At 42.5% G+C, this 68,257-nt stretch overlaps 6 protein-coding genes across 10 annotated transcripts; 3 read left to right on the plus strand and 3 right to left on the minus strand.

Moving 5' to 3' along the window:
• The first annotated feature begins 12,186 nt into the window (after positions 1–12,186).
• On the plus strand, positions 12,187–13,191 carry LOC124643145. Of its 2 annotated transcripts, XM_047182017.1 has the most exons (3): positions 12,187–12,336; positions 12,406–12,875; positions 12,952–13,191. In XM_047182017.1, exons 1-3 carry the CDS (start codon positions 12,264–12,266, stop codon positions 13,135–13,137), a joined length of 729 nt encoding a protein of 242 aa, XP_047037973.1. In that variant the 5' UTR covers positions 12,187–12,263; the 3' UTR covers positions 13,138–13,191. The 2 variants fall into 2 exon arrangements, with proteins under 2 accessions (XP_047037973.1, XP_047037972.1); XM_047182016.1 differs by having other exon boundaries at positions 12,187–12,875.
• A 222-nt stretch (positions 13,192–13,413) lies between these two features.
• LOC124643146 lies at positions 13,414–18,189 on the minus strand. The gene is made up of 6 exons (XM_047182019.1): positions 18,173–18,189; positions 14,877–14,996; positions 14,559–14,594; positions 14,014–14,138; positions 13,611–13,640; positions 13,414–13,519 (listed from the first exon to the last, which is right to left on the minus strand). The coding sequence occupies exons 2-6, from the start codon at positions 14,982–14,984 to the stop codon at positions 13,489–13,491; spliced, it is 330 nt and encodes a 109-aa protein (XP_047037975.1). The 5' UTR covers positions 14,985–14,996; positions 18,173–18,189; the 3' UTR covers positions 13,414–13,488.
• Positions 18,190–18,223: 34 nt separating this feature from the next.
• Positions 18,224–37,611, minus strand: LOC124643143 (RNA-binding protein 25-like). Of its 2 annotated transcripts, XM_047182014.1 has the most exons (15): positions 37,267–37,611; positions 36,869–36,950; positions 34,117–34,510; positions 33,869–34,039; positions 33,688–33,794; positions 32,022–32,233; positions 31,819–31,926; positions 31,548–31,613; positions 22,789–22,977; positions 22,558–22,719; positions 21,489–22,009; positions 20,415–20,495; positions 19,800–20,020; positions 18,717–18,872; positions 18,224–18,361 (listed from the first exon to the last, which is right to left on the minus strand). In XM_047182014.1, exons 3-15 carry the CDS (start codon positions 34,505–34,507, stop codon positions 18,269–18,271), a joined length of 2,478 nt encoding a protein of 825 aa, XP_047037970.1. In that variant the 5' UTR covers positions 34,508–34,510; positions 36,869–36,950; positions 37,267–37,611; the 3' UTR covers positions 18,224–18,268. The 2 variants fall into 2 exon arrangements, with proteins under 2 accessions (XP_047037970.1, XP_047037969.1); XM_047182013.1 differs by lacking the exon at positions 36,869–36,950.
• On the plus strand, positions 24,554–28,672 carry LOC124643144. Its single transcript, XM_047182015.1, has 2 exons — positions 24,554–26,622; positions 26,852–28,672. The coding sequence occupies exon 1, from the start codon at positions 24,941–24,943 to the stop codon at positions 26,456–26,458; it is 1,518 nt and encodes a 505-aa protein (XP_047037971.1). The 5' UTR covers positions 24,554–24,940; the 3' UTR covers positions 26,459–26,622; positions 26,852–28,672.
• Positions 37,612–41,580: 3,969 nt separating the features above from the next.
• On the minus strand, positions 41,581–48,366 carry LOC124643070. Of its 3 annotated transcripts, none has more exons than XM_047181915.1 (7): positions 48,300–48,366; positions 46,572–46,787; positions 44,732–44,927; positions 44,607–44,666; positions 43,825–44,167; positions 43,557–43,762; positions 41,581–42,078 (listed from the first exon to the last, which is right to left on the minus strand). In XM_047181915.1, exons 2-6 carry the CDS (start codon positions 46,689–46,691, stop codon positions 43,579–43,581), a joined length of 903 nt encoding a protein of 300 aa, XP_047037871.1. In that variant the 5' UTR covers positions 46,692–46,787; positions 48,300–48,366; the 3' UTR covers positions 41,581–42,078; positions 43,557–43,578. The 3 variants fall into 3 exon arrangements, with proteins under 3 accessions (XP_047037871.1, XP_047037870.1, XP_047037872.1); XM_047181914.1 differs by having other exon boundaries at positions 44,732–44,966; XM_047181916.1 differs by lacking the exon at positions 44,607–44,666.
• Positions 48,367–58,941: 10,575 nt separating this feature from the next.
• LOC124643039 (protein IWS1 homolog) lies at positions 58,942–64,144 on the plus strand. The gene is made up of 10 exons (XM_047181875.1): positions 58,942–59,133; positions 60,039–60,076; positions 61,490–62,165; positions 62,242–62,322; positions 62,468–62,717; positions 62,787–63,291; positions 63,369–63,531; positions 63,635–63,734; positions 63,800–63,911; positions 63,983–64,144. Exons 1-10 carry the CDS (start codon positions 59,118–59,120, stop codon positions 64,106–64,108), a joined length of 2,067 nt encoding a protein of 688 aa, XP_047037831.1. The 5' UTR covers positions 58,942–59,117; the 3' UTR covers positions 64,109–64,144.
• The last annotated feature ends 4,113 nt before the right edge of the window (positions 64,145–68,257 follow it).

A 68,257-nucleotide genomic window follows, 5' to 3' on the forward strand; every position in this document is an offset into this window, starting at 1 on the left:
CTGGTTCCACCACCGTGGAATATAGTTTTTCCTGCGGAGCTGGTTGATCCCTTTACATGAGAACTGTGTGTGAACAGAAGCCAAAATCACTAAATGAGTAAACAGTCATTCAATTTCCTAAATTCTTTATTTCAGGATTTCTTTGCAAGTGCCCAATAAAATATAGAAACAAAAATACTTTGTTTGCACATTAAGCTGTAGACTCTTAGGATTTGTTTATGTACTCTGCCTGTATATAAGCGTATGCTCTCTCACATATAAAAAAATTGTTCGTTTGTCTTGATAAACACGTAAGAATTCAAAGAGACCGCCGCGAGACCCCGGTAATGTTGACCTGTAGAGGAGCAATTACCCTTATTGTGTTGTTATCATAACGAGTGTCGCTGGTCACTTCCCACTGCAGCGGCGCGGGGCGAGGCGGGGCGGGGTGGGGCGGGGGTGGGGTGCACTGTGACCGCTCTCGCAGTAATCACGTAGAGTAGCTGTCATTACCATCACAAAGGACGCTCACTGCTTTATTTACGCTTTTTTTAACTTTGTCTTCGAACTGCCCTTTAGTGTAGCGTCACAGAAGCAGACGTGATGAGCCGGGATTACCTCGCGATATCTCCTTCCTTTACAACGGCTGGTGATCGCGCTCAGATAGTTTTACATATTCTCATAAAGTTTGAAGGCATCTGTTTGATGGTGGCGGGTGCGACACGTTACACCCGAGCACTCGGCGCTGTCACCGCTGCATGCGTAATGCTCCCCGAGAGCTCACTCGTCAGTGTCGCGCGTCTGTCGCGATGTCGCGTCGGTCGCGTCGCGCGTCACGCTAAAACGTTTCCCGTGTCGCGATATTGATGCCGCGCCGATTGTACTTTACTATTCTGTCGAACGCGAGTATTTTTGAGGCGAGAGCTACCTGCGGGAACACAGGATTCCCATATACCTACTGTCGACACCTGCTTAACATTGCAAACTTATGCACTGAAGTGCGAACAGTGAGCCTCGTGTGATGTGATGCGGTTTTATTTAGACGCACATTTACATTCTCATCGATGTCTGATGTCACGTCTGTTGGGAATTCAAACTAATCTAAACTTAGATATGACGATGGATATGACAGCTGGTCTAATGTAGGTAACTATTTATGCCAGTACCCTGCAGACTGTTGTATCAGCTACAACCACAAGAAGCTGTGCAACAAGTGGAAATGTACCTAATGTAAAACCATCTCACACAAAAATACAACATTTCTGTTTGACACTAGAAATTAGTTATTCTACTTTGTACCTTGAATATTGTAATCATTATACGCAGTATCCGTGAAAACTAACGCTAAACGCTGATAGAATTTAACTTCATACAAAATACAACAATTACATATTCCTGTTTATTTTTTAGATAAAAATCTTCACGAACATAATCAAACAAAATGTCATTGCTCGCGAATAAAGGAACATTTGGAAACAAAACAATTAAATTGCAACAAAATACGCGGACTAATGATGACACGTCATTACGAAATGCTCGGAACTGCCTCCCTTCGGCGAAACTGTCGGAGCACTCGATTGAAATCAAATCTGTGTATGTGTGTGTGTATGTGACATTACAAGAACTACAGTAATTGCTATCGGTAGTATTGTTCTAAGAAGTGGCGCCGCAATCTACGTACTGCGTGCTGCCTGCTACGCTACTTCAATGTGGTTTTTTACATGCCTACTTTTCTAGAAGAACCTCAAACAAATTTAGTTTTTTATTAGTTTCTTAGTAATTTTAATATTAATAAATAAGTTTACATTATAATGTTTGAAGACCACTTAAATGTTAAGTGGTTTTTAATAAATTATTCGTATATCAAATAACTAAACCATTTACCAAATATTTAACTAAGACGAAGAAGTGTGGTATGATGTTATGGTATTCTTCTACTACATATGTACGCATGTGTTGGCAAACATTTTAATGAAAATACGTCAGCAACGGAATTTCATATTCTCACATAAAATTTTCTTTTATACAGAGCAGAAATAAAATAAAAATAATATGTGGAAGTATGAAAATATTGAGTTAAAGGTGTAATATGTGGCCGTAATTACAACCAAATGTTTCTTTTATGGAAAGTAAGTGGAGTCGACGCAAAGCGGCGAGCGGCACGTTCCCGCGTCGTTAAAACAGCCCGCCGAGCGTGAACGAGCGCCGCGCGCCTCCACTGTCGCGCGACACACGACATGCGACACGCGACACACACTACTCCCGTCCTCAGAACACCATCTCTCTACATGACTCTCAACTCGCATTTTAAAAAGTTAAAATCAACTTATGTCTGTACAACTTAAAACTAATATATTGCTCCTCGTCGCTGTCACTGTCACTGGGTAATGTAACCAAAAGGCTGGCAATAAAAAAATACACAGGAAAATAATGCCGGGGTAGAGGGCCTAGTTTTGCTACTGTCAGTTAGCTATCAGTATCTGATAGTTGATGCTATCTTCTAGATATAGCTATCCAAGAAAGTTAGAAAAGTTCCTGATAGGCTATCAGAGACTTCATCAGCAACCGGTGAAACGGGCCATAAACTGTGCTTAGTGTTGTAGTGTAGTAATCTAAGAATGTATCAGTCGTAATCTGGTCTTCATCCAGTGGCGTAGCGTGGGTATCTGCCGCCCGGGGCAGTTGTCGATTTTGCCGCCCCTTCCCGTGTATTTTTTTTAACAAGTGTTACTGGCCGTTTGTCATTTTTAACCGACTTCAAAAAAAGAGATTCTTTTTTGTATCGACGATAAAAATCATGAAATGACCCTTCCCGCTGTGAGTTAGCAGCGGTGAGGGAGTGTCAGACTCTTACTGACTAAAAACCGTCGTATTCCGTCGAAGGCCTTTTATGTTCCAAAGCCGCGGTAACTCTTTCGAACAACCCGCAGCCCCGGCAGAAGGGGGAGGTTCTCAAGTAGACTTTTCTTTTATATCTTTGTTACTTGATTTCTTGAAGGTTTTAAATTTCTTTTAGGTACGCAGGCTAGCGAAGTAGGTACCTATAAGTATATATGAAATTGAAATAATTTTAAAAGCGGGGCTACTTTAAACTGTTTAACAAATTAATTTAATTTGCGGGACTAACACTTAAACTAGTTTCCATGGAACTATACCTAAGCGTGAAATTTGGCTTGTATCTAGGTAGGTATTGCTTATAGCATTCAAGTTTATCTAAACCAGTGGTTCTTAACATTTTAGTCATGAGAGACCACTTTAACTAAATTTTGCCGGGGACCACCTCATCGGTTTACCTATATCAGCACTCTGCTAAACGTATGTCAGCAGTTGTGTAGGTAAGCAAATGCAAATAAAGAAAAACTTGCCTATGTAGTTTCCAAATGCGCGAACGAAGCGAGCGCGAAATTTTTATCGGACTTAAAACAAAAATTACGTAAAATTTAGCCCAAACGTACTTAACGTTTTGTTTGTTGACAAATGCAAAATTAAGCGCATACAGTTTCTGAATACGCGAGCGAAGCGAGCGCTAAATTTTACTTCTTTTTTATTTAAGACTCAAAACCAAAATTACGTAAAATATGTTTTAAGTACCAAATACTTAAAACACACGGGATATATTTTTTTTAAATTGGGTAAATTTTGCCGCCCCCTAAAAGCTGCCGCCCGGGGAATTTGCGCCCCCTGCCAACGCTACGCCACTGTCTTCATCTCTTAACACACACGTGTATTGCGATTAATAAATAGTTTCTTTTACAGCCGACATCTCAGCGTGGTGTAGTGGAGACGGCGCGAAGGGCGCGAGAGTTGCTCACAGTTGTCGAGAGCGACTCGTGTTGCACCCGCGAGTACCCGCTCATAGTGCAGGTGTACTAACTCGAGTGCTCGTGCTTAATCATTATTACTGATGTCATCAAAACTATATCTCAACTGAAAACATATTTCTTTGGCGTTTTTCCCTATATAACTACAATTTATTAGCATAGCAATGACGACTAGATCTCTTCGTGTACTGACTGGTGAGAACAGATATTATATCTGTGTTAGCTGTTACAGCAATATTCAAACTTACGCTCACTATTGTTCTGTTGGTAAGTAACAACTGATCAACAACATGTCCTGGCTGGGAGATGTAGCTACTTCGACGAATCACTTGCCATTAACCGAGAATAGAATAGATGTAGCTACTAAAGATATCTATTGTTACGCCTTTACTACGAACTTGTTACCTCATTGTTGCAGCAGTCCACAAAACTATTGTTTATTCAACTAGCTACCCGTCTCAGTTTTGTATAAGGTAATTGACTTTTCTCTTCAATAATTCGATAATTTTCTGTTACAGTAGAACAGTAACTCAACCAGCAATTTTCCCGTTACTTCAGCCGCGCATCACTCGAATTAGCAGCTATGAGTAGTAAGCGTGTGAACAGAATCGCTTTAGTAGATTCAGAGATTCACCAAATTAATCACAAACACTTCTTTATTGGTATAGGCAGAGCTACGTAGCAGTTCACTACGCCGTAGAGGTGCTATGTAGCCGTACGCTACGACGTAGAGATGCTACGTAACCGTGCGCTACGAATGCTACGGCACGTGTTCACAATAGCAGAGTGCTTTGCAGCATTCGCCCAGATGAATTTAGAATCGAATAAAACGTTCTAAGTGATCCCTCATACTATTGGTAGCTTTTATTTTTTTAACCCCCGACGCAAAAACGACGGGGTGTTATAAGTTTGACATGTCTGTGTGTGTGTGTGTGTGTGTGTGTGTGTGTGTGTGTGTGTGTGTGTGTATGTGGCATCGTAGCTCCCAAACGGATGATCCGATTGTAATGCGGTTTTTTTTGTTTAAAAGGTATGTCAGTCGGGAGTGTTCTTAGCTATGTTTGGTGGAAATCGGTTGAGGTCTTCAAGGTCATCAGATCGTTTGCTAGATGTGATAGGAATGTTACACGATCAGTTTACTTGCAAGTATATGTGGGATCTGAAATTTGAAACACTAATGTCTTTTGGAATCACTGAGCTGGTCTGCTGTTAGGGCACGAAGGTAGGAGACGTAACCCTGAACTGCCTTTTAGTAAACCCATCGAGTTTGGGCTCGTTGAATTTGTCTTGACAAGTTCTCTTCATGTTTCTGATTGACGAGAACCTGATGCTGGAAATGGGATGTGGCAGATGAAACCCTGAAATGCCGGAATGAAACGGATAAACCGATTTATATTTTTGCTGAAAATCTAGAATGTCCAAATGTTTCTCAATCTGTGCAATTCTCCCAGAGCCAGTTTGTCATGAGGATTGTTAAACAGCTTCCTTCGGCCGAGATCGCATATAGCGACCCCATCTTAAGATAAAATAAATTAAATGAAAGAAGGAAAAATTAAGGAGCTCCTTTAAAAAGCATGAAATAAAATTAAATTATAAATTTAAAAAAACCCCCGACCCAAAAAAGTACGCAATAATTATGACAAAAGGTTAAAAACGCTAAACCCTATAAAAAGCAATAAATACTTACATAAATCAAATGATACCTACCTAATTACAACATTCGTTAAAAAAAAAAACATGTATCTAAAGTAATGAATTAGAGCGGTCCCCCGACACGAAAAAATTTAGTTTACGTAGTGTTAAAAGTTATTTTTTGCTTTTTATAGGGTTTAGCGTTTTTAACCTTTTGTCATAATTATTGCGTACTTTTTTGGGTCGGGGGTTTTTTTTAATTTATAATTTAATTTTCAACCAATAGGTACTGGCAAAGATTAGAAGTATATTTTAGCCTCAACCACGTTTGTCCTGCTGGCTGGTGCATTCGTGCCCCTGTCTCAGAGGAAACCTTCACGACGTACTTGAATTTCACACTGTTTTAATTTATTGGTGGGAAAACTTTGCTACTTAAAAACACTGTAGGAGATTTTTGTTTTATTTAGCTACAGATAAGGTTGCTAGCAGTCTCGTCGTCTCGCGTTATATCTCTAACCGAGTGGCTACGGCTGAGCCTGCGCAGTGAGCTACATACGGCAGTGTACTCACTAACATAATATTACGCGGTATTACGGAGCTCACGCACACACGCACACACGGCTAGTGGCAGTCGATAAGGAGGTTAGTACCGCGCGAGTTCCCGCGCCCGCGCCACTCGCCGCGTGTTCACAGAGCGCACACATACGCACGTGCAGCACAGACACACACACAGGCATGCTGTGCCTCGCGCTGCTCGTGCTCAGCTGTAGAGGAGCCTCGGGGGACAACTGTATGTACCACTTCACACTTACAATCTAGTTGCGCTGCAGTTACAATCTGTTAAAGTATCTACTGTGAAGGCAAGCCCCCGAGCTGTCACCCGTCAGTGAACGAGCTGTGACGTCACACAGCTGTTCTGTTCTGGAAGGATTTTTTCATGCTTCTCCGTGCCTACAACTGAGAGTAATTGCCCTCGGTTTATCAGGGCTTCTATCAGTGGATCCTATGGTCTTTGGGTCCAGGATCGAATATGTGGATGGGCAGTATATATAGTAGTTATTTCATATTAAGAATGTACTCACTATATACAAACTTAAAACTATATTTAAGCACTAAAATATGACGACGTTGCCATGGAAGATGGGTAAGCCCTTGTTGTGGGTCGCAAGGTGCGTCGACACCCTGGCGCCATTACATCTTCCTAGCACGGCAGGCTGTGCTGGGGCGGCTGCTGCTTCTACAGAGACCAAGTATATAAACCTTGTTGGAAACTATAGTTCCGAGCCGTTAGGCCTGAGTTCGCGGCTCTTCTTCAAGGAGGTGGCGAATATACTTGTCGACGCTTCACGTGACCAGAGGGCTGGCTTTCCTTCCGACAAAGTATTGCCATATAACATGGCAATGTCGCTAGTGTTGTGGTCACGTCTCCGGAGGACAGTGCAGAGGAGTCCTTCGACGACTAACTTTTATACAGGTTTTTTTAATTGCTAGCGGTTTCACCCTCACCTCATAGGAACTTTTGCAATAACCCGGAAAAAAGTAATATAGCCTTTCTCGATAAATTGCTATTTAACAATGAAATATTTTCATATACATTGTTTATCTATACATATAATAAATCTGTAAAAAAACTGTGTCTGTACATTGAATATATTAAAAAAATAATAATTGGGTGGGGTTTAGAAACAGTAATGGAGCACAAATCCAAAAAAAAAATTCTGTCTGTATGTCTGTATGTCTGTATGTCTGTTTGTTTGTACACGCTAATCTTCGGAACTACTGGACGGATTTCAATGATTTTTTCTTTGTTGTATCAGTATTAAGCCTGGTCAACATAATAGGCTATAATGTATCTTCGAAACTTGAAGACCTGATGCAGAACACCAACAGACCAACAAAACTATAAGAGATACAAAAATGCTGCCATGGCAAAAATTGTTTCATGTGATGAGCATTTTCAGCTGAGATAATAAATTTTAAGATCTGGAACACCTGATGTGGAACCCCAAGAGCCCAGCTTCTCTGTACCATATACAGGTATGGCGTTTTAGCAAAAGTTGTTCAATGTGATAAGCACTTTCTATTGACTTATACAAATTGAAGATCTAAAACACCTGATGTGGAACTCCAGGGGCCCAGCTAGACTATAGCATATAGAACTATGACGTTTTAGCAAAAGTTATTCAATCTGATAAGCACTCTCTAAAACACCTGATGTGGAACTCCAGGAGCCCAGCTAGACTATAGCATATGAAGACATGACGTTTTAGCAAAAGTGGTTCAATCTGATAAGCACTCTCTGTTACAGCCTTTTTATCGTCCCACTGCTGGGCACAGGCCTCCTCTCACATGGAGAAGGATTGAGCATTAATCACCCATAAATATAAAGCACTCTCTATTGACGTATAAACATCGAAGATCTGGAACACCTGATGTGGAACTTCAAGAGCAATACTGCACTTGAAATGTATAGAAATGAATGTTATGAAATAGGTATGGTGAATCAAAAAAAGTAATTAGTCCGTCTTTTAGATAACCCTAAAATAATGGACACGTATTTTTCTTTTCTCTCTCTCACAAACAAATAATAACGAAGATACAACAACGCTTGAATTTCGTTTTAAGTCACTGCTTAGTACAAATTTTACATATCTAGACGTGGCGTCACGAGCCCCCACTCTCCGACTTTGTTGCGTTATATCTCATTATTATTTTGTATGTCTCTTCCATACCTCGGGACTACAGAGTTCCGAATTTTTGGGAGGCAAACGTGGGGCCGAAGCCAACACGCTGAAGCCCTTTTGAGACAACTTTTATTAAATGGTGACACAAAACCGACGATTATCCCTTTATACACTATAGAAATTAACCCAAGGACAATCCCCGGTGGACGTCGTTAAAAAAAAGACAATCCCCGGTTCTGTGCTAAACTATTGCTAACTATGGAGGAAACTACTTGGGCTATTGTGATGGGATGTTAGTGGATGACAATGTATTAGGTACATGTAAAAATGGCAGGTGGAGACTCGCCACCTCACTTACTGGGCCCCCGGGAACCAGTCACTGAATAGCAACAAGAGGGCAACAGGGACATGAGCGGCTGAAGGGTGAGGATACCTCGGCGGACTTTAAAGGCAGATTACGCGCTCCCTGTGCTTACCATGAGGCACCCACCCTCCGAGCAGGGCTACTAATAGTGCTCTAGCGACTCCACTCTGGACGGCCAAGCCAAACCAGAGGCGTGAGACCTACCCCCGTCATGGTTCACTCCGACCGGCCGGAGATGGGGGCAGTATACTCTCACTGGAGAACTCAGTATATATAGCCCCGCGGGGTCGCTACTCCCCGTCATCAGCCTCAGATGTCCTGCGGTGCCTATATCTCATTATTATTGTCGTTATTATCTCAAGAGCCTTGTCCCAATTATGTTAGGGTCGACTTCCAGTCACGATGCAACTGAGTACCAGTGTTTTACAAGGAGCGACTGCCTATCTGACTTACTGGCTTCTGACTATCCATAACGACTGCCAAGAATGTTCAATGACAGCCGGAACCTACAGTTTAACATCCCCTCCAAATAACGGTCATTGGTATCCAAAATATACGTAGAAAGTACATACGAACTTAGAAAAGTTGCATTGGCAGGCACTTGCCAGACCTGGAATCAAAGACGCACGCTCATATTTGAGAGATTGGTTCTCTACCCACTAAACCACCACGACTTCCACTAAGTCACCACGACTTTGTCATCTATTTAATGTTTTTTTGCGTAATAATACGTGTAATATTTTTGCCACACACCACTTAAATGCGGACTAATTAGAATCACTACTTTTATCCCTATGGTCACGTCTATTGCGGTTCAGTTCTCAGCGTTTTGTTTAGTCTGCTGTGCTTTTGCCGTTAAAGTACAAAAATGAAATATATGGAACGTTTCTAATGGTTATGCGTATTCCGTTGTTTTCAAGTCAACGGGCCCTTAAAATTCAATATCAGACAATTCAGATCTTTGATTTTGCTGACCCCGTAGTCGCTGGCATAAGGGACAGGATCCGCGTACGAAGTCGCGGGCAGAAGCTAGTAGTAAATAAAAAAATATATTTTTCTTAATCTGTAAGTGTATTACAGTAGTGTAAGGTGTGTGTGTGTGTGTGCGTGTTTGCAGCGAGCAGCGAGGCGCTGGCGGCGTCGCGACGCGCCAACGACGCGCTCGCGGCGTCGCTGCGGCGCCAGCTCATGCGCGACAACTACGACTACCCGCACCCCGCGCCCCACCAAGCACACAACGTACGTCACATACTTCCCTTATGCATACCACTTATATAGTAGGTAGGTACAGTATAAAAATAATATTTGCAGAAATTTTATTAACAGAAAACTGGAAACAAGAAATTGTCACAAACACCTAGAACCTCTCAGACTGTGCAGAGAGACAGCGATGCGTTAGCCACGGACCGCCACGCTCCTCAGCAGCCTCGCAGCGCGGCCCAGTCCTCCCCGCCCTCCCCGGCCCGCCAGCCCGCGCCGCTCGCGCCCGACTACAGCGACGTGCGCGCCGTGGCCGAGCCCGACCGGCGCGGCGACGCCTTCGACTCCGCCTTCCACAACAAGCGCCGCGACACCGACGACCCGCCCTACCCGCCCGACCCCATGCGCCCACCCCAGCCCTCCGGCGAGCCCGACGACCCGGACTCCGCGTCCGACAGCGCCGCGCCCGACATCAGCGAGCCCGCCGACATCGCGTCCGGCGACCACGACGCCTCCGACTCGTCGGACAGCCGGCGCCGCGAGCTGGCGCTGTACGACGAGTACGGCGCGCAGGGCGTGCGGGCGCCGAGCTCGCGCCGCCCGCCGCGCCAGCACCGCGTGTCTAAGCAGGACCTGCTCTACTACATGGACGACGGCAAGCTGCGGCGCCACAACCGCGCCCCGGCCGCCGCGCCGCGCACCCCGCGCAGCGTGCTCGTCACCGTGGCGGCCGGCAACGTCACCTACAAGCTGCTGACGCTGGGCGCGGCGGGCGGGGCGCGGCGGGGAGCGGGCGCGCGGCAGTTCCTGGAGGAGCGCGCGCCGCACGGGGTGGCGCTCATCAGCCTCGACCGCGCGCCGCTGCCCGCCTTCCGCCTGCCGCGCGCGCGCCGCCAGTACATGCACGAGCCGCACGACCACACATAGCCCACACCAACACGCTTGATAACCACACACGACTATTATTTACCATCCCTCACTGTTTCTGCCTCTTTGTACCTAGTAGTTACTACAGAGTACCTACCTATTGAGTAGGTACTTTGTACAGTTTTACATGTACCCAAACGGAATCCCTTCCATGTCTTGTGTGCCTACAGACACTTAGGTAAGTACAAGAATAATTTAATCTCGTGATTAAAGTGTTCTCATGTAAGGATGGAGGCGGCGCGTGCGGCCACGTGGACGTCGCCATGTAGTCGCCTTCGTCACCATTTACGTTTTCACGCCGGCTCCACACGTTGGCCCCAACGCTCGTTCCAACGCTATTCGTCCAACGTGTGGATCTAGAAAATGGCATTGGCCCCAACGTTGGGGCAAGCATTGGTAGTTGGCCGTCTCGTGTCGGTTTCATCAAAGGAATCTGCGCGCCAATGTTGGCGACACGCAGCGAGTGCGCACGTCGAGTGACAATGGCTTCCTCATCCAGCAAATCGCCACCGGCATGGACAAATGAAAAAGTTAAATACAATTTATCACTTCCCATTTTTCATTTCTCCTCAAGCCAGTTCCAGCCCAACTGCTAGAGCTATCAAGCTTATTAATGATTTTTTGTTAAAGCATCCAGATGTAGACATATTCTTTGATCCACCTAATGTTGTAGCTAGAAATGTCCTACTTTATTTAGATGAAAGCAAACGACAAATAATTTATTAATATAAATGATTATTAGTTGTAATAAACTATGAAATTAAATATTATTAGTCATTTTAATTTAATTTAAAATGTTTTACTTTAATTTAATTGCTTACAACTAATTCAATGGATTCAATGATAAAATGTATAATTTGTATATTTATTGGTATAGCATTATAAGCGCTTTGGTTTAAACTGTATGCTTATATTGTTTTATGTTATGAATAAATGAAAATAATTATTATTATTTATCGAACTATATCAAGCACACCACACCCCATAATATGGGACGCAACTCGAATATTAATTTAATATTATTTATTTAATATTATAATATTCTTTTTTGTAATCCTTTCGAGTTTCTCAGAGTTGTTTCGATTTCTGTATCGGACATCTTCACATTGGCCCTGACGGCACAGAACTAGTTTATTGGCCAACGTGTGTACGCCTCACCGAGTTTACGGTCCAACGTTGGAACGAGCATTGGTACCAACGTGTGGAGCCGGCCTCAGAATAAAATAATACCATTACTGTTAGAAACTTACATGAGCGATATTCTCGTTTTATTGTTATACTAGCTGTTGCCCGCGACTTCGTCTGCGTGGGCAATATAGAATTTCCAATTTTTCAATTTCGTTAATTTAATCGTTCATTGCTCATCCCCCGTAGGTGATAGCGTGATAATATATAGCCTATGTGTTGAACAGGCCCCCAGGTAATAGTCATGCAAAATTTGATTTAAATCCATGCAGTACCTTTTTAGTTTATCCGGGACAAACATACAGACATACAGGCAAAAATTCTAAAAACTCACCCCCCCAGTATTCTTTTAAAAACATATTCAATGTACAGTTTTGACTTTCCTATCATTTTATTATATGTATAGATTTAAAGAACATAATAAATTGTTGTATTTGAATTGTCGCGAGGAGCGATAAGCTTCGCGTCGACATGCGCCGCCCCGCGCTCGCGCTCGCCGTGCTGTGCCGCGCCGCGCTCGCGCTGCCTCAGCCACCCAGCACCGGTGAGTCCCACACACTCCTGTCCGACCCGCGCCCCACTCGCTCATCAAGTACTAACCATGTCCTTGCAGATAAACCAATCGTCCAAAATGCTAACAAAAGCCTAGAGTTCGTCAATATCATCAAACAAGATCTGCGGCGCGACAACGACGACTACGCCATGCTCGAGCAGAACCGGCTGCAGGCGGCCGAGCCCTCGCCCCCTCCCTCACCCCCGCCCGTCAGCACGCCTCCCGCGCTCTCCCTGCCGCCCGCGCTGCTCGACGCGAGGAAAGGCATGAACATGAGATCTCACGGCGACTCTAAGCACAACAGCAAAGTGCACTCCAAGCATCACAAGAAAGTGGACCCCCTGGACAAGCTCAAGCAGTTCATGGACAAGAATAAGATCCGCGCGGGAGGGACCACCCCCCCCGCGCCGCCGCTGCCGCTCAGCACGGGGGGGCCGCTCCGCGCGCGCGAGCCGCCCGCCTCGCCCTCGCCCGACCAGCTGGACATGGCGGCGGCGCGGGGCCCGCAAGTCTCGCAGCTGCGCTTCAAGGTAGGCAGCACGGGGACGGTGGGGGCGGTGTGCGCAGGCGCGGGGGCGCCGCGTGACGCTCGTGTCGTGTCCGCAGGGCCGCCTGTGTCAGCGCAGCGTGATGGCGCTGGAGGGGCCCACGTACGACCGGCTCGGCAAGCAGCTGCGCGGCGCCTTCAACGCGGCCGAGCGAGGGCGCCAGTTCCACCACACCGCCGCGCCCAAGCTGCTGCTGCCGCGCTGCTGCAACTGCTGCAAGAAGTCCGTGCTCGGCTGCCAGTGACGTCAACACACTCACAAGACCAATACTTCATACAAATATACTTATTTTTTTTAATTTGCGATCACTATAACTCCCTGCATACAAAATCATAGCAACTATTCCGAGATACCCAGGGTCGAGGATCATCAATGATCATCAAGTAGAGAGTAGAGACTAAAACTAGGATTATTACCAGTGCACTGTCTCGTAAAAGCTTCACACAAATTGCGCTAGCACAAGGATGCAGGGCTCACATTATAGGATAAGCAGTAGAGTAAAACCAATAAATACAATGGGTAAATAAATACAGTTTATTTCAATACAAGTACATAAGTATTATTACTAGGTGACCATGAGACGTGGGCAGGCGAGCTAGGGCCGCGTCAGCCACGGCGGTGGCCTCCTGCAACAGAGCACACACGTCATCACACGTGAGCGTCCGCCCGCCAGCGCGGCGCCTCACTACCGCCCGTCGACTGTCGCGTCACTCTCACCTGCGCGGCGCGTGCATGTAGCGCAGCACCCTGCAACACACGCGCGGTTAGCGCATGTGATGATCATGTCCTCCTAGCGGATTATCGGCCACGGCAGCTGTTCCCAAGTAAGGAGATTAGCCAACTGCGCAGGACATATTATATTGCACAAGCATTTGCTTGGACACAGGTGCACTCAATATTCCTTCACTCTCATAGCCCGATGGGGCGGGAATCAGGACAGACATTTACGTGTTTTCCGACGCACGGGTATACCAATTCACCAACTGCCTTGCTCCGGGCTGCTTTATGAAAGTTTCTAAAACCCACAAAACGTTTTCGGCCCGACTCGGGAATCGAACCCGAGAGCTCGTGCTGAGCAGCCGCGCTTGCGACAGCTACACTAACGAGTGCGTGTACTCACATGTCAGAATTCTCGCCGAGCGGCATGAAGTCGCGCCGCACACCGCCCGCCACCCCGGGGGAGGGACGCGGGGGGGAGCTCGCCAGCAGCGGCACCAGCCGCTCCACGTCAGACACGGAGCTAGACTGGACTCAATCACATTACCAGATAACGTACTAACATTAAACAATGATCAATTATTCAACCCTTCTCATGAACTTGTATATCTGAGTTAAAAAAAATATGGATTCAATTTTACCATCTACTCGTATTTCGTACGTATTACTTAACTACAAAATTATGTATTTTTGGCATAAACTCAAATTTCATTAAAAATTTCAGCGGAACCCTTAACTATTCTATAAAGCTTAGGTTCCGCAAGACCTAGTTAGTGAATCCCTTCTAACTTACAGTTAAGAGTAAGAAATAAGCAATATTGCGAAAAGAACTGAATTTATTGAATTGACAAAGTCAGACAGACAACTGCTCCGCGTGAGGCGACAGCACTTCGCCGCAGTCGGTTAGACAAGGAACACGAGGTAACGCGATGTAGGAAGCTGACTCACGTGGTCGGTCCGTGGCACGCTCAGCACCACCTGACACTGCGGGGGATTATTTCAAACTGCGTCAATATTTTATAGAACCAGATGCTGCGACATTTCCTAATCTGACTGCCCTAGGGAAATACTGCAAAATAAACTGAATGTAACGTTATGCAACTGAATGGTTATTGTTGTCGTAGTCGCCAGATACAATCGGTTAAACGTGAAGCCTCGCACAAACATTACATACGAGGCATTGAACAGAGTGCCTCGCGAGAGTTTTGCAAGTTAACGTTCTCAATGCGTAAATTATAAGCTACTTAATTATAATAAATAACTCACCGCCGTCAGCGCGAGCAGCGCGACGCTTCTCATGCTGCGCGTGGACCAAGTGTGGCGGACGCGCGGGTGACGCGTAGGCGACGTGTCGGCAGCAAGTGTGTCGCGCATGCGCGTGGGACGCTATATAGGCGTGAGAGAATCGCCTCGTTAGTGCCGTTTGGTCACGCGTCAGACACGCCGCGTTATAAACAATTAATGAACAATCAGATACGTACACTGATAAACAATCAAATCGTTCTTCACTAAATAATCTATCGTCATTCACTGTGTCCAGAGTCGCTTTGCACACGACTGTAGTACCTATGACGTAACCGTCATAATCGCTGTCACTCATCGATCCCCTCGAAATACATATAGGCAGTTGCTACCTAATTGCTACCCTCATGGTTTTGAAGATTAATCAGCATCTAAAGGTGATAGCCATTCTGATCTCAAGATGTCATACTGTGACAAGTATACTGTACAGACATCGCCTACGTCAACAGTTCTGTTTTAAGTAACGACTTGCTAATTTATGTTTCGAGGCGCAAAAACTCATTTATTATTATAATATTCTTTATTCGTGAAATCGTTGTGCTCCAAAATTTAATTCTGGAAGGATGGAATTAGGTAGCAAGTCTTGGTGGAAAAAAAAATAATGTTCTTCACACTAGAAAAGTGACAATCATCCTGATATCAGGCCTCTGTCTGTGTGTAGCCCCACGCGGCTCAGGGCGCACAACAGTCACACGCGCCGCGCGCAACACAATATTATTATTTTTTCATCCCACCATCTCGGAAAGAGTAGTTTTACCCTTTGATATCTGAACGCAAAAGCCGTTTTTAGGGTTCCGTAGCCAAAATGGCAAAAACGGAACCCTTATAGTTTCGTCATGTCCGTCTGTCCGTCTGTCCGTCTGTCCGTCTGTCACAGCCGATTTACTCGGAAACTATAAGTACTACAGTGATGAAATTTGATGGGAATATGTGTTGTATGAACCGCTACAAAAATATGACACTAAATAGTAAAAAAAAGAATTGGGGGTGGGGCCCCCCATACATGTAACTGAGGGATGAAATTTTTTTTTTCGATGTACATACCCGTGTGGGGTATCAATGGAAAGGTCTTTTAAAATGATATAAAGTTTTCTAAAAAACATTTTTCTTAAAGTGAACGGTTTTTGAGATATCAGCTCTCAAAGTCGTAAAAAGTATGTCCCCCCCCCTCTATTTTTATAACTACGGGGTATAAAATTCTAAAAAAAATAGAGGTGATGCATGCTAATTAACTCTTTCAACGATTTTTGGTTTGATCAAAGTATCTCTTATAGTTTTTGAGATAGGTTGATTTAACTGTAATTTACGGAACCCTTCGTGCACGAGTCCGACTCGCACTTGGCCGGTTTTTATCCTCTAGAGCGGCAAAGTGATTTGAATTTAGAACATCGTGTGCAATACTCCATTTGTGACAATCTTGATAAGACTTTTCAAACAAATACATATTAAACTAATAAAATACTGCTTAAAATAATTATTCAATTAATGAAGTAATTTTTATTACTGTTTTTAGATAGATTTTTAACCTTGTTTCAATTTTAAACTGAGTTTTTAAACAAATGAACTTTAATAGGTACTTCTTTTTAATTTGATACTCATATGTGCGCGCCATTTTGTTTTTTTGCATTTAGTAATTTCCTCGATGAAGTGGGATGAAATAATTATTTTTTATTGTTTTGAGGTCGATTTTAAACCTCATTACATTTTTCAACTGAGTTTTTGCATAAATAAATTTTAATAGGTACGTCTTTTTAATTTGACATGTGTAACATGCGTGCCATTTTCTTTTTTTGAGTTTAGAAATTTCCTCGATGAGGGTGGGATGAAAAGTTACGTGTTGCACTCGAGTGCAAAGATTTTTCACCTTGTGCTCTTTTGATTCCCTCGCTATCGCTCAGGATTCTAATTATTGAATTCAATTTTAGAATCCTTCGCTTGTTCGGTCATCAAAATTGAGCCCGCGGTTAAAAAGCAACTTTGCACTCTTGTATAACAATAGTTATTTGTTATACAAGAGTGCAAAGTTGCTTTTTAACCGCGGGCTCAATTTTGATTTTTAATTTCCTCGATGAGGTGGGATGAAAAGTTACGTGTTGCACTCGAGTGCAAAGATTTTTCACCTTGTGCTCTTTTGATTCCCTCGCTATCGCTCAGGATTCTAATTATTGAAACACTCGCTACGCTCGTGTTTCAATTTTAGAATCCTTCGCTTGCTCGGTCATCAAAATTGAGCTCGCGGTTAAAAAGCAACTTTGCACTCTTGTATAACAAATAACTATTATTTCGTGGCATATTATGCTGTTGGTTTTTATTAGGTTTTTAAGCTACCTAACAAACTGATGGATTATTTTGAGTTGTGTTGGTTTATATGCGACTATTGTAAGATTTAGAAACGTTTTATATTATCTAGTAATTCTTTTTTTTTTAATTAATACTTATCTACTTTATGATTTAAACAACAGAGATCATTAGGGTACTCATTTAGATACCTACTTAGTTATATGAACTGTATTGTGAGTTTTGTAGTTCAAAACACATCTCGAGTGTAAGTAGGTATAGTTCTGGTCCAACTTAATGACGGTTCCAATTTTAGGTATGTATCAACACTCGACGGAGTTGTACCATATGGGGTATGGCGGTTTTGACGAAAGCTTTACTTAAGTACTACCTATTCTTACGTATTAGGTAAGATTTAGTAACATGTACCCGTACTCGATTTTAGTAGGCAATACAATAGTTAACTAAAGAAAAATATTCTTGATATTACTTTTTATTTAAAAACTCAGTTTTAAAAAAGGCTATCTTAAAATAAGCGTAACTTTGTTTTCCTACTTAAATATTAATAAATTGTAAGAAGCAACCCTAAGCACGGCCACGGCACGGTTGCGGTGACTGAACTGTGCGCTATCGCATTGGAATAACAATCAAGCGCTCGAGCTTTTAAGGTTCATTTTATAACGCAGCTAGGGATTTGTAGGTAGTTGGGGAACTTGTAGGTGCTTATAACAGTAGGTATGGACTTTTTTGTATGGAGTGATTTATCTGTTACGTAGTAACTATTATATAATCTGTGCTAATATCAGGACGGCTGTCTCCTTTAGATGCTGATTATTTTTGGAACCGAGATTGCTCACTTTTGGGAAGAGCAAGTTTTGACTTAGTTCCCTATTTCGGCTGTAACCAAATCTAAAGTACTTATTTTAAAATCTGCAAATAATCAAGTGCGCATTAGACGAGTGCATGGAAGATTCACAACGCACTTGCTGCAAGTTGTTCAGTCCTCGGGGAGGGGAATAAAGCAAAGGCTGGAGTGTTTATACGAATGTTATAATATATGTGAGTGTGTCGGGCGGGGGTCACTTGTGCAGTCCGGCTCGCTTGGCCTCCAGCTCGTAGATGAGCAGGCGCCACATCTTCACCACGAACACCTCCGCCTCCTCGTCCAGCACCTGCCGGCCACGCCAACAATGTCATGCACCGATCATCACAACCAACATTACTCAAGTTCATGAAGTATTGTATCCTTATTAATCATTCGAGCCCGCAAGCTACAAGCCTCGCCTCGACTAGCTTTGGGATCGCCGTTCTAATACCTAATATTAAAGCATACTGATTTTATGAAACTACGTATATATATTTTTTTTTTCAATTAATAAATTTTATTCAATCAATTTTAATGGCCAGCTTTACCGATTACTGATAAGTCTCCGACAGCCTATCAGGAAGTTATCTGACGGATAAACTATAAGTTATGATTTAGTCTGCAGTGAGACGCGCTAGGCTAGTAGAGTAGTAGTGTGGTACCATCTGCACGTCGTCGAGGATGCCCTGCGGCGCGGAGCCGGCCACCACCTTGCTGCAGATGAAGTCCACCAGCGTGGGCTCCGGCTCGCCGATGTACTCGATGATCTTCTTGTTGATCCACGGCCGGATCTTCTTCTCCATCAGCACGTTGTCGATCTGCACCATGGAGAACAAAATGCCATCACTAAAAATCTCCTAAGAAAGTAACGCGCCAAAATGCGGGAGATGAGGAACGTTACTGATTCCGGCCTTTCACGCCTTTTTAAGACCCGCACAATTTTTGTAATACAAAAAATCGTTGACAGATATCCCAAAGAACCCAAACGCGATTTGGTCATGCCCACAGTAGGAATTTGAGCTAGAAAGAGGCGCCTGGGCTACCTGCATGATGGCATCTCCGCTCATACTTCCTTCCTCCGTGACGTGCACACGCGACACGTGTCCCGCAGAGACACGTGGCAGGCCGCCTGCTTGTAGCTCAGAGAACGTACGGTAGGCAAGAACAGTTACTACAACTAACGAGGCATTCGTAATCCTTGTCAAATCAAAACTAATCTGTCAAGATTTCTCTTGATCAATTGGTAATTTTATTTTGAAACACTAAAGATTACATAAACGCTCCACTCTTTATGTCATCAAACAAAATTTCCAAATTTTGTTTTTTTTTTTTTAGGCGGTTTTTAGTTTTCTTAATGATAATTTATGATATATATTTTATACTTTTTATACCTAAATCATAGGGCTGCATTTCAAAAAGCCAATCCGTCAGCATGGTCACGGGATGGCGGCCATGTTGGATTTAGGTCACGTAATTATTTTTTTCGTTTTCTCGACAGCAAACCCTTTACGATACCTATTTCATGGAGGTGGATATGTAACAGCCAGTCCGCCATCTTAGAGACACCGCCATATTGGATTTGTAATGGCGTTTCTTAGTTAGTCATGTATATCGACCCGCATCGAAAGACTAGGAAGTGGGTCAAATTAAGATTCCAAGATTTTCTTACATACATAGTTACAAGTGTAGCTAATATCAGCGTGTTAATTAACAAGTGTGCGGTGTGTGTATATGCGAGCGTGTACCTGTGCCGTGTCGAGCTTGTACTGGAAGAGCTGGTCCTTCTGCGTGGGGATCTTGTCGATGAGGCTCTTGATGTGCTTGCGCTTCTCCTCCGCGCTGCGGCTCTCCTTGTCGGCCGGCGTCGCCTCCCCGCCGCCACCCCCGCCGCCCCCGCCACCCCCGCCGCCACCGCCGCCGCCGCCGCCTCCAGGCTTCTTCGTCTTGTCCTTCTTGTCTTTAACAGCTGCAACGTACCATTACATCAAACCTACATCTCACCAGCCTTTTCACAACTAAGCATGTCAGGGTTGACTTCCAGTCTCACAGAATGCAGCGGAGTACTAATGTTTTATAAGGAGCGTCTGCCTATCTAATCTCCTGAATCTTGTAATCTGGGCAACCTAATATCCCTTTATAAGAGTGGTTGTCAGACTTTCTGCCTTCTAATTACCCGTAATGACTACCAAAGATTTTGAAATGACAGTCGGGACACACGAGTTTGTCGTGCATTTCGAAACAAGAAAGAACTCGTCATGACAATATGGTTACCCATCCACGGCCTGCACTGGTTAGACTCGGCCACGAGCTGTTGAACACCTACAAGTATGGCAATAGATAACATCGTGTCGTGTACATACGCCTGGTGTCGGGCGGCGGCGCGAGGTCGTCGTCGTCGCCCGCGAAGGCCGCGTGCACGCGCCGCACGCGTCCCGGCTCCGCTGCAACACAACATGAGTGTAGCGAGACCACACTTACTGTATTCATACACTCACATATTCTAGTTTCAAATTGTTGAGGCAAGATTAATATTCGATACTTATTTATTCAAGACAAAAATAAATAATGAATATATTATTATTCAAATTTTAAATGATATCTGTAGAGCACTCAATAAATAATTGCAATCTCTATATTTACATAAACAACTTATAAGTATAGTCCGCGCGGAACTACTTGTCCGCGTGGTATGTGAGCGGTGGGGCGGAGAGGCGAGGGCACTTGCTGTCATTACTCAGTTAGTACGTCCCGACCGAATCACTTACAAAATCTGTACCGTCAGCGTAGCTGTGTGTGCGTTCATAGACTTGCACAGATATAAATAATATTGAACGTGCATACGTTTTTTTTTTTTTTAAAGAAGGAAAGCCGATGTCATTAAATTATGTAAAAATTACTATGTTTAATTAATATGTTTACTATGCATAATTAGTATGTTTTTGGTTTTTTTTTTACTATTAATTATTAAATAATTAGATGGGTATAGTAAAAACTTCTAAGAGTTTAATTCTTATTCATTTATTGAACGCGATATCTTGAGATTGGTTATCACTGTCTAATCTCATGTGCATTGTGTGTAAGCAACCTTCCCCTCACCGCTGTCGTTACCTCAGGCGCGGCCGACTAGTGGCGCGCGGACTAAGGACATATTAAATGTGTGCCAGCATTTACATGCTTACGTACAACGTCTGTGTGTAAGACAGTTTACCTCGGCATATGTAGGTGGGTGGCGGCCGCCATGCTGTCCGGCAGCGTAATATACAGGTCACACAAATGTTAAATATTCATATTCACACATGTTTATATCAGGAGCATGCGTAATGTTGACATTATGATAAATTATAGTCGAGTTATACATTTCGATGGTACACAATATTTGAAATATATAAAAGAAATGGATCGCAGAATAAAGGTGAGGCGTGGGGCGGTCTCACCGTTGGGCGTGTCGGCGCCGGCGGGGCTGAGCTTGGCGTGGTGGTGCTTGAAGCTGATGGTGAGCGGCGAGCTGGCGGGCTCGGCGGGCGGCGGCGAGGGCGGGCGCGGCGGCGTGGCGGGCGCGTGCGGCGGCGTGGCGGGCTCGGGCTCGTCGGAGGAGGAGTCGATGGGCTCGGCCTCGGAGGGCAGCTGGCGCGCGGCGGCGAGGCGCAGCGTGCGCTCGTGCTTGGCGCGCGCGGCGAGGCGCTCGGCGCGGCGGCGCTCGGCGCGCGCGCGCTCGCGCTGCGCCTGCTGCTCGCGCTGCAGCGACACGTCGATGAGCAGGCGCGGCGCGTACAGCGCGTCGTGCGCGGCGCGGGCGCGCTCGAAGGCGGCGGCGGCGGCGGGGCAGCCGGGCGGCGCGGCGCCGCACACGCGGGCGCGCAGCGCGGCGAGCTCGGCCGCCTCGCGGGCTCGCTCGCGCACGTCGGCCTCGGCCTCGCGCACGCGCGCGCCCAGGCGGCGCTGCAGCTCCTTGCCTCTGCACGCCAGGTTAGGCTTTATCTCTACTCGACGCATCGAAGCGTAGTGTACGTGAACGACCCGTTTGTCGTAACATCATGTAACACTTATACGAAACTACATGCCTGGTAAATTCAGATTATAATTTACACGAGAAATTTTCTTTTTTTATTATTTTCCTGACTGATACCTTAATCGCGCCGATCTCTATACGTTACTACAAGGAAAGGAACGTCATGTCTTATCAACATTATATAATTTTGAGATTGTATAACGTAACAGAAGCAGTTATCTAAATGTCCCGAGAGATTTTGAAATTAATTTTTGCAAAATCTGTGACTTAATTGAACCATGCTACAGATTATAAAAGACTAGGTGCAGTGTTTTTTAAGCTTTACTATGTAGGCAAAAGCCCAGTAACGTAATAGACACAACGCCATCTATCGATTTCTAAGGAACATTTTTTTCATTCCCATAAAAAAAACCTCCCACTGTAAAAAACGTTTTCAACTCTCTATGCAATTCCTACAGTTTTACTCCACATGTATAGTGATGGTTGTGACTCACTTGTAGTACTTGTGGTCGTCGCGCTCGTCGTCGTAGTCCTCGAGGAACTCCTTGAGGCGCTTGGCCTCGCGCTCGCGCTCCTCCTCGCGGCAGCGCGAGCGCTCGCGCTCCTTCTCGTACTCCTTCGCCTTGCGCCGCTCGCGGCTCTCCCAGTTGCGCAGCCTGCAATGTACACGCGACGTGTCAGTGTACCCGCACACACACACCGCGTCACTACACTAGTGCACTCACCGCTCCTGGTAGGCGGCCTCCTTCTCGCGCGCCTTCTTCTCGAGGCGCTTCTTGTCGCGCGCCTCGTCCTCCATCTCCTTGTCGCGGCGCGCGTCGGCCTCGCTGCGGCTGCGGCCGCGCGACCGCTCGCGCTCCCGCTCCCGCGACCGCTCCCGCTCCCGGTCGCGCTCGCGCTCGCGCTCCCGCTCGCTGTTAACATCGCACTCGCTGTACTAGCACTCCAGCACCGGCGTCAGCACATGCACATATCCCACTCGAAGCACTCGATCATTTGTAAGTAATTTTGTTTTTTAAGTATAAATAAAAAAATAAAATTAAGTTACATAAATAGACACATAAATAGGTATGTTAAAGATTCATCCAAGAAAAACTATCGCCAGCATTTAATTTCTTCCAAAATATGTAACCTATATATATTTTTTTAATAAACCAATAGTCACATGACATGAATGTCATGATTGCAAGTATCGATACTTCAGCTACATGAGCATGGCCCGTGACATGTGGCACTGGCGTACCGCGCGGCGCGTGAGGCGCGGCGGATCTCGCGGCGCGTGCGGATGTAGGGGTGCAGCACCAGCATGCCGCGCGTGTTGCTCGCTACTACGCGCTTATCGCAAGCCGCTCGTTAAACTTACACCTCATTCCTTTTTAAATCAGTTCACTGTAAAAGGCGCACTACGCAACAAATACCTTGATTGTTGCCAATTGTTACTATGCAACGTTTGTACTGTCGATGACCTGAATTTTTGCAAGCATATTTGTGATATTTGTTTATTATCGTGTGGGCAGGTCGCGAGCGGGCAGGTCCGCGCGGACGGCGGGACGTCTGCGGCGGGGGTGACTACAAGGACTCACAGGACTGTCAGTGGTGGGTTACATATATTATAAATAATAATAATGCTAACATTGCACCCAATATTACCTACTACTTATTTCATTTTAGGTATTATTTAATGCGAATACAATTCCTCCAACGGTTTTTATTCCAAAATAATATTTTAATATTATAAAAATCGGAACCCTTCGTGCGCGATAACGACTCGCACTTGGCCGGTTTTTTTCGGTAGCAGGACAGAAAGAAATAATGTTGTGTATGAAATGTTTGAAACAATTTCATAATGAGTAGGTATATTGACGTTTTTAACGTTTTTAGCAAATTCAATACACGAGTATCTACGAATAATATTACCTATAGAAACGTTTACACACAAAAAATATACAGTCACTTATGAGACACACTGACGCAATAAAGATAAATCAAATTAAAAAAAACTTTATTTCAAACATCTTACAGCTTAAATTCTATTTAATGGGTAGGAGTGTCAAGTCGTGAAAAAACGGCTCCGTGATTTAATATTTTAGAAAAATAGTTATTTATTGATAATCGTGTTTAAAATCGTGTAATATAGTTAATAAGTGTATGTAACAGTGTTGTTAATATGTTTTTGTCGCAAATATTGAAAATTCAAAGCAAATGTGATTGAGTGAACCAGCTGTCAAACGGACAATTTGAAATCTGGGGAGTATTTTGTTTTTCTTTTATAATATTATTGTATCTTTGTGTTTATACACTATACAAACCACTTAAGTACACTGCTCATTGTTATGAGCAACGTCCCTACACACACATCGGCTCAGTTACTGTCTCCTTCTGCTTGACAATATTGTGGAAGCAGAATCGACGACGTTAACGTTCGCCGCAGACATTCAAACACTTCAATTATTTAATATATACACTCATACAACTATTAAGTATTACTATACTTTTCCATGATCAATCCTTCTATGTATTTCTATTAACTTCTGTTCTGTGTCAAACTTACAAACCAATTCCTTTGTTTGTACATAGTCAGTTTCACTTTTGTATTTTCTAAATAAAGTCAAACTTTTGTGTTTAATGTAATCTTCCTTAACTGTAGTCACTTATCTTGTTTAAAAAATATTTTTTTAACATTTTGATATTAATTCACCCTACCCACTTTAATTTTTATTTTTAGTTAAATTTTCTTTTGTGTTTTTTTTTCTTTTTCTACTAGTTCTCATTCTGTTTAATATTGCTCTTCCCTGATTGTGTCCTAAGAAACATATTTTGCCTGCCACTAAGCTGTTTCCTGTCACATTTCAGATAACTGAACTCAAAGTTTACAAAATGACAACCAGGAGGGCCGCTATCAAAGACTTGGAGGACAAGCTAAGGGCCACTCTGAAGGATCTTGAGGCATCAAGAACACTTTGTAATCAGTTACTGCAGGAAAGGGAGGACAGTGAGGTGGAAGTGAAAAATGTTGTCGACAAAAACACAGTCCTAAAAAATGACCTGGCCGAGCTGCATATACAGCATATGGACCTTCTAGACCAACATAACCAACTTCAGGCATTTGTATCATCTTTTCAGGAATGTAGTGAAACACATGAACTTACTTTAAGACGTATAACTGAACTCGAGCTTGAACTAAGTGAGGCCTACAACAAAATATCCTCATATGAGTCTGATTTAGCTCGGGTGCAAACTTCTGACACCCTAAATCGTTTCACTAAGTTGGTAGGAAGTACCACAGCTGTGGGCAGCTCTGCTGCAATTATAGACCTGACCGGTGATGATACCATCACACAATGTCCTTTAGTATTGAGTAAAAAAAAATTTAAAAAGTATATTAAGTATAACAAAATTATTAGGAAGTGCCGTTTAGCATTAAAAAAACAGAGTAGGGTAAAACACTGTGTTAATCTTAGAAGAGATAGGGTAAAGCTAGTCCAACAATTAAAAACCTGTTCTCTTGAGCTAGAACATTGCCAAGTTTCTCATGACTTAGACATAAAACAGTTGCATGAACAATTAATTGTGAAAGAAAATTTACTATCTGATATTTTCAGGAAATATGAGGAATCTCAACATGAACTGAGTATGCGCTTGTTGCAGGCTGGTAAGCTAGTGGATCTGGTGAAATACAGTGCAGAGAGATATGAGTCACTAACTAATAATCTTTCCTGTACCCGTGCTCACCCAATCCCAATCCCTGAACCCCGGCCTGTTACTACATTACTAGACCCTCCTCATACTGTTCCAATCATTCACAACACTAAGCAACACAAGTCAGTCTTATTTACAGATAAATTTGGTAAAGGTTTAGGCTCATATATTCAACACTCACTCCCACAAGAACATAATGTAACTAGTTATTGCTACCCAAACCTACACTTCAACAACATAATAAACAAGATAGTAAATACACAGTTTGATGCTAACACTACACTAGTTCTTTTGATAGGCAACAGTCTTGATGTAATTAAAAGTGACATTGCTTATGGTATCAACACCTTATTAAAACTAAATTTAAAAAACATAATGATTTGTGCACTCCCATATTCTGACTGTTTTTCTGACACTCAAAATAGTTATGTTCATACTCTGAACAATTTCATATACACATTGACATGTTGTCATAGGGACAAACTATTATTCTTTGACACTAACAAGTCTGTTAGTGAATTTCATTTGAGTAGGGAAAGCATGTTTTTCCCTAATAAATATAAAGATAATATAGCTACATTGATAGCATATAATATTAACATTGTCATAGCCAACAATATGACAAAATGTAGGATAAGCGACGAGCCAGTATTGACTAGTTATTCTAACAATACTGTGATTGATTGTTTAAACTAGGTTCTAAGACAATAGAAAAGCGTAGCGATAACCTCATCCTATTTCATCAGAATGTAAACCGTTTTTCTGGCAAAATATTAGACATTGAACTTTTAACTGATAAGTTTTCTATAGATATATTATGTCTTTGTGAGACATGGCTCAAGCCTGAGAAAATGTTATTTATAGTTCGGCCATTCAGAGAATGCGTTCCTGACACGTCGCGATTGAACTGACGACGTAACTTTGCAATGGCGTTGCAGTTACGATAAAAATATTTTTGCTGGTTGTTTACCGTTTTAACAATTGAGGAGCATTAAAACAACATTATTATATCAATAATCAATGAATGTTATTACGTCGTCAGTTCAATCGCGACGTGTCAGGAACGCATTCTCTGAATGGCCGAACTATAATATCAATAATTTCAAGGTTGCTAGTGTATTTAATAGGGTAACTGCAGAGGGTGGGGGTACATTGATATTGTGTAAAAATAACTTAAAATTTAAGGATAGAAGCGACATCACTTCGAGCTCTGTTAATCGCCTGTGCGAGGTAGCATGTGCAGAAATAGGAAGTCATTTATTCTTATGTGTATATAGACCACCAGCAAGTAACTTTTCATTATTTATTACAAATATGGAGGAAATACTTAGGAAGATTTTTAAGTCAAATAAACTAGTTTTCATTTGCGGTGACTTTAACATAGATATATCTTCTGAATCTTCTGATAAATATCAACTGTTATCTCTATTTCAATCTTTTAATTTAAAACATTTGTTTAATGAACCCACTAGAATTACACCATCTTCAAGTTCATGTTTAGACAATATTTTTACAAATTGTGTGGTTCAGCATTCTTCCATTATTGCTGGTGTGAGATCGGATCACTTGGGGCAGCTTGTTAGCTTTCCTGCTAATAGAAACACTCCGTCAAACATAGTAATAAAATACAGACAATTAACAGACAGAACCTTAGAAACCTTTAAAAATAATGTTGTCAATAAATTATGCAGTAGTTTTAAATCAGAGGACTCGAATACTAAATTTAATAAGTTATTTAACACACTTTGTCTAGAATTTAATAAATCATGTCCTATTAAGAAACTAAAAATCGACAATAAATTAAAATTCAACGAATGGTGTACAAAAGGGATTAGGATAAGCAGAGATGTATTGTATAACCTGTATCGAGAAAAATCAATGACATCTGATAAATCTTTTCATGATCATGTACGGAACTACTCTAAGGTATTCAAAAGTGTATGTATTCTTGCAAAGTCTAAATCAATTAGTGACAGAATAACTAAATCGGATAATAAAATAAAAACCGTTTGGAAAATAATAAATGCGGAAACGGGTCAAATTAAAGTCCGGGATACTGAACTATCGTTAACGATTAATGATGCAACTGTGTCGGATAATGTGCAGGTTGCTAACGCGTTTGATAATTTTTTCTCTAATGTACCAGTAGAGGTTACTAAATCACTTAACTCGTCCTCTACACTTGCAGAGGCATTACTAAAACAAAATTTTACTAAAGAAGTACCGGATTTCGGATTCCATTACATAACTTTTAATACAGTAAAAAAAGCTTTCAAAAACCTTAATTTAAAAAAAACGGAAGACTTATGGGGAATCTCTGTTAAAGCCCTGAGCTCCGTGATTGACAATATTGCACCAATACTCAGTCAAATATTTAACTCGTGTATAGATGAAGGCACCTTTCCTGATTTGATGAAACACAGTAAGGTCATTCCAATATTTAAGTCAGGTTGTAAGAAAAATCCGTCAAATTACAGACCCATTTCTATTCTCCCGGCTCTAAGTAAAATATTCGAAAGGATCATGCTTGATCAGATGTTAAACCATTTTAACTTAAACGATATACTGCACGACCGTCAATTCGGCTTTACAAAGGGTAGGTCCACTACGGACGCAAGTGCGCGGTTAGTCACTCAGATTTTGGAAGCCTGGGAGAGTTCGCAGGATGCCGTCGGTATATTCTGTGATCTCTCCAAGGCGTTTGATTGTGTGGACCACGATACACTCATTTCTAAGCTGAGACACTACGGCATTCGTGGAAAATCTCTTGAACTTGTCCGGTCTTATCTATCCAACAGACAGCAAAAAGTGGATGTCTGCGGCTCAACATCTTCGGGGACAGTTGTAAAAATGGGCGTGCCTCAAGGCTCTATACTGGGTCCATTTCTGTTCCTAGCTTATATAAATGACCTTCCATTTGTGTTGTCTGATATTTCGGATGTTATTTTGTTTGCGGATGACACTTCCCTTGTTTTTAAAGTTAAGCGTAAGAACCCCAATGTTAGTCACATTAATGAAAGCCTAGAAATTCTCTCCAAATGGTTCGCAGCCAACAATTTATTATTAAACGCTTCCAAGACTAAATGTCTTAAGTTCTGTTTGCCTAACGTCACTGCGGTTGAAACAAATATAATGCTCGATAACAGCAAATTAGAGTTAATTAACAGCACAGTATTTCTGGGCATTACCATTGACAGTAAATTGCAATGGGGTCCCCATATATCCTCCCTATCAGGGCGACTTGGTTCTGCTGCTTTTGCAGTCAGAAAAATCAGACAACTGACCGATATAGCTACGGCCAGGCTTGTATACTTCGCCTATTTCCATTGCGTGATGTCATATGGCATTCTGCTATGGGGGGCAGCGGCTGATGTCCAATCAATTTTCGTTTTGCAAAAAAGGGCGATCCGAGCGATCTATGGCATGGGCTCTCGCGAATCTCTTAGAGAATTCTTTAAGGAAATTAATATACTTACATTACCTTCCTTGTATATTTTTGAAAATATTATGTTTGTTCGCAAAAACATCCATAAATTCACAGTTAAAAGTGACATTCACCAGATAAATACACGTAACAAACATAAATTAGTGGTTCCCAAGTTTAGGCTAACAAAAACAAATAAGTCGTTCTTAGGGAATTGTGTACGTTTTTATAACAAGCTACCTAAATGTATCCTTGATCTCACGGATAAAAAGTTTAAGAATGTAGTTAAAAACATTTTGATTAAAAAGGCGTATTATAAAATTCAGGATTACATTAATGACAGTGATGCCTGGCGCTAAATTAATATTGTTTTTTCTTTTTCTCTGCACATGTGGCTTCCCCGGCGACCACGGGCACGGGAGTGCCTCCGCCCAGACCAGCCAAGCCCAAGCCAGCAAGACCCCAAATTGCATTGTATAATAACTTGGTTACCCAATATATTTTTTCTTTGAATTGTATAAATTATTTTTCCAGTAAAGATTGCACTAAAATTATTTTGTATAATTTATTAATACATTTTTAGCTCAATTTGGATTGTATAACATTCTCAGGGCTAGTTAGAAAACTGTATGTCTGTAATTATTTTTATTTTCTTTTAAAAAGAGTGTCCATGGAGTTTCTTGCCGGTTCTTCTCCATGAGACCAACTCTTTGGAACCGTGCACCTAACTTTGACGTTTCGAAAGAGCTTTCATAGGCCTATTTGAAATAAAAAATTTTGAGTTTGAGTTTGAGTTTGAGGAGTCGGTATTTAGAGGGAAAAACAACAAACTAGCATTTGATTGGTCGCGACAAGATGACGTCACTGTGAGCGTCGGCAAAGCGCGCGAACATCATCTGTTTGTTTGAGTCAGTATCTCATGAGAGCTGTATCTCATGAACCGTAATAGTTAGAGAGTTGAAATTTTCACAGATGATGTATTTCTGTTGCCGCTATAACAAAAAATACTGAAAACTAGAATCTAATGAATATTTTGGAGGACTCCCGTACAACAAACGTGATTTTTTTGCTAATTTTTGCTCGATTTCGATAAGAATATGTATATAATATTAGTTTGGATGGTACGGAACCCTTCTTGCGCGAGTCCGACACGCACTTGGCCGGTTTTAATTATTTCTTCCTTCAATGCAGCTTCTTGCTTGGTGTATTCTGCTGTTTCTTTACAAAACTCGAACTTAATGGGCCTGGAATAATGTGTTGAAGAAGGTGCTGGGTTTTCCCATATGGTGCTATTATTAGAAACTAATTTAAGAGGGACAAGACTTGACATGAAAACCGTTGAATCACTGAAGTCTACATCTTCACTCCTTTGTGAACTTCGTTACGGGTAGTCAGAAGCCAGTAAGTCTGACACCAGTCTTACCAAGGGGTATTGTGTTGCCCGGGTAACTGGGTTGAGGTCTGAGGAGGTCAATTAGGGCAGTCGCTCCTTGTAAAACAAACACTGGTACTCTGTTACATCCGATTAGACTGGAAGCCGACCCCAACATAGTTGGGAAAAGGCTCGGAAGATGATGATTGTTATATAAAAAATGTAATATATTTCTTGTAATATAACAAAATACATATATGCTTATTTTGTCATAACATCACGCTTTATATTCCCCGAAGGGTTCGGCAAAGTAGTTTACTGCACAAAAGTATACTGTCATTTCGCCAGTAGTATATTTAAGTCCCAAGTAGTAGGGGCGAGCCTAACACACGGTTGGGGCCCTTGGGGCGCGCGGCGGGTTTTTTTTTATTAAAAATGACATTTTGTATTAATTTCAATAGAAAAACTCAGATAAACTCGTTAATAATGTGAGATAATTCAACTTTAAAATTGTAAACTTTGAAGCATCGTAGGCGTCAAGGCCGCAGGGATACGCAAGCAATTTATATTTTGTCGTATTAACAACAATAGATACTTACTAGAATATAAGATTTGGTTGCTATACTTTGATACTGAACGGAGAAAAAAAATAAAATAGATTTTCTCCCATACATTTTTATTTTCGATATTTTTTTTTTACATGAAGGAGAAGTTTTTTTGGAAAGTTGTAGTAATAAGTATTAATCAGTGTTAAATTTCCTATACGAAACAATTTTTAGTTTAGTTAAATATGCATTTTCGATCCTATGTCCACCTTTTTAAAAATCCGGACCACTGTGCCGCGCCCCGCGGGTACTACTGCCCGTACCGGATTAAATACAAAACTATAATGAACAACCTTTTGCAACGTCGCTGTTTATTGGCAGATCACATCCCCCGCTCGGCCGTCCTGTAAGTTAGTTTAGGCTAAGTAAGTAACTGATAAATACCGTTCTCTTTCTCGTTCTCTTTCTCGCTCGCGTATCTCCCTTTCCCGCTCTCGTTCTCGCTGCTCCCTGCAACACGACAATATTCATCACTGCAGTGCACTACCGTGCGTGTGTACCGCGCATATAGCCCGTATATGTACCGCGCATATACCCCGTGTATGTACCGTGCGTGTGTACCGCGCATATACCCCGTGTATGTACCGCGCATATACCCCGTGTATGTACCGCGCATATACGCCATGTAGGTACCGCGCGTGCAGCACCTCCTTACCTTTCTCTCTCACGTTCTCGCTCGCGCTCACGCTCTCTGTCTCGCTCCCTCTCTTCTCGTTCTCGTTCCCGCTCCTTGTCGCGTTCCTCGCGTCTGTTGTCTTTACTCCTGACAAGAACATGAACAATCTTATGTAAATCACAAGTACTTAGGCATAGTAAACATTGCAGCAGGCAATGCTGAGGTGCTGCGGCTGGCGGTACCTGGAGGCGCTGCGGCGGCGGCGCTCCTTGTCCCGCGGCTCGCGCTCGCGGTCCTTGTCGCGGTCGCGCTCCTTGTCGCGCTCGGCGGCGCGGTCGCGGTCGGCGACGCGGTCGCGGTCGCGGTCGGCGGCGCGGTCGCGGTCGCGGGGCCGCTCGTCGGGCTTGTCGTCCTTGGGGTCGCGCTTGCGCCGCACCACCACGTCGGCCTCCTCCTGCGCCCAAACGTGCGGCTCAGTGCGCGTCGGCGCCGGCTCTCGCCGATGCACGCGAACAATAGCAACGCCCGAGCCGCGCTCACGCGCCCGCCAGCGGCGTGGGGCCGTGAGCGCGGCGCCGGCGGGAATAAGTCGAGCAAATCAATTTCATACGATTGACGCTGGGCGGGCTAGCACGCGAGTGAACGAGCGACAAGGCGGCGCCGCTCCCCGCCGAGGCCGCTCCGCCGCATCTGAAAATCGCCACCTACTGACCAGTCGCGCTAACACACGCTACTCACACGTCCGGCTCCGGCAGTGGTGTGCGTCCGCTGGCAGCGAGCCGCTCCCAGCGGACGCGACCACACTTACTCGCTAGTTACAGTACAGCTCATGGCTGCCGGCTGAACAAGCTCGTCGTTGCGACACGGTTTACATTGCACATACGCTGAATCTGAATACAACAATAGTGTTTTGAGGATGCAATACATCTGGATTAGTCGGAGTACAAGCCCAGCGGGCGAAGCGGCGCGGCCGGCTGGGGTGAACCCTCACCGCCGTTGTGTCGGTGTGTGTGTTTTTGTACATAGTGGAGTGCGTGTGTTTGTACGTGTGCGTGTATTTGAGTATGTGTTTATGTGAGTGTTTGTGTATGTGTGTATGTTAGTGTGTGTGTGTGTGTGTGTGTGTGTGTGTGTGTGTGTGTGTGTGTGAGCGGATGTGTTGACGTGTGCGAGTGCGGGTGTGTAGCAGGCGGATGTGTGCGTGTGTGCGAGTATGACTCACCTCAGGGTCCGGGCGCGGCGCGGGCGGCGGGCGGCACCTACCACCGCAACAACGTCAGTGCGCAACACCACCACTGCAACGCTTTATTACACGCACGCGCCTCGCTCTCATACTGCCTCACTGCCTACTCTTCCATGTACGAGTAACTACATACGTACGGTCCCTATCTAATGTCGACACTGTGCCGATAGGCGGCGTCTAACTGCCTCATCCTAACGTACTCTATACCCACATACCGCGATCATTTCACTAATATTACAGGATATACATGGCACTAGTGAGCTTGCCACTTTCTAATATCGTTATGTAAAACACACTAGCTCCACAATATGAGCAAGTCTATACTAAAGAACAGTTCCCAAATTACCTGAAGAGGTTATAATTTTTTTTTTTTTTTTACATCTCTGTGTGAACAGTATTACAAATAAATTGAAATCCAATACCAATACCTGTGTATAACAATAATATCTAATAAGAATAATTATGATGAATATCGTGTAATAAAGCGTTGAGCAGAAAACCATTAGTTAAACATATCATAACGATGTCCATGTCATCTGCTCCCGGGCACCATACACCCGGGCGAGTGGGAGGAGCGGGGTGAGGAGGGGCGGGCAGGGGTGCGTGGCGCGGGCGGGGCGGGGTGGGGGGAGGGGGGGGAGGCAATACGGCGGGCACGCGCTTACCTTCATGCTCTCGCGGAACTTGCCGATCTCACGATGTATGACATCGCGCTTCTCCTCCGATATGTCGGCCTCTTCCAGCACTCGGGCAGTCTTGGAGATGGCCTCCTCTGCGAACACAAGGCACGGTGTGAGCGTGGGGGTGTCAGTGTGTGGGTGAGCGCGGTGTGTGCGTGCGACTCACCCTTCTGCAGCAGCTCGTAGTTGTTGATGTCGTCCTGGTAGTCGCGCACGATCTGCGCGAGCCGGCGCTCGGCCGCCTCGTCCAGCGCCCGCTGCCGCGCGTCCAGGTACGACGCCTCGCCCTCCGTGCCCGGCGCGCCCTCCTCCTGCCCCAGCCGCGACCGCTGCTCCGCTGTGAGCACACCGCACCGTCAGACACGCGCTCGCATGGCGTTACACACCCTAGCAGCAAGCCAGTAAGGCACTCACTCTTGTAGGTGTCGACGAGCGCCTGCATCTTGCCGTCGGTCTTGGCGAGCAGCGGCTTGTCGGCGACGGGGCGGCTGTTGAGCAGGCGCACGCAGCGCAGCGCCGCCTCGGGGCTGGCGAACTCGCTGAAGCCGAAGGTGGAGACTCGCTTCCAGCTGAGCACGGGCCCGCAGGCGGCCAGCAGCGAGCGGATCATGGCGTCGGGCGCGCGCGACGAGATGTTGCCGATGAACACGGTGACGGGCGGGCCCTCGGCCTCCTTGGCGCCGTTGTTGCGCGTGGGCCCGCGCGCGATGACCGCCTTGCCCTGCGCCGGCGCCGGCAGCAGCGCGCCGCGCCCGCCGCCCGCCGCGCCGCCCACGCCCGCGCCGCCGCCGTACGCGCCCACCATCACCTGACCGATCATATGCAATACCTACTTTACATTGTCCAACATAGCATCTAGCATTTCGTATCACCATTGCTCGTGTATGAGGCATATAAAAAAAACATTAAATGGATTTGATTTGATTTGAAACATTGTTAAAAAAGTTCTTCTTCAATACATAAGAACGCCGCGTCTGTTCGCGATTAACTCAAAAACGATTTTCAAGCAGTTTTCATTACTTGATATGCGTGATTCTCGAGGAAGGATTTAGAATATAATTTGTTAAGTATTTGTAACTATAAAAATACTTCCGAAGTGGTCTCACTGTCATCAGGACCAGGATCTGAAGATAGAAACGCTGAGAAATCGAAATCATCTCTCCAAAATTGTAGGCACACACATCGGCCAAAACTTGACATTCAGGCATGTTAGCGACAATGCAACCACTTTGGCAGTTTTCAAGCAAAAGAAAATCATTGAAATAATCTCTGAGATACTTTATTATAATCATATATCATAATAATCATTTCATCACAAATGTATGGAAAGACAGATATAGAACTCAAATACTACCAAGCACAGTGCTACATGTTGGTGCTATAATAAATATATTCAGGTGAATGTGTTCTATAGGAAAACAGCACTTGTTTTTTGTTTTGGACCAAAATGCATTCTTTGGCCATTTTTTTTCCCTTGTCACTTGGTTAGAATCTAGTAGACAACTATACTGACAGAAAGACTTTAGTGTGAACATTGCTAATCCAGTGTAACATATATTCTATCAATGATACTTAATGCATATAACAACATTTGTATAAGAAAAAATACCATGCCATAGCAGGGATCCTTAAGAAAAAGATAGCTATCCGGGATATATTGATTTTATATGATAATTTTTAAACTTTTTTTCAAAGCTAACCCAGAAGCTCTTAACAGTACATAATGGCTTATGTTTAACTGATCACCAGATATAGTAACAAATAGCAGACAACAATAGTAAATGATCACCAAAATGAAACTCGCATTTTAATGTAAAACTATAACCAAAGTTTTAACACTTTGCTATCCTATTTAAGTGAAATTACTCCAAAATAAATCATGCGTAAGCCAAAAATAGTAAATGATCACCAAAATTAAACCACCATTTTAAAGTAAGATTATAACCAAAGTTTTTAAATTCTGCTATCCTATTTAAGCAAAATGAGTCCAAATAAATCATTGTTATCCCAAAAGTAGTAAATGATAACCAAAAGTAGTAAATGATCATCAAAATTATACTAGCATTTTAATATAAAATGATAATCAAAGTTTTTACATCTTGCTATCCTGTTTAAGTAAACTGACTCCCAAAAAAATAAGTTTGGCCTGATACAATAAATGTAATAACATTATGGGGACCCTTTTCCTGCACTAGGGTGGAAAATTGTCTATTGCATGCCTCTAAACAGTGCGATAACAGTGTGTTTTCGAGGGAGTGTATTGAGAAACACATTCTTCTTCTTCTTTCTCCTGCCCTGTTCTCAATTTTACTTGGGGTCGGCGCAATATGTCATTTCCTTCCATTTTCCCCTGTCACTCGTCATACTGACACTCACGCATGCATTGCAAGCCGGACACATAACTTAATAGGGCATCATAATACTTTATTTGGTAATAAGCCTACATTTTATGGCAATCACAGTGACTTATTTAGGCAAAAATAATACATTAATTTGGTTGTCAAGAGTTGGTGATCATTTACTAAATTTGGTGGTCGAATACAATTTAAAGTGAAGTCGTGATTAAAATAGCTGGTACTATTACATTTTTAGACTTTATTTTTCTGGTGTTCAGTAGATATTTCTGGTTACAAAACTAAGGGTATCAAAGCATTTTATGGTGGTCATTATATTTGTTCCCGTACATAATCATGTTCTCACATTGATTGCTCCAACATTTTCACTTATACACTGCTACAGAAGGAATAATTATGATTATCTAATACTAGATTATTTTCAAATCAGACCAGTAGTTCCTGACAGTAACACATTCAAGAAAACTAAATTATTTGGCTACTGTATAAAGAACCCACGTTTTCATATGCAAACTGGCCTCTGTCCGTATTAGTTTGGATAATCCAAATTCGAGTGCATTTTGAAATCCCTAATGTATGGTCACATTAGGACTTGACAACATGAGATATTAGTCAACTTCAAGAGACTGCGGAATGTGGCAGCTCACTGAACAGTAACAATTGTGCCCCCGGGCCCTCCACTCATCTGTTGCTCACGGACCCACACACAATAAGTTACAACTGAGTTAAGTCTATTTGGTGTTCACCTCCAGCAAGCTAGCTTTCCTTCATTATTTTGTGTTTCTGATATGAGAATAGTTTTGGTCACTTACCACACCTGGCTACTTAGAAGATTTTATAAAGTTCCATGGTGATACTGACTATTATCTCATGTTTCTCATTCTCGTACTAAACCTGCATACCAATTGCATTTGTCAGTATTTGTCTCATCAAAAGTATTACATGTAAGCACAAACAAAGCTTTGTTACCCTTCTCTCTTCTATGCTCTATGCTCTATTGTAATTAACAATAGTTTGAAAAACTGTGTCTGTACTATAGTATATTAAAACTTAAATAAAAAATGGTAAGTATTATAGTAATTTAGGAATGCGGAATAGAGTGTGACATGAATGAGTAGAGGAGGAGCGCTGAGGGCGGCTGAGGGGCGGCTGAGGGGCAGCAGGCAGCAGCCAGCGCCGCCGGAGCGAGGTTACCTGGTGCGGCACTTACGTGTGTGGGCATCTGCATTGTGACCACGCCTGGGGCGATTCCGTACGGCACCATTGGCGGTCGGGGCGGGAATGACATCTTACCGCCAAACTCCTGTGCTTACGGCTTTCCTCCTCTGTCTTGTCGAACGCCAGGTTTTACCACTAAACGTCCACCGGTGACGCGTACACTTTTTTAAATAATTTTACTAAGTCACTAGCCACTAATGCTGACATTTAATATAAATACTCTTTACTAACTAGAATTATAAATTGAAAACAACTAAAATCTCACTATAAAGCACAATTTATTAGATTCACTTTTATCACCAACATGGTTACTTTTTTTTTTTTTTTTTTTTTTTTGCCCATAGGGCAGGCTAAAGTCTTTCGACCATACTGCCTAGTCTTTCGTAGGTATTTATTTCTTTCGTAATATTTTTTAAAAATTTTGTCATACGTGTTTAATTCATGTCAAATCAATAATTTTTTGTCAAGTCATTGTCTTCTTTTATTATCCAGGTTTTTTTTTTTTTTCCCTAATCCAGCCGTTAAAGGCATAATTTCATGTCAAGTCATATCAATTTTTTTTTTTTTTTTTAAAGACATTGTCAACGTATTTTTTACGTCAAGTTGATGTTATTTAAAGGTTTCACCTTTTTCCAACATGGTTACTTTGGCAGCCATATTGTTTTTTTAAACTGTTGTTTTTCGATTCGTTCAGAAACAGTCCAAGTGTTAATTACTCATACTTTATTCCGGTAAAATTATTAAAATAAAAATATTGTATTTATTTTTCGCTTTATTTGCTGGCTCTAAATAAATTAAACTAACTTTTTCCTGCGGTACCATCCGCGTCCTGCACTTTGCTCGTTGACGTTTTGCCAAATATGGCAAAATATGGCCCCAGAATTATTACTTATTACCAATCAAGACCATCATCATCATCCTCCTGCCCTTATCCCAATTTCATTTGGAATCGGCGCAGCATGTTTTCTTCTTCCATACTCTTCTATCTGTCGTCATCTCACAAGTAACATTCTTTCTTACCATATCTACTTTCACACAATCCATCCATCGTTTTTTTGGTCTTCCTCTTCCACTATATCCGTCCACGTTTATACTCATCACCTTCCTCACAACATGACTTTCATTCCTCCGCATCACATGCCCATACCACGACAGCCGGTTTCCACGCAGTTTTTCTGATACCGGCGCCACTTTCAAACTTCCTCTTATATACTCATTCCTCACTCTATCTATTCGCGTAACCCCACACATACCTCTTAACATTCTCATCTCTGCCGCATGCAATTGTCTTTCATTCGTCGCTTTTGTGGGCCAGCACTCTGATCCATACAAGACAGCAGGTCTGACCATACGCTTGTAAATTTCCCCCTTAAGTTTAAGGGGAATACGAGGGTCACAAGTTGTTCCCGTTACCTGCCGCCATTTCATCCATCATCATCATCATCATCCTAGCGTTGTCCCGGTTGCCCTTCCGGGCCCGGGGTCCGCTTTCCTGCTTCTTCTCCTCCACTTCGCTCGGTCTTCGGCATCCCTGGTGGTTATAGTCCATTGGCACGCATGTCATCCCTTACGACGTCAAGCCAGCATTTCCTGGGTCTACCCAGTCTGCCCCGGCCGGGCGGAGGCGCCATGGCTAGACATTTGTTCCCCACGTAAGTGGCCGGTTTCCGTAAAACGTGTCCATACCAGCGTAAGCGACACTCTTGCAGTTTGTCTGCAATGTCACGGACATGAAGGCTGCCGCGGATGCGCGAGTTCCTAACGCGGTCTTTCCGCGTAACTCCACACATCCAGCGCAGCATTTTCATCTCCGTGACCCGCAGCTCCTGCTTGTGCCGCTCAAGCACAGGCCACGCTTCACTGCCATACAAAAGGACAGGCCTAATGATGGATTTATAGACCTGTCCCTTCAGCTTAACCGGCATTTTAGGGTCACAAATGACACCAGACACCTCACGCCACTTGGCCCATGCCGCCGAAATTCGTGCCCTGACGTCGCAATCGATGCCATCAGACGCGTGAAGGACAGATCCCAAGTACCTGGCCTGGTCCGTCTGCTCAACCATATTACCGTCTATGCAGACGGAGGTGGGATCTGTCGAGTTGCAGGCCACGTACTCAGTCTTCCCCACATGCAGCTGCAAACCGCCGTTCTCGAGTGACTCCTTCCACATGTTAACACGCTGCACCAACCGTCCCTTGTCCGCGTCTGCCAGCGCGATGTCGTCAGCATACATGAGCAACCACGGGGGCTGCTCATGCGCATCTCGGATGCTTTCGGACAATGAGTCCAGTATCACGCTGAACAGAAACGGGCTAAGGACGGAGCCCTGGTGTACTCCAACGGTAACAGGGAAGGGTGTAGTGTCACCAACAGCGGTCCGAACCACTGAATCGGAATCCCGGTACATGTCTCGGATAATGTCAACATAGACTTCTGGCACCCCTTTGGACCGCAGCGCCCACGGGATCATCATGCGAGGAACACAGTCGAAGGCCTTCTGCATGTCCAGAAAAAGGAAATGCAGAGGTGTGTTCTTCGCCCTGTATTTCTCCATCACAATCCTTAGGGCGAAAACAGGGTCCATGGTTCCATGACCAGGGCGGAAGCCATACTGACAATCCGAAACAATGCACTCCTGCCGGAGCCGAGAGTCAACGATCCGCTCAAAGAGCTTCATGGTGTGGGACATGACCTTTATACCGCGATAGTTTCCACACTCCTGCACAGACCCCTTGCCTTTAAAGACTGGAGTGATGACACTCCGTCTCCATTGGTTCGGGATCCGGCCGGTGTCCCATACGCGGTTAAATAGGTTTGTTAGGATGCCCACCCCACGAGGCCCCATAGCTTTCCATACTTCGATGGGGACTCCATCGGCTCCGACAGCTTTCCGATTTTTCATGCGGCGAAGAGCCAACTGGACTTCGTCAGGCGTTATCGGTGGCACCAGTCCTTGATTCGGAGGGAGGTCCGGTGGCTGCACTTCTCTGTGCTGCTTATTCAGCAGCTCGTGGAAATAAGAGCGCCATCTCTCCTTCACCGCGAGGTCCTCGCATAACAGGTTGCCGTCAGGATCTTTGACACAGCGGCACTTGGAGATGTCCTGTGCCGCTTTAATCCTGGAACGAGCCAACTTATAAATGAGCTTTTGCCCCTCAGACGTTTCCAACCTATCATATAGTGGCTGTAAGTGGTTACGTCTGGCTCTGGCTACAGCTCGTTTTGTGGCTCGTTTTGCAAGCCTGTAAGCGTCGCGATCTTCGGGAGAGTTGGACGCTTGCCACTTCAGAAAAAGTGCTTTCTTCACCCTAGTCTCCCTCTGGACTGTGTCGTCCCACCACCAAGTTTCCTTGTCACACTTGCGTCCACCCTTAGACATTCCCAGCACAGCCTTCGCCGCCTCCGTGACAGATGCCTGAATCCTGTCCCAGTGTTTTTGGACAAGTTCGCCTTCGGCTCCGTCGCACTTGTCGCCGATAGCCGAGGCGAGCATATGGGACTTGTTTTCATCAAGCATCCACCACCTGATTTGGCTCCGGACGTTTGTCTTTGGGCTTCACACAGAGATCCATGACAAGGAGACGGTGTTGCGCAGTGAGACTCTCGCCGGGTATGACCTTGCAGTTGGCTACTTTGCTGATGTGATGCCTTCTAGTGAGTAGGAAGTCGATTTACATACCCCGCCGCCATTTCATCCATCCTGCGTTAATTCTGTGCGTAACTGTCCGATCTATTTCGCCATGGCCCTGAATAAGCGAACCGAGGTACCGGAAATCGGAGCAGACTGGAAGAAGTGCGTTATCAATCGCTATGGCTTCAGGACTGGAGAGGCCGCCGAAATCGGCTATATATTACCAATCAAGACCACAGAGTACATTATTACTATAATCAAGACTTTTGAAGTTAGAGTTCTGTAAATGCCATTACAAGGGGGGGAAAAAATAGGGTTCAAATCGTTTATAACTTGGTTGTATTACAGAGTTTTTGAATTGAACGTCTAAATTTCCAAAAGACAGACCCTGAAACGCCCACCCTTCACCACTTCTTAAACTAACCTTTGTGTTTTTGCTAGGAAGTGGTGGTAAGTTTTTTGTTTGTTTACACTATCTGCGGGTATCATCATAGGCTATATTTTACCAGAGTACGGAGGGTTAGGCACGGGTTATAGTCTCCATGGGACAATGGGACAATCGCGGGAAACAGCTAGTGTTACAATAAGCAGCCTCCACACTGCTTGCGAAGTGTTAAACCGGACTTAGTGGAGCGAAGTTTGGGAAAAGAATATAAATAATGTACGCTTACTATGTAACAAAAATATATTGTCAAAATAGATTTACAATTGTATAATTCCATTCTACATACATTAACCTTAAATTAAATAGAGGTACCTACCTACACATTAAATATTGTTTTGTATTTGATATGTTAGTTGTAAACGAGCAGCGGTGTGATGAGTGTGGAAGGCACAGGAGAGCGCGGACACGCGGCGGCTACACTCGCGACTATCACAAGCGAGCGTCAGTAAGTGTCGCGGATGTCGCGCGAGATACAGCACGTGGACTATACACAGCGACGCCTTGCAGCACCACACTACTTCACCTTATACAAGTCCAATAGTGTTTTGAAGCAAATCTGAGCCACCAACACATATGACCAAATCGATCAATAAGCAATATGATGGAGTTTAAGTGGACTAGTTCATTTATCACTCTTACAACTAGCAGCAGGTTTGTTCAGGGCTGACATGACGCTGGTGTTACGCTCTGTCCATAGAATCTTGTACGTTGGAACCCCTCAATCCTGGCAAGGTAAGTTTATTTCCATTAGGTAAATCCTTACTAATAATAGGGATTAAAGTATGAAATTGCCGATTTGTACTGAAAATCTAAATTGTATTATTTTTTTAATTTTTAACAAACTTATTTAATCAAAATATTTGCCATTATTATCTATACATTGCTGCCATCTAATAGGAAGGTCATTTATGCCCTTACGATAGAACTCTGAGGATCTAGACTGCACAAACTGTGTGAAAGAATTTTGTTCTGCCTCCTGGGAAGAAAACTTCTTGTCACGCAGATAATTGTCCAAATCACAAAAAAATGGTAGTCCGTTAGAGCAAGGTCTGGCGAATATGAAGAAAGACGAATAGTTTCCAACTGCAGTTCCTGAAGAGTTAAAACGGTTTCTCTTGCTGTAAGAGGTCTCGCGTTGTCATGGAGCAATAACGGTGAAGGTCGATTCATGAGTCGTGACTGTCTTAGTGCTAATTTTTTCAACATTATTCGGTGTTCGGCTGGGCATCTGGGTAGTTTGACTAGGATCGGCTTTCACCGAGTCTCTTAATTCCTCGTTAATCACCTGTCAGGCGGTCTTCCTCGTGGCTTGTTGTTCAAGTCGAAGTTTCCACCACGAAAGCGTTTAATCCAAAATCGCACGGTGCGTTCATTAGCAGACACCTCTTCAAATGCAGCACTGATATTGCGGGCTGTTTCTGCCGTTTACTTCCGCGTCGGAACTCATATTCAAAAATTACTCAAATTTTCTTTGTATCCATCTTTCTTGTTTAAGTTGAATAACAAGAACAATTGAACATCGATAATCAAATGTTTCACATTTTTTAAAAGAAGAACATCACAGGAACCATGTGAAAAAAGTTCCATTCGAAAACATCAAGCCATGAAGATTCTGTGGCAATTCAAAAACCTACTAGAATAAAACGGCAATTTCATACTTTAACCCCTAATATTATAAATGCGAAAGTAACTGTCTGTCTGTCTATTACGCTTCAAGTCTAAACCACTGAACTGATTTTAATAAAATTTGGTACAGAGATAGAGTTGACCTTGATAAAGAACATAGGATAGGTTTTTATCCCAGTCTTTTGAAGAGTTCTCTTGGAAACGCGGTATAACCGAACTTGACGCGGGCGAAGCCGCGGGTAGAAGCTAGTATCGTAATAAGAAAGTACATGCATGACCTGTTTCGCCGCATTTCAAATGCATAACCTACTGCCATTTATTCCCAGAAGATGAAGGAAAGAGAAGGAAATTGAAATAAATTGCGGGAGATTAGCAAACCTGGTCCGTGAACAATAAGGCATAGGTACCCAAGGCAAAAGTGGAGCTTGTTCGAAGGGCTTTTGAATTTTGTCCACTTCGTTCAATTTGTTCAGTCTATGGGCTAACTGTTGGGTTCAATGGCTATTTTAGTCTGCGATACAACCTACTTCATTTTAAAATAAAATAATTACATATTTAATGTTTGAAGAAACTAACCTTACTTAAGTACCTAATAAGGCTAGTCCACCTTGTCGGTGTCTGCGGCGGCGCGGCGGCCCAGCAGCCGCGCGGCCGCGTAGCCGAGCAGCGAGCCGGCCGCCGCCGCCAGCGCGCCCGCCTTGGCGCCCACCGCCAGCCCCACCGGCCCGCCCGCCAGCAGCCCCAGCGCCGCGCCGCTCGCGCCCCACGCGCCCGCGCGCAGCCTGCCGGAGCACACACATGCACGACCCGCGGTGACACACACGCACTCCCGGCGCACACTCACCGCTCGCCGGCCGCCAGGTGCGCGCGCGCCGCGCTCACGTTGTCCGCCGCCGCGTCCACGCTGCCGGCCGCCGCCGCCACGTGGTCGCGCTGCGCCAGCGCGGCGGCCTGCGCCGTCTGCCACACGTCGTGCAGCGCGCGCAGCTCGCTCTGCAGCTCGCTCCAGCCGCGCAGCAGCTCCTCGCGCTCGCGCAGCGCCGCCTCGTCATGGTCCACCACCAGCTGTATCTGTGTCTCCTCCGCCGCGTCCGGCTGGTGCGCGACCACGCCCACCGACTCCGTCGACGTGGCGCTCGCCGCCACTTGCGCGTCTGACGCGCGGTTTATTGATACTGGCGATGTTTCTATACACACAATATACAGGATATATAAATAATTGTGGACCAGCAGGTCACGGCTACCACTAGCCGTGTTCATAGGAAATAGATTGTACTGCTTCTGTTAATCGATGTAGTATACCTACTTGCGTTGATTTCGTACGGCTCTGAAGTTGGCCATTGGACGCATCGCGCACTAATGGTCAACGTCGGAGGGGCAAAGTTGTTTGAAGCGAACTAAACAATACTTAGTAATGGAGAGTAAGAGCAACCTTATCGGTTAACAAGGCATGAGTCCACTAGAGCTGGTCCGACGTCATACACACGGCACACTGCAGCTTTAGCTATGTGAATACATGCACCGCGCTCCACTCGGCGTCGGGTCGACACGCTACACTGTGACATTAGTCGCAAAACTATCGATCACGCAAACTGTTAGCGAACGACTCATGCAGACGCAGCTCACCCGGCAGGCGGCGGCGCGGCGACGAGGCCACGAGCGCCCTACAGCTGTCCTCTATCAAACCTACAAGACAAGCGATCATGTAGTGGGGTCGGTGCGGGCGGCGCTGCGCGAGGGGTGGCGGTTACCGAGGTAGTCGACGATGGCGCGCAGCGTGGTGTCGCGCGAGCGCTGCGTGCGCGCGTCGAAGCGCGGCAGGTCGGCGGCGCGCACGCGGCGGCGCAGCGCGTCCAGCTCCGCCAGCAGCGCGCGCAGCTGCGCCGCCACGCGCCGCGCGTGTGTCTGCTCGCCGCGCGCGCGCGTCCACTCGCCCGCCGCCGAGTACTGCGCAACACACGAGCTCAGGCTCAGTACGTGCAGAGACTGCCACGGAGGATATTACGTAGTAAATCATACAAAATCACAAATACAATACCACTATATATGGTAAGTATGGTTCTCTGGTGTAATTCTACAGACATAAACAAAGTTTTTGTTGTACAAAAAAGTGTATTCGCCCACTAGAATCTTGACTCGCGCACGAAGGGTTCCGTACCATTATTTATAAAACGACAAAAGTTTGTTGTATGGGAGCCCCCCAAAATATTTATTTAATTCTAGTTTTCAGTATTTGTTGTTATACCAGCACAACAAAAATACATCATCTGTGAAAATTTCAGCTCTCTAACAATCACGGTTCATGAGATACAGCCTGGTGACAGACAGACAGATGGGCGGACCGACAGAGGAGCGAAAACAATAGGGTCCTGTTTTACCCTTTGAGTACGGAACCTTAAAAAATAAGTGTTATGACTTTGATATTGTATCCTTATACATAGCTGAGATAGGTATGTTTGTTAGAAACCATTCTCACCTTTATCCCAAAGTTAGTGATGATTATAAATTTAAGCAGAGAGATCCTACTAAATTAAGAATGGAAAGATGTAGAAGTACCTTACATAAGAAAAATATTCGAATGATAGTAATTAACATATTATAACAAAATTCCTAGAGAAATTAGGGAGCTACCTAAAGCAATATTTAAAAAGAAGTTAAAAGCTCAGCTTATAGAAGGGTGCTTCTACACAATAGAAGAATATATTAATTGTATAAATTAGCTTTTATAGGTTTAAGCATAATTTATGTTTTAATTTTTGCATGCCTACTGAAGGCGAGATATGTTAAGTGACTTTTCTTGTTTTTACCACCTTTTGTGTTAACCATATCTTAGCGAATAAATATTTTCATTTTCACAGTAGAATCAGTTTGGACATATTGCAACAATTGGCACTTTAACATAATTTTGTGCATACAAATTGTAATCTTTAAATATAATTTGCAAGATGCCCAGGCTAGACAGTAACCAGATCAGATCAACTATCCAAGTTATTCAGCTACAGTGGAGACTGGCTTAAACCAAGAAGAGCTAAAAAGGGGGCACTCGAACGGACTGTGAACTCGACGAGGGCATGGAACTGCTACAACTGGCATACAAAAAAATTGTTTTGAACATTGGCATTGTTTGTACGAGCCCTTGAATTATAAATCACTTTAACACTCATTCACATTATCCTAGAACATAATACCTGACATAAAGCCACTTTCTCTAAGAGACTATTAAGAACCTGGAAGTATTTTATCTTTTTTAGTGTTTGGTGACAGGATTTTATCAATGAACATAAGGTTCATTGCAGTGGTGAACAATTTCATAATTTGAACTGGGCTCTAAAATTAACATGAACTCTACGCAATCATTCCAAGATTACGTGTGCCAAAGTCGTCATTGAGCTATTTTACATCACAAGCCAATTTTTTTGTAGCAGTACATTTTTCGTTCTGTAAAAACATTCGGCATGGCGGGCACGGATTATCATAACTATTACGCATATATTTAATGGTAACCCAAAATATTAAGGCGTGTTTAGTGACGGTATCGAATCCCATCTACTCCAGCTAGACAAAGAGTATCGAAATAGAGCACGATCTTACCTTGATAATATTCGCCTTATGCTGTCGCAGTAAATCTAAATGATGAGGGATCGCAACCTCATTAAACTTATTCAACGAAAACTCCACCCGCTTCAATGGCAGTTTATCTTCGTCGTCCATAACGCATGTAATATTCAATTAAAGTTCATTAAAGATATTATTAAGTCGTACTTTTGTTTATTTTGAATCTACTTTACTTACAGACAGCTGACAGCTGTGCACAGTCATTGACATATAACAATAGGGACAGGAAATGTCACGAAAAAAACGTGCACACCTACTGTCAGTCTGCAGTAGTAACTAAAATGGCTGCCATTACTAGGGTTGTACCGCTACCGGATTCAACAAATATCGATATTGTATTCTAGTTAGAAGTATGTACGAGTCTTACTGGGTGCATAAAAATAACCGAGTATAAATAATCTCTTCGTCATAGAACTAACTATCACATTAACTTCACTGATACTAATAACCTCAACAACATCAACCAAATGGGAGGAGTCATTTCAGTAGGATGATACCTTTGAAAAAAAAAAAAACAGGCAAAGTAATTATTTATTATTTCAAATAGCCCTATGAAAGTTCTTTCACGACAGACTAGTTGCAGGGTGCCAAAGATTCGGTCCTATGAAGAAGAATCCGCAAGAAACGCCATAAGGAGATACTCTCTTAAAAAAAATACAATAATTTAAAATCGTTTTCAAGCTATTCATGAGAAAGTTATATAATGCAAATGGAGCTAATTATGTATTAATCGATTGTACAAAACAATTTTAGTGCTAAGAAAAAAATATTTATACAATTCGAAACCTATACTCGGTAACTAAGTTCTCAAGCAAATATTGCAACTTGCATTCCGATTTGCTCGTCTGTGCGGAAGCACTGCCGTGCCCGTGGTCGCCGTAGAAGCATCATGTGAAAATAAAAAGGCAAAACATATTATTTTCAATAAAATATGTCTTTAAAATCCTGAATTTTATAATACGCCTTTTTAATCAAAATGTTTTTAACTGATGTTTTGTTGAAAATAATACACAACTCTGAGGGCTCAGTGTCTTAGGGACAGTAAATTCTGATGTTAAAATTTGTAAAAGCAGACTTATTAAGTGGATATTATATCGATACTATTATGACAACTGCACAGCACTATGCCAATATAACATGTTATTGTAAACAACATTTATTTCTAAATATAGGTTTTTATACAGAAATAAACCAAAATATAAGTACTTTCACCATCAATTCATGTTCCCGTAACATATTTTTTATAAAATGTGAATTATTTTATGTAGTTTCTAGCAAAAATAGGTTCCTAACCTGTGTAAAGACAATCCAGCTTGATTTTGGTGCTTCCTAGCACCACACTTCACAATACAACACATAGGCATATTCATTGATTATTTCACTATTGAAATAGTAAAGTCTTAAAAGTAAACACGAGTGATATTCTATAAAATAGCAAAAATAAGTCACGAAGAGCACCTATTTGACAGCACAACTACCATGACATATATGGCCAGATATGGCACGCACCTACAAACAGGAGGAGTTCAAAAGTAAATGTCACCATTTTACGCAATCACAAAAATATTGTTGTCCCTGTTTTCAAATACACTTATCTGCTTAGAAAGAGTGAGACAGAACTATGTTGCATAGTTTGTTTCATATTTATATAACTATAGATACGTCAATATCAAAACGGCGTCTCCTTATAATTCTAAGCTCGATGTGCACAGTGCGCAGCAGTGTCTCTGACACTTGACAATGACTTGAGAGACGGCAATAATGACATTACTTGACTTATAACTCTTAGCTCGATGGATTTGATGATTGCATGATAAGATGAGGTACGGGTTGGTACGGGTACTGGACCAACCTGTCTGCGTTGGCTAGGGCATATGCATAGGATGGAACCCTCTCTAAATACTAATAACTTAACAAAAATAATTGTTGTTTCGGTTGTTTTATCAATTATATCATTATTTTAAATAGTATTTTATAGGTTTAATCTGTGTTAGTGTTCCATCTTTCATTAAGTGTAACCTTGGCCCAACACAGGTACTTTTGGTTACTTTTTACTAGATTAGACTAGACTAGATTTTACTAGATGCTTATTATACTAAGTCTAATTTATTTATCTTGCCTTATTGTATCATTTCCTCATTGGCTCCAATGCAATGCTCCAATCAACTTCCTCGATTACTGCATCGAGAACACTTAGCTGGGTATGGTATGGAATGCTGTCTAACCATAGACTACTTAAAAATCTTATAATTCTACTCTCTGCCGAGTTTATAATAATCTGTGAAAAGTGGAATCAAACCGTAGACAGAGAATAGAGGTAGACATGCTCTTAGAATAATAATAATTGCAAGGGTGAGATGACAGATTAGCAAAATGTGTATGTGTGAGCAGGACATAGCATGATTTTTTTGTCTCTACTTGCGTATCGGTTTTTTGTTGTTTGGCATCACTGGTCATTGATGGCAAACAAACTGTGGTGTCAAGATATTTTCGTTGTTAAAAACTGTAAAACGCATACTTTGTGTAATTTGTGACTTTATTGATATTTCAGAAGGTAATATTTAGTGTCTAGTGATGGTGAATTGCTGTATAAATGGCTGTAAAAGTCGTAGTGAACGAAATCAACCAAACATAACCTTTCATCGGTAAGTAGCATTTTTTACCTATTACAGCCAGTAAATCAAAGAAATAATGTACTCAAGACAATTTTGTGTCAATATTAAGCGAAATTTATTGATAATTTCATCTAAAAATACAATAAATTCCTAACTTTATTTTTGTACTAACCGACCAAAGTGGGAGACATTTTGTGTTAGGTTGTTATCTATGGTACTACGTGTCATTTGTTATTATATAGTCGGATAATAACTTGACAGGGATACCAGCACTTAATTATTTTTACCACACAATTAATTTTTACTTTTCTTTTAGATTTCCGAATGAACCAATTTTAAGAAAAAAGTGGACTGAGTGCACGGGTCGAATTAACTGGAATCCAAGTCGTCACTCCCGAATCTGCTCACGACATTTTGAAGCTAGTTGCTTTCGACAGAAATTAAATAGTACTCACTTAAATCCACGTTCGATACCGACTCTTTTCATTCAGGTAAAGTAAATTTATTATACACCACAATTTATTTTACACATATAATTAACTTTGATACGTAAACATTTGTTGTGACTTTATTTCTTGTGACACAGAAATAATATTTTAAACATTATTTGAGATGACTTTTTTAATATTATTACATGGAATTAATTTAATGAACACATAAACAACAACACATGAATACATATACCGAACTAGGTGTGCCCGCGACCTTGTTCGCGTGGATTACAGGATTTTGAATGTATATTTTCTAAAATGAAAGTAGCCTATGTTACTCCTTATTAAATCAGCTATCTGCCAACAAAAAAGTCCCGTCAAAATCGGTCCAGCTATTTCAAAGATTAGCACGGACAAGCAAACAAACATTGTAAAAAATGTTATCTTGGTGTATGTACCGTATATATATATTCATGTGCAGGTAGTAAAAAGCAGTTATTTCAATATTACAAACAGACGCTCCAATTTTATTTATATGTATAGATAGATTATTAAGCTACCAAACAACGTAAAGCAGATACTTACTGTAAAACTAACTCATTTGAAAAATCATTAATTGTTGATTATTTTAGCAGTTAATTGGAAATTCGTGTCCTTTTTGTTTTACATTTCAGGTCCAACCGGCTTTAGATCAACCGAGTACCTCCAGATGTGATGCTTTGGTGGTTGATATGCAAGCAAAGGATTATTTGGTACTTACTTATTTAAATGTTTTTTTTTTTTTAATCTAAAAGTCGTATATTGAGTATTTTATGTATAGGTACTTATTTATTTGGGTGATAAATATTACAAATTTAAAACTATAATCATATTTTTCAGCTTGACGGTTCATCCATTACGGATAGTCATGGTCACCTATCTTTACCATTAGAAGTTGCTATGGAAGTAGAAATAGAAAGTACTATGGTGAGTTTATTCTTGTTCACTCTTTATTATGGAAACTAAATCTTGTAAATCTTATACTGCGCAAATCCTGCTGTTTTAGCTGTGTATGTGTAGTCGTTTATCTACTTAAACATTATGTTACCATGTGATTTAAATCGTTAAAGATGTAGAGATATTTTATCATATTCAATATTTAAAGTAGTTGTAAATAAGTATTTGTTGTCAGACATATTTTTTGTTATATTTCAGACACAAGAAATATTACCTGTAGTGGCAGCGCCAGAACTTGAGATGACTCCTCGTAAAAAGAAGTTAATTAGCAAATTGGAAAAGAAGACAATATTAAGTGATAATAGAAGGAAGAAATTAGCAGCTTTAAGATCTAAGACCTGGCGTTTGCAAAAGAAAACTGCTGAACAATCTACTATAATTGAGGAATTAAAAACTCGTTCATTAATCAACCAGGATGCTGCTGACTTGCTGTCTTCGATCGATGCAACCAATCGAGATTTCTTAAAAAGGTTTTTGTGTAAAAACATAACTGAACGGAAATACTCGCCTGAACTGCGGAAATTTGCCTTAAGTCTCCACTACATCAGTCCCAAAGCTTACACCTTTGTTAGGAAACAATTTAACACTTGCTTACCTCATCCGCGTACACTATCGCGATGGTACCAATGCATCGATGGAAATCCTGGTTTTTCCACAGAATCTATCAAAGCTGTCAAATTTTTACATGAAATAAATACAAAAAAAAACACGTTACACAAAACAATATGCGCCCTAAGTTTTGATGAAATGGCAATTAGAAAAGGTTTAGATTTTGATGGCAAAGATTGCATAGGATTTGTTAATTTTGGAAATAACGTTAATAACGATCAATTAGCTAAAAATGCGTTAATTTTTATGCTGACGTGTGTAAATGGATCCTGGAAAATACCTTTAGGATATTTTTTAATTGATGGGATAAGCGCTGAACAAAAGGCCAATTTAGTAACAAATTGTATCGAAATATTAACCCAGGATTGTGGTATTGAAATTATCTCACTAACTTTCGATGGATGCCCGACAAATTTTTCTATGGCCAAAGTTTTAGGCTGTAAATTAGACGGTGATGACATTGATCCTTCCTTCACTGTCGGCAATAATAGTATTGTTATATTTCCCGACCCTTCACACATGCTGAAGTTAGTTAGGAATACCTTAGGAGAAAAGGGTCCAATAACAGACACACAAGGTCGTGTTGTGTCATGGGAATACGTAAAATTACTGGTAGAACTCCAAGACAACGAAGGATTGCATTTAGGTAACAAATTAAATAAATCACACATAAATTTTTACAAACAAATCATGAAGGTCAAGTTGGCAGCCCAAGTAATGAGTGAATCCGTTGCAAATGCTATTCAATTTTGTAATATAGAACTCAATATTGACGAATTTAAGAACTCTGCTGGTACTGTTGATTTTATTCAAAAAATTAATAATCTATTTGACGTAATGAATTCAAGGAATCTGAAAGCATATTCATACAAAAAACCACTATCTGTCAATAATTTTTCACACATCAAACCATTTTTAGATGAAATGATTTTATATTTGAACAATTTAAAATTAGGAGACAGAAATATAATGTCTACAAATAGAAAAACCGGATTTTTAGGCTTTCTAATTTGTATTAAAAGTGTAATTCATTTGTACGAAACTCAAGTGATAAATAATAACCTTCCGTTTTTAAGCACTTACAAACTAAGTCAAGATCACTTGGAGTATTTTTTTAGTGCCATTAGAGCCAAAGGAGGGTTTAACAACAACCCTTCTGCTAGACAATTAAAGTCGGCATTTAAAAGAATGTTAGTTCATGGGGAAATGAAGCACATTACGTCAGGAAATTGTATTCCGTTACAACATATAAATATTTTAACATTGACCAAACCAGAAATAGCAATTAACAAAACGTCAGAAAAAAATATAATGATTGATAATGTCGCCGAAAGTAGTAATTCAGAATATTTTGATGAAGTTTTAATGAAGGATCACGATTACTTAACTGATCCAAGTCTATTAACGGAATTTTCTAAACATGTTATAGTATATATTGCTGGATTTGTCGTAAGCAAACTGAAAAAAGAGCTTCAGTGCGAGGAATGTGTGTCTGCTATTATATCAGATACTAAATATGCCAGTCTACAGTTACAAAAAGACAAAGGTGGATTGTATTACCCCTCAAAAGATGTTGTAAAAATTTGTGAAATTTGTGAGATAATATTTCGTAAAAATCGAGGTCTAAATAAAAAAAATATTCTTATTGTGCTCATGCAGGAAAGTCTTAAACGTTGTTTGGGCTTAACATTATTTTTTAAAATATCACATTTTAACAGCCAAACTTTCCTTGACTGTCATTATTCGCTCTTAATTAAGGCTATTATATACTTATTGATTTCTGACACTTACGCGAATATTAGACATTTAAATAAAACTACTTTTACGGATTTTATCGCGTTATATTAATATTATTTAATCCCGACGTTTCGGATCCTTTACAGCATCCATGGTCACGGGCAGACTAAGGTGTTGGTCGTCTTGATATATTAGTTACAAACAGCTACCCTACATTTTGTTGATTATTATTGACAATCCGATTCACGCAAAACGAGCTCACTGTATCCATAGGTCGAGCAGTTGTAGGCTTGGATTTTGATTTAATAGTTTCTATGATGGGATTCCAAGCAGGTGGTATGCACCAGCCATCTTCTCTATTGAAATTTGGATGTTTTTTAATTTCAATAGCCTCGCGAATCATCCTAGGTAGGAATCGGTTTTCTCTTGCAAGGACTTGTGGTTTATCAAATCTGATGTAATGCTGGGCCTTGTCTAGTGTGTGTTCACAAACTGCTGACTGTCTGGAACGGCGGTGTTTGACATCGGCGATGTGTTCTTTTACGCGGGTCCCTATGCTTCTTTTAGTTTGGCCTATGTAAGAGAGACCACAATCACATTCAAGCTTGTATACACCCGCATCTTGTAGAGGTATGTGACACTTGACAGGTGGTAAGAATTGACTGATCTTCTTCAGCGGCTTGAAGTAGGTTTTGATTGAAGCTCGCTTCAAGATGTAGCCAATCTTGTCTGTGACTCCTCTTATGTATGGAAGAACAGCAGGTAGACGCTCAACTGTGGCTGGTTTCACGCGGGTTCTGCGACGAGGGCGCGGTACTCGGAGCTTGTTGTCGTGCAGTACTTGCTTGACATGTTGAAGCTCAGCACCCAGGTGTTGTTCATCGCAGATCCCACGTGCTCTCTGAAACAATGATTTACCAACGGTAGATAACTGTGTTGGGTGGTGGTGGGACTCACCATGAAGGTATTTGTCTGTATGGGTTTTCTTCCGATACACAGTGTGACTCAAGGTGTTATTAGGGTTACGGATAACCAAAACATCTAAGAAAGCTAAGGAGTTGTTTGCCTCTGACTCCATAGTGAATTGAATTTTGGGGTTTATGGAGTTAAGATGATTTAAAAATGCTGTGACTTTGTCAGATGGTAGTATTGTGAAAGTATCATCTACGTACCGCTTGTAGAATTTGGGTGTTACAGGTGCAGATTGCAGGGCTCGCTCCTCAAAATCCTCCATGAAGATATCAGCAACAATGGGAGATACTGGGGAGCCCATTGCTACACCATCCACTTGCGTGTAGAAGTGATTATTCCACAGTAAATAGCCAGATGTTAGGCAATGTTTTAACAGTTCAGCATATTCAGTAGGCATGTTATTCTCTGCTAGTTTCTTAGACACAATCTTGATGCAGTCTTCAACAGGTAAGCATGTAAACAATGACTGAACATCAAAACTGACCATAGTTTCATTGTCAGCTAGTTGTAGGTGTTTTATTTCACTGACAAAATGGTACGAGTCCTTTACATATGCTGCTGTGTTTCCTCTCAATGGTGAAAGTACTTTAGCCAGATGTTGAGCCAATCTGTAGGTTGGTGAGTCGATTTGGCTGACTATTGGTCGTAGCGGAGCATTAGGTTTGTGTATCTTCGGTAGCCCATACAGCTTTGGTGGTTTTGCGCAGCTAGGAACTAGGTATTTTACGTCTAGATTCAATGTTTCGGAGTACTTTTTTATCAAATCACTAGTTGATTTCAATGTTTTTGTTGTGGGGTCGGTCTTCACTTGTTTATATGTACTTTCATCCGATAAAAGGTCTTGTATTTTATCATTGTAATCTGACGTATCCATCACCACCGTAGCATTACCTTTATCTGCACGTAGAATTGTTAATTCAGGCCTGTCGCGAAGGTTTTTTAACGCTTGATATTGATTTTTATTTAGATTCGGTTTGGGCAGTATGTTGCGACGTAACACAGACGAAATGTCCTGACGTATCGCCTCCGAATCATGTTTATTGATTTTATTTTTAAACAGGCAGTCTTCCACGTTGCATATAATGCTTTCTACCGGTATTTTTCGAGGTGTTACAGCAAAATTTAGGCCTTTCGATAACACTTGAACCGTATTTTCATCCAAGACATTTTTTGATAGATTGACAACTGCGCGTGATTGGCTCGCAGGTAACGGGCGCGTTCCGTTTTCTCTTCGTGTGTTATTTTGGACATTTGATTTAGACGTTAGTTTTTCAAATTTGATTATTTGTCTGTTTTTGCATTCATTATACTTAGATTTTTCGCGCTCATCTAGTATTTTCATGCAATTATTAAAATCAAATGTAGTTAAATCTATCTGTAATTCATGGGATGACGCCTCAATGTCTTGATTAACGCGGTGCAAATCGGATCGTGTATTTTGTATTAACTGCTGTAGTAACTTTTTGCTTGCCTGGTTTAAGATCTTAGCGCTTCCTCGTATGTCCTTCCTTGGTGAAATTATGGCACACGTAGGAATGATGCTGTTGTCTCTGCATCTCTTCAAGAAATTCAAGGATGTTATGAATCTTGCGCGCTTCGTCTTGAGATCTTCCAACCGGCGTATTTTATTTGCAATTGGCAGTCCGTACTGGTTAACATATTGATTTCTGACACTTACGCGAATATTAGACATTTAAATAAAACTACTTTTACGGATTTTATCGCGTTATATTAATATTATTTAATCCCGACGTTTCGTCGAAACGTCGGGATTAAATAATATTAATATAACGCGATAAAATCCGTAAAAGTAGTTTTATTTAAATATTATATACTTTGAAATATTTCAAAGTTCGTATTCATTATGCAACTAAAAAGCTTTCAGAAAAAACTGATAAGGTCAGAAATTTTTATAATAAATTAGTTTTATTTAAAGGTCAGTAGTCATATAACGGGGGATCCATAAACGGAAAAACGCTTGACGCCTCCCTAAACGAGGCTTAAGAACGACTGTATTATGTATATCTTCTGTATTTCTATTTATTATGTATTTTGTTATTCAAAGTTTTGATTAAACTATAATTTATACACAGTTATTTTTATTTTCATCTAAAATTACGTCACATCTATAATACGCGCGCGAACTGAATTCTTTCAGGGCCTGTGACAAAGCGCGTAAATAAATGTGTTAATTATGATTTGTCTAACTATACTATTGAGCTGAAAATAAATGTATATCGTAGTATAAGTTATAATAAAATTACAATTACAACTTATTTGTTTTCACGCTTCATCTTCACCCCGGCCGCATTCAGTATTCGCTCGGGTGCTGTTTTATTTTCCACAGTACTGTTAACTAATAATCTTACAGCACTTGATTATAAAGTTTTGCTATGAGACTAACCTGAAATGTGAAAATAAAAATTACCTGTTTTATACAAAAATGCATGAAACTGATGTTTTATTTCCTATCAAGTACACATCAAAACGTTCCCCTCTTTGAGGCGTGATTGGAAAGACCACACGGCGTCCTTACCTTGACGCATGACGCAGGTTCTCACCGGACACGGCAAGCTCGGGAGGTACCTGCTGCGGGTGAAGGCGGAGGTGACGTCCGGGTGTCGGCACTGCGCTGACTACCCGGAGGACACGGTGGAGCACACCGTGGAGGTGTCCCACTTGGGACGAACATCGTCGTGTCCTCGTGGGGGCGATCGGGCGGAGAGCAATGGGTAGATCGCCGCCTGACCGTCTGGTAGTGATCCGGACCAAGCCCAAGTCGTCTATGGCGTGCGCTGTTCCCGCACGTCTCAAAGAGTTTGTCAGCAATTTTTACGGGCCCAAAGGGCCGAAGCCTACTGGGGACTAGGGGCGAATACGAAAGGGCATGCTCTGACCCCAGTACCACAGGCAAGAAGGAACGGAGTGGGATATTTTAGTCAGTAAGAGTCTGACACTCCCTCTCGCTCCACCCAAGGGCGAGAGAAGTCATTTGATGATTTTAACCCATTAAAAAAAACATCAAAATGTTATAAATACCCCGCCCCTTAAAAGTCTAATGACAATTTTATTTATTGAATGACTCGTACGTAACGAATAAAGTGCCAGGGGCCCGATTCTCCTAATTTTACTTAAGCGACATTACTCGATTACGATTGAAGCGTATGTTGCATTCCGCTATTTCTTCTTTGAAATAAACGTTTTTATCCTTTTCTGTCATTCAATAATGAATCATTTTGTCTGCAAATGATTTACGATTGCAATATGATTGTAGAATGTAGAGCATACTACCGTATAGACCAAAATCACCAAATTATCAGACCAATCGCAAACCAATCGAATTTCGTTGGAATACGATTGGTCTTATATTAGTAGCAGAATGCCCGATATGGTTAAACCTTTTATTGCGATCATATTGTGATTCGATTTCTATTCAATTTTGACATTATTAACTTAGGAGAATCGAGCCCCAGCTTACCCACACGATGGGGTAAAAATCTAAGTATGGCAATGTTAATTACACATAGCTGTAGTAACGTAGTTATGTCGAACTATCGCTATCTCATACTGCATACGCTGAGGACTTGTCTACCTCTATTCTCTGTCTACGAATCAAACGAAGGAAAGAAATCAAAGAGTAAAGTAATATATAGGGAAAAGAGAGCCCACTCACGTGTTATTCTTGCAACCCAATTTGACAATGCGCCATCTTTCTCTAAATTGGCCCCGAACTACCTACATAGCTATAGCTATAAAAATATTATAATTATGCATCATATTCATAACATTTTCTATTAGGGTAAGTAGCACCATATAACTATAACATTGGTTATCGTTATAGTTACATGGTGCTACTTACCCTAATAGAAAATGTCATCGTTAATATAGTAAAAGGTCGAAGGAAAACAAATAATTATTATATATTACTTTTTATTTACGCGTGTATGCGGAATGCAAAAAACCGCCATATTGATATTATTATGATCGGTTTTGTTAAGTTACTTGGAATACTGACACCAGGTCTTTTTAGATGAAATTTGATATTTGTGCTTTTTTAAACCGTATTTAATTTATTCGCCTATTATATCTTTTTTTAAAGTGTCTAATATTTTCCTCATACTTTTCTCTAATTAATATTGCATAAATAATTTTATATTATATAACAAACAAAATCGATTATAGTGTAGTGCCATCTGTTGGTAATTTAAGGTATCTTTTAGATAGTAAATAGTTTCCGGGCCAAATAAAAGGTGGCGACTCTTCGTTTACTTAGCTGTCAAAATGTACGGAGTGTCCTCCCCAAAGAGTAAAGTAATATATAGGGAAAAGAGAGCCCACTCACGTGTTATTCTTGCAACCCAATTTGACAATGCGCCATCTTTCTCTAAATTGGCCCCGAACTACCTACATAGCTATAGCTATAAAAATATTATAATTATGCATCATATTCATAACATTTTCTATTAGGGTAAGTAGCACCATATAACTATAACATTGGTTATCGTTATAGTTACATGGTGCTACTTACCCTAATAGAAAATGTCATCGTTAATATAGTAAAAGGTCGAAGGAAAACAAATAATTATTATATATTACTTTTTATTTACGCGTGTATGCGGAATGCAAAAAACCGCCATATTGATATTATTATGATCGGTTTTGTTAAGTTACTTGGAATACTGACACCAGGTCTTTTTAGATGAAATTTGATATTTGTGCTTTTTTAAACCGTATTTAATTTATTCGCCTATTATATCTTTTTTTAAAGTGTCTAATATTTTCCTCATACTTTTCTCTAATTAATATTGCATAAATAATTTTATATTAACAAACAAAATCGATTATAGTGTAGTGCCATCTGTTGGTAATTTAAGGTATCTTTTAGATAGTAAATAGTTTCCGGGCCAAATAAAAGGTGGCGACTCTTCATTTACTTAGCTGTCAAAATGTACGGAGTGTCCTCCCCCTGGTCCTCCCCCTGAAAGAAATAAATAATCTGTCTGCTGGCCGATGGCTGGCCGTTTATAAAAAGTTGCAAATGTAGTATAGATTCATTGTGTTTTAATTATTATAATAAGAATTGGCGTAATTAATTGTTATATATGCTGCTCAATTAGCCGACCAGAGCACATTATTGTGTTCGGATACTAAAACTAGTAGCAATGGACGTCGATACAGGTATGTGATAATTTTTATTCCTAACCTATATTTTAATAAAACAAATGATATACTGATAATATATGTACTAAAATCTGTTCTTAATTACGACTTATAATACGTGTCTTTTGCTGGACCGATTTGCGCCTTTGTCGTACGTTGGCTTGTCTACAACTTGTCATAGGATGAACGATAGGTCTAGGAGTCGGTTCTAAGGCTGGCAATGTACTCAGCAATACATTGTTTTGTCAACAAAGTATCATTCATATCAATAATATCGGGCCCATGTTCTACTAAAATAATCGAACTGACTTTGTAAATAAATTGTAAAATTGGTATAGGTACTCAAAAGAAAATGCTACAGTTTGTTGACGAATACCCTTTACTTAAACTTGTTTCTGATGAGTAAGTTAATGCTATGTTTACCTGGCACAATTCACAATGCACGCGAGATTGTGAGCCACTAGAGGATATCTGTCTGTTGTACCCTCTCTAGTGTTTTTTTGGCCATATGAAATGGTAGCCTGCGTGTAAACATTACAAGCCTACTTTAAACATTTTAGTCCAAGGGTCTTCATTTTTTAATAAAACTGATTTTCACTTAGTGGGAACTTAGGGGAAATTATTAATTTACAATATTGTGAGGGTAGTTTCAACAAATGCACTTCTTGAGGGAAAAAAGTTGCCAAATAAGCTATTTTCGATTACCTATATTACTGCCAAGTACATCCAAATCTATTCAATAGTTTTTTTTTAAAGAAGAACTAATCCATCCATACATATAAGCTTTCTTGTTGATGATGTTTGTAGAATGTGTCAAGTTGTGAGAACTGATGTAAATTGAGCCCTTATGCTGTAAGTGTTGTAAGAGTGATCATGTTAACCGTGTGTATGACGTGTGCCTACTGACTGTTTGTGTTCCGCAGGAGGCCGGCGCTCCCGCTCCCACAGCCGCAGCCCCTCTGTGAGTATCTGTTAGCACACCCTAAACTCTATCATTTTGCAGGCTCTTAGTAATACAAATGTTAAAAACTAATGTCTCGGTTAAAATAAGTGGATCTGGGCTCACCATGACAAAGAAACTCCATGGTCACTTTTTTTTTCAAATATAATGTTTACAATATTCTACAAGGATTTAGTTACAACCATCATCCTCCGAGCCTTTTCCCAATCATGTTGGGATCAGCTTCCAGTCTAACCGGATTCAGCTTATTTAGTTACAACCAAATGATAATAATCTGAGCATTTCATGAAATACAAGTTTTACTTAGGAGTTAGGGATTGTTCACACCAAACGTATTGTCCGCCGCTGACTGTGAGTATACTCACTGTCTGCCCCAGTGTGAACGTCGACTCAATCTGCAGTACCCGTACTCACCAAGCCGACAATAAGCTATAGCGTACGATGCGCTACATGTGTGAACAAAAGAATAGGCTCGTGTAGGTTCACACTAGATGCGTACGCTGAGCGGCTGACTATTCTACACATAAAAGAGCTCAGTATTTGAACCCCCCAATCTTCATACATAACAGATGCTATGTCTTCCCAAGCGCATCTTCGTAAGTTTCTATCACTAAATTCTTCTGAATTCGCATTCCAAATACATTCTCTAGAATGTACTTCTGCAATAAACTTTTCGGTGTCGAACATCGCGAGGTGTCACGTGTCACGTCTGTCCTCATTGAAGTTTGTTTCTCGAGTGTATTGCGGCCGAGGCGCGCGGCGGTGCGGGCGCGGCGGAGCGGCGCTATTCGGCAACTGCGTCCGCGTAGCCAATCCGCGCCCGCCGTGCATAGTCGCGTAGTAAAATAATCGGCCACTGAGAGTCAGCGACAACAGACGACGTAATAGCGTATAGTCGGTTCGGTGTGAACGACAATTTCAATATATATGGAAAAGCAATAAAGTGCGTAACGCGCGCTCACAGTCAACGGCCGACAATACGTTTGGTCTGAACGATGCCTTAAACAATAATTACAGTGTGAGCCTTTATAATGTGCACAGTGAAATGGCTGTAATATTATAAATGTATATAGAATATGGTTAACGTTATAAACAGCAAAATTAATAAGAAAATTATACTTAATGAATTTTTACAACAAAATTAAACATTTCATTTAGATATGTGCTCGTTATAAAGTCTCCCACAAAATAATATAACTGAGTTTTTACTATTGCTACATTAGTATAACAAGAAATATGTATACTGTGCTAGTGGTCAGGGAAGCCAGACGTGCAGGCTTACAGGGGGTTCCTCTTGTCTGTTACACTTGTAGTAGAAGACGTTGTAGGGAAGCTAAGTGTTGATAGCTCATGCTCAGTGTGCCTGCATCAGCAGTCATGGGTGGACTTGTGTTAATGTTGCATTTTGTGCAGGCGGGATCAGTTTCCAAGATGTCACAAGATGGTTCCACACATTCAAGACGGAACTCAAGATCGGCATCGCGTTCTAAATCTCGTTCACGCTCAAGATCCAAGTCCAGATCACGGTCGCACTCAAAGTCAAGATCGCGCTCCAAATCTCGGTCACGTTCCAAATCACAGTCTCGTTCTAAGTCGCGATCACGTTCCAAATCACGATCCCGCTCCAAGTCGCAGTCCCGCTCCAAGTCACGGTCCCGCTCCAAGTCACGATCCCGCTCCAAGTCACGATCTCGCTCCAAGTCGCGGTCACACTCAAGGTCACGGTCCCGCTCAAAGTCACGGTCCCGCTCCAAGTCGCGGTCCCGGTCCCGTTCTAAGTCAAGCTCGGTATCGCGCAAGTCCCGGTCGCGCAGCTCGTCGCACTCGCGCGGCGGCTCGCGGGCCGGCTCGCGGGCCGGGTCGGGCGCCGGGTCTCGCGCCGGCTCGGCCGCGCGCGCCAGCCGCTCTCCGAGCGCGTCTCCCACAAAGCGTCGCAAGTCCCCCAGTAAGTCGCCGGCGCGATCAAGAACTGCTTCACCGCGAAAATCCAAGTCCAAGTCTCGCAGCAAATCTCGCAGCAAGTCTCGCAGCAGGTCGCGCTCGCCAGACAAGATGGAAGTGGACGGCGACGCCGCCGGCGAACCCACAGGTGAGCCTCGCTCAACTTTATCGTTTTCTATGTGCTGTATTTTATGGTTGTGTCTTAATTTAACCAAATGTTCCAGAGACCCGTGCCAGTCGATCACGGTCGAGATCGGCCTCGCGCCGATCCAAATCAAAGTCACGATCACATTCTCCCGCACAAGGTAAACTCTTCGTATAAGGAAACGAATTTTCGAGCTGTTCTTTAAACAATCGAGAATTCATGAACTAGGCACAGTAAATTATCTTTAATAACGACAGTGTGATAATTTCAGTAGCCTTTAATTAATTGAGATTCTTTTATTGCAGAGCGAAAAAGTAGAAGTCGGTCTAGATCGGGATCGCGCGCACGCAAGTCAGCGTCGCGGTCGCGCTCGCGATCCGGCTCGCGATCCAAATCCAGATCTCGCTCGCGTTCTCGCTCGAGGTCGCGCTCGGGATCTCGTTCCAAATCCCGGTCTCGCTCCAAGTCCAAATCCCGGTCACGGTCCCGCTCCAAGTCCAAATCGCGTTCCCGGTCGCGCTCCAAGTCGGGGTCGCGCTCTCGTTCCGGCTCCAGGTAAGTGAGGACCCCGCGCCGAGTACTCGCCAGGCTCGGCTCGGGCGGGACTGACGCCGCGTGTTGCAGGTCGCGCTCGGGCTCGCCGGCGCGCAAGAAGCGCCGCGCCGTGCGCCTGCCGTCCGACGAGGACGCGCCGCCCGCCCCCGCCGCGCCCGCCGCGCCCGACTCCTCCGACGACGAGCTGGCGCCCGACTCCAAGTCCGCCGACATGGCGGCCGGCATGTCGGACTTCGAGCTCATGCTGGCGCGCAAGCGCGAGGAGCGCCGCGGCCGCCGCCGCCGCCGCGACATCGACATCATCAACGACAACGACGACCTCATCGCGCACCTGCTGCAGCAGATGCGCCAGGCGGCCGAGGAGGACCGCGACCTCAACAAGCGCAACCAGCCCGCCGTGCGCAAGGTGTCCATGCTCAAGGCCGCCATGTCGCAGCTCATCAAGAAAGACCTGCAGCTCGCCTTCCTCGAGCACAACGTACTCAACGTGCTCTGCGACTGGCTGGCGCCCATGCCCAACCGCGCGCTGCCCTGTCTGCTCATCCGCGAGAGCATCCTCAAGCTGCTCATGGACGTGAGTCTCTCTCTAGTGAACCTGTGTGTGTGTGTGTGTGTGTGTGCCGCCATCCGCACTCAGCCGCCTTGTTGCAGTTCCCGTCCATCGACAAGTCGCTGCTGAAGCAGTCTGGCATCGGCAAGGCTGTCATGTACCTGTACAAGCACCCCAAGGAGACCAAGGCCAACCGCGAGCGAGCCGGTCGCCTCATCTCCGAGTGGGCGCGGCCCATCTTCAACCTCTCCACTGACTTCAAAGGTGACAGTGTTCGCCCAACGCGATTAACTATAACTGCTTATTAAAAGCAATATTGGCCTTTTATAGCAGTGATTGTGAGGAAATGTTGTGTCGATGTGTGCAGCCATGACGCGCGAGGAGCGGCAGGCGCGCGACGAGGCCATGGCGGGCCGCCGCGACGCGCCCGGGCCCTCCAAGCGGCCGCGCGAAGCCGACCCCGACCGGTGAGTGTGTGCCTGACCGTGTGTCGCCTGCCCCCCTGCCCACTGACGAGTGCCTCCCTGTGCAGCGCGGCGCGGCCGGGCGAGCCGGGCTGGGTGGCGCGCGCGCGCGTGCCGCTGCCGTCCAACAAGGACTACGTGTTCCGCCCCAAGTCCACCTGCGAGCTCGACATGTCGCGGGTACGTACTGTCCCGCCCCACCCACCCCTCGCACCCGCCCCGCGCTCACCCGCCCCCTCCGTGTGTTGCAGACGACGAAGAAGAAGATGACGCGCTACGAGAAGCAGATGAAGCGCTTCATGGACCAGAAGCGCATGAAGAGCGGCTCGCGACGCGCCGTCGAGATCTCCATCGAGGGACGCAAGATGGCGCTGTGATCACTTATAATGAACTGAATAAATTATGTGACGATATGTTCTGTTTTATTTCGCTATCGGTATATCCCGATATCGTGCTGACGTCATTCATTGTGGTTTAAGCATATAAAGAAAGTGGCGCGCACATGACTAATTAAGAAGATGTTGGTGAAGCGTCCATGTCTTTTTTCAATGCAAATATAATAATAATATATGAAATATATAGATCTAGGATATAGATATGATATAGATATGGATCTAGGATCTAGATATAGATATGAAATATATGAAAGTATGATCATGTCTCACACTTTCGCAAGGAACTCAAGTGGCTCCCAATTCGTCTTCGCAGGAACACTCGCATTTTGTGTCTTCTTTTTAATATCCTCTTTAATCCTAAATCTCCTTCGTACCTGCGGGAACGTTTCTCCTTTCTTCGCTCACCTGATGCGTCCTGCAGGACACATCTCAAATCCCTTCTTAAATTCCCTTCCCACACCACTGACTTCTACTCCTACTCCTTCACCGTGCACGCTGTACGGCTGTGGAATAAGTTGCCGCCTGAGGTGAGGAGCTGCCAGACTGTTGCTGTGTTTAAACGCAAGTTGAAAGAACACTATCTTTCCTCTCTGTCATAGATGTATATAGTATTTATTTTATATTTATATATATATATATATGTATTTAAGTAGTTTATGTTAGTATATTGTATATAGTTATATTGGTTATATCTTCTTTCTTTTTACACTGTCTATCTGTACCTATCTCTTCTATTTCTAACTCTCCCATAACGGGCCTGCTGGAAGAAATTTCATTAGAGATAAGCTGTGCCCTTGTACAATTTTTTCCTATTATTTATTATTGTTTGTGTTCTATGTGTACAAAAGTGTTAAAATAAAATAAATAAATAAATAAATAGATATATCAAATAGGTCACTAGAGAACACCAACAAATTCGTCACCTGGACCTGGGCCCAGTGCCGGCTTTAACTCTACTAGCGCCCTGGGCGAGATTTCTACGGCGCCCCCAACTGCAATTCAAACCCATACGAAAAACAGAGACGTATGTAGTTACCGATTGCGAATTGCGAATTTTTTTTTATAGTTAACAAGCCAAAGCAAAAATTACCTAAAATATAGCCCAATCGTACATAAGTTATTGCTGGTTGGTGAATGCAAAAACACGGGAACACAGGGGCCCGATTCTCCTAATTTTACTTAACCGCCATTCGATTGACGTTCGACTCGATTCGACTGAGATCCAATCCCGACTCGATTATGATTGAAGCGTTTATTTCAAAGAAAAAATAGCGGAATGCCACATACGCTTCAATCGTAATCGAGTCGGGATTGGATCTCAGTCGAATCGAGTCGAACGTCAATCGAATGGCGCTTAAGTAAAATTAGGAGAATCGGGCTCCAGGTTGTGATTGCGCGACCGAAGCGAGCGCGAAATTTTTTGTTATATTTTAGAACTCAAAACAAAAATGACTTAAAATGTAGCCCAAACGTAGATAACTCTTTGTTGGTGTTGGCGCCTATGAATTAAAATTTTGGGACTTAAAGTAGTACCATAAATAGAAACTAGAAGTTACTTTCTTATTAATAAAAGGATTTAAAAACGACGCTACCTTTTTGCTAAGGTAGATAAAAAAAAATCAAAAATAAAAACAACTATAAAGTGAAGCAAGCCCGAAAAAGCTTTTTTGAGATTTGGATCACTAAAAGTCCTTAACATCTATACATATAATAAATCTGTAAAAAAACTGTGTCTGTACATTGAATATATTTAAAAAATAATAATTGGGTGGGGTTTAGAAATAGTAATGGAGCACAATCTATACATATAATAAATCTGTAAAAAAACTGTGTCTGTACATTGAATATATTTAAAAAATAATAATTGGGTGGGGTTTAGAAACAGTAATGGAGCACAAATCCAAAAAAAAAATTCTGTCTGTATGTCTGTATGTCTGTTTGTTTGTACACGCTAATCTTCGGAACTACTGAACGGATTTCAAGCCTGGTCAACATATCCTTACTAATATTATAAATCGGAAAGTGAGTTTGTTTGTTTGTTTGTTTGTTTGTTCCGCTTTCACGCCGTAACTACTGAACCGATTGCTTTGAAATTTTGCAGACGTAAAGTTAGAAGTCCGGATTAAATAATAGGGTACTTTTTATCCCGAAAAAAATAGATATTCCCGAGGGAAAACAAAAATATTGTTTGCTTGATGGATGGATTGTAGATGGCGCTGTGTGTCGTTTAAAACAAGGTAATATATTGCAAACGAATATAAACATGTAAATTTAGAAGCTAAATGATACGATAATGAATCCCCGAAAATGAGGAATTCCCGAGGGATGATGTACAATTTGTTTAATCGTCTAAACTGTTTTTTTTTACATCTACTTATATATTGCAAACGAATATGAACATATAAATTTAGAAGCTAAATGATACGATAATGAATCCTCGAAAATGAGGAATTCCCGAGGGATGACGTACGATTTGTTTTATCGTCTTAACTGTTTTTTTTACATCTACTTATCCTGAATTAACTATAATTCAACGAATTACTAATTGGTATAAGTATTAGTTAAGTTATTTCGTTCTTGAGGTATGCGATAGATGGCGCTGGGTGTTTTTAAAACGTGGTAACGATGTGTTTTTAAAATACATAAGAAGTGGAATGATAGCTTTTTAAAACGTGGTGACGTTGTTTTTTTTAAGATACGTAAGAAGTGCAATGATATCTCGCGCTTTAACCTGTAGCTCATTGTTCAATCGCGAGCTTCCCGATAGCTCGATAGATGGCGTTGTGCTTTTCTGTATCGTGGTGTTAAGGTTCGCCGCGAATTAGTCTGTTTTGAAATCAGTGGGGCCCAGTAGCGCCAGGGCCAGCCGCGGCTGCGGGTTGTTCGAAAGAGGTACCGCGGCCCTGGTATATAAAAGGCCTAGGACGGAACACGACGATTTTAGTCAGTAAGAGTCTGACACTCCCTCACCGCTGCTAACCCACAGCGGGAGGGGTGAACCGAATTCCACGCGGGCGAAGCCGCGGGCGGAAAGCTAGTAGGCTATAATTTATCTTCGAAACTTGAAGACCTGATGCAGAACACCAACAGACCAACAAAACTATAAGAGATACAAAAATGATGCCATGACAAAAATTGTTTCATATGATGAGCATTTTCAGCTGAGATAATAAATTTTAAGATCTGGAACACCTGATGTGGAACCCCAAGAGCCCAGCTTCTCTGTACCATATACAGGTATAACGTTTTAGCAAAAGTTGTTCAATTTGATAAGCACTTTCTATTGACTTATACAAATTGAAGATCTAAAACACCTGATGTGGAACTCCAGGAGCCCAGCTAGACAATAGCATATAAAGATATGACGTTTTAGCAAAAGTGGTTCAACCTGATAAGCACTCTCTATTGACGTATATACATCGAAGATCTGGAACACCTGATGTGGAACTTCAAGAGCAATACTACACTTGAAATGTATAGAAATGAATGTTATGAAATAGGTATGGTGAATCAAAAAAAGTAATTAGTCCGTCTTTTAGATAATCCTAAAATAATGGACACGTATTTTTTCTTTTCTCCTTCTCACAAACAAATAAAAACGAAGATATAACTTGAATTTCGTGTTAAGTCACTGCTTAGTACAAATTTTACATACCTAGACGTGGCGTCACGAGCCCCCACTCTCCGACTTTGTTGCGTTATATCTCATCATTATTTTGTATGTCTCTTCCAGACCTCGGGACTACAGAGTTCCGAATTTTTGGGAGGCAAACGTGGGGCCGAAGCCAACACTCTGAAGCCCTTTTGAGACAACTTTAATGAAATGGTGAAACAAAACCGACGATTATTCCTTTATACACTATAGAAATGAACCCGAGGACAATCCCCGGTGGACGTCGTTAAAAAAAAGTCAATCCCCGGTTCTGTGCTATAATACCATTGCTAACTGTTGATGAAAACTACTTGGGATATGAGCGGCTGAAGTGTGAGGATACCTCGGCGGATTTTAAACGCAGATTACGCGCTCCCTGTGGGTCACTTACCACGAGGCACCTATCCTCCGAGCAGGGCTACTTACCCTGCTCTAGCGACTCCACTCTGGACGGCCAAGCCAAGCCAGAGGCGTGAGAC

The sequence above is a fragment of the Helicoverpa zea genome, chromosome 26 (genome assembly GCF_022581195.2).
Source record: "Helicoverpa zea isolate HzStark_Cry1AcR chromosome 26, ilHelZeax1.1, whole genome shotgun sequence".
NCBI lineage: Eukaryota > Metazoa > Arthropoda > Insecta > Lepidoptera > Noctuidae > Helicoverpa > Helicoverpa zea.

What these genes read in the sequence shown, in the direction of transcription:
- LOC124643039 (XM_047181875.1), top strand. An exon ending in ATCACATTCTCCCGCACAAG is followed by an intron (nt 62,323 to 62,467) that starts GTAAACTCTTCG and finishes CTTTTATTGCAG; the next exon opens with AGCGAAAAAGTAGAAGTCGG. An exon ending in CCTCTCCACTGACTTCAAAG is followed by an intron (nt 63,532 to 63,634) that starts GTGACAGTGTTC and finishes CGATGTGTGCAG; the next exon opens with CCATGACGCGCGAGGAGCGG.
- LOC124643070 (XM_047181914.1), bottom strand. Translation starts at nt 46,691, where the DNA reads ATGGACGACGAAGATAAACTGCCATTGAAGCGGGTGGAGTTTTCGTTG. An exon ending in ATAAGGCGAATATTATCAAG is followed by an intron (nt 44,967 to 46,571) that starts GTAAGATCGTGC and finishes CCTCCGTGGCAG; the next exon opens with TCTCTGCACGTACTGAGCCT. An exon ending in GCCGCGCCGCCGCCTGCCGG is followed by an intron (nt 44,168 to 44,606) that starts GTGAGCTGCGTC and finishes TTGTGTGTATAG; the next exon opens with AAACATCGCCAGTATCAATA.
- LOC124643143 (XM_047182013.1), bottom strand. Translation starts at nt 37,344, where the DNA reads ATGTCATTCCCGCCCCGACCGCCAATGGTGCCGTACGGAATCGCCCCA. An exon ending in GCTCGTCGACACCTACAAGA is followed by an intron (nt 34,040 to 34,116) that starts GTGAGTGCCTTA and finishes GTGTGCTCACAG; the next exon opens with CGGAGCAGCGGTCGCGGCTG. An exon ending in AGTTCCGCGAGAGCATGAAG is followed by an intron (nt 32,234 to 33,687) that starts GTAAGCGCGTGC and finishes GTTTGGGCGCAG; the next exon opens with GAGGAGGCCGACGTGGTGGT.
- LOC124643146 (XM_047182019.1), bottom strand. Translation starts at nt 14,984, where the DNA reads ATGCGCGACACACTTGCTGCCGACACGTCGCCTACGCGTCACCCGCGC. An exon ending in CGCTGCTCGCGCTGACGGCG is followed by an intron (nt 14,595 to 14,876) that starts GTGAGTTATTTA and finishes AATCCCCCGCAG; the next exon opens with TGTCAGGTGGTGCTGAGCGT. An exon ending in TACATGCACGCGCCGCGCAG is followed by an intron (nt 13,520 to 13,610) that starts GTGAGAGTGACG and finishes GCTCTGTTGCAG; the next exon opens with GAGGCCACCGCCGTGGCTGA.
- LOC124643145 (XM_047182016.1), top strand. Translation starts at nt 12,264, where the DNA reads ATGCGCCGCCCCGCGCTCGCGCTCGCCGTGCTGTGCCGCGCCGCGCTC. An exon ending in TCTCGCAGCTGCGCTTCAAG is followed by an intron (nt 12,876 to 12,951) that starts GTAGGCAGCACG and finishes TCGTGTCCGCAG; the next exon opens with GGCCGCCTGTGTCAGCGCAG.
- LOC124643144 (XM_047182015.1), top strand. Translation starts at nt 24,941, where the DNA reads ATGACAACCAGGAGGGCCGCTATCAAAGACTTGGAGGACAAGCTAAGG.